The 72,089-nt window shown below is 29.0% G+C and overlaps 4 protein-coding genes across 4 annotated transcripts; all 4 read left to right on the forward strand.

The window, feature by feature from the left end:
• The first annotated feature begins 1,756 nt into the window (after positions 1-1,756).
• Positions 1,757-22,007, forward strand: LOC119601690 (decaprenyl-diphosphate synthase subunit 1-like). Its single transcript, XM_037952817.1, has 7 exons — positions 1,757-1,935; positions 4,791-4,930; positions 5,891-6,032; positions 9,803-9,892; positions 15,724-15,855; positions 16,054-16,248; positions 20,630-22,007. The coding sequence occupies exons 2-7, from the start codon at positions 4,875-4,877 to the stop codon at positions 20,849-20,851; spliced, it is 837 nt and encodes a 278-aa protein (XP_037808745.1). The 5' UTR covers positions 1,757-1,935; positions 4,791-4,874; the 3' UTR covers positions 20,852-22,007.
• A 3,744-nt stretch (positions 22,008-25,751) lies between these two features.
• Positions 25,752-34,905, forward strand: LOC119601689. The gene is made up of 6 exons (XM_037952816.1): positions 25,752-25,925; positions 30,985-31,101; positions 31,200-31,787; positions 31,862-31,951; positions 32,054-32,487; positions 34,590-34,905. Exons 1-6 carry the CDS (start codon positions 25,752-25,754, stop codon positions 34,846-34,848), a joined length of 1,662 nt encoding a protein of 553 aa, XP_037808744.1. The 3' UTR covers positions 34,849-34,905.
• A 22,706-nt stretch (positions 34,906-57,611) lies between these two features.
• LOC119601683 (V-type proton ATPase subunit D-like) lies at positions 57,612-58,881 on the forward strand. Its single transcript, XM_037952808.1, has one exon. The coding sequence runs from the start codon at positions 57,678-57,680 to the stop codon at positions 58,668-58,670; it is 993 nt and encodes a 330-aa protein (XP_037808736.1). The 5' UTR covers positions 57,612-57,677; the 3' UTR covers positions 58,671-58,881.
• A 9,730-nt stretch (positions 58,882-68,611) lies between these two features.
• On the forward strand, positions 68,612-71,501 carry LOC119601691 (carbonic anhydrase 2-like). The gene is made up of 4 exons (XM_037952818.1): positions 68,612-68,781; positions 68,955-69,052; positions 70,318-70,704; positions 70,775-71,501. The coding sequence occupies exons 1-4, from the start codon at positions 68,727-68,729 to the stop codon at positions 71,240-71,242; spliced, it is 1,008 nt and encodes a 335-aa protein (XP_037808746.1). The 5' UTR covers positions 68,612-68,726; the 3' UTR covers positions 71,243-71,501.
• The last annotated feature ends 588 nt before the right edge of the window (positions 71,502-72,089 follow it).

Genomic DNA, 72,089 nt, shown 5'->3' on the forward strand with positions numbered 1-72,089 from the left:
TATTTAATATTGAGTTATTTATTTTTCTGCACAAATAAAATATCAATAAACTCATTTAAAAAGGCCATATTAAGTTACAACAAATTGTTGTCTATTGCATAATTTAAGTTTATTTAATTTCAATTATTTAAACGGAGGCTGCTTGGCCTAACTAATTTATTCATGATGATGTTATTGTTAGAAGAGACATTGAATTTATTAATAATTGGTTGTTGATATTACTGGGCAGTTGGTCCATTATAAAGTGTCAATAGACCCACAGAAAAACAGTATTTGACATTGAATAGATCATCTTAACATGTTTTCAATATTAATTTGTACTTGTATTATCTATCGTATGGTGCAAATTATTTATGCAGCCATCAATGTTGTAATCAGTTTTACACAAAAATGAAAAAAAACTCATAAAAAATGTAAATTCTATTAAATAAATAAATGTGTAATAACTTTATAAGCTCCTCTTAGTCAAGGTTAACAAATTACATAAATGTTGGTGTGTTTGAGATTAAATAATATTAGTATTTTAGAGAAAATTATTATGTTGGTTTTTTCCTGTTTCATAGCTGTTTTATGGTTTTGTCTATGTTTTTTTTTATAAGGAATTAATGAACTTGACTTTTATTTTTGTTTTAGTTTAGACACTGTAGTTTTCATGGTGACAACATTATTATTTTTTAATAGTTTTTCAATTTAAGCTGTTGAAAATCAAACAAGTACCAATTACTAGTTAATAATGGTTTAAATATAGTCGTTAGATAAATTAAGACGTTTAAAGTTAAGCGAATTCTATATGATTATGGTGAACTATTATGATAGTTGTGTTAGGACATAATCACTCTTGCTTCTATAAAACGCATACATATTATTTGTATGGGAAATCAAAATTTTTTGTAAAAGCTTTCTTACACAACAGAAACAACACTTTAGCTTTTTAAGCTTTATATTTGTTTATAAAAATTTAAAGTTTTTGAAAAAGTTGCCAAAAATTTGCATTTTTGACCAATATACAGTAATAAGCAACAAAGCTTTTCTATCTAGGAGCTTTAATAGATATTAATTAATTAGTCTTTTGGAAAAGCTTATTGCTAAAAAGCTATTTGTCATAATATAGCTTTTCCAAAGCAGACATTTATCCCAATTTTTACAAAGAATATTCATCCCCACTTTGTATTTTAAAACTATAAAAGATAACTTTCTATGTAGGAGCTTTTCTAGGAAATAACTTTGTTACAAAGCTTTTATGAAAATGTTTTTTGTTGCAAAATACAGCCTGATCTGGAAAGTCTATTTTAACTCTGCAGACTTAACTAAAAAGAATTTAAAGTTCGTTATAATAAGTATAGTATATTAATGTGGCCTGCAGTCGGTCGCTTTAGTTGTAGTTTTACTTTTTAATACATTTATAAGTGTACAGTTAATTGAATGTTGGTTTTCCACAGCAATGTTTTTCTAATAAACTACTTTAATAAATTTATCTTTATTTGATTTTATTTCAATTAAATAATGATTTTCTCAACTAATTGCTGTAATTTTAGAAAAATTAGCAATAAAATAAATTATTTGTAAAATCACATATAAATAATAGTTAAAATATTTAAATTACATAAAAATTTGAACAAACTTAATAAAACTACCTTAAGAACATTTCACGCTTAATTATTTTAACCAAAAAGCGTGTCATAATTTTCTGAAATTTATTGTTAAACATTTACAAAATCTTTAATAATTTATTTTTCCATTTCATTCTCTTTTTAGCATAACTCTCCTACAGCCACCACAAATTCTAAAACGAAATGCTCAAATCTGAAAACAAACTGCCGTCATTACAGTTCGGTTCATACACAACAGCCAGCTGGTCCTGTACGTGAGATCCAAATAGATCCCTATATAATATTGGATGATGAACTTAAATATTTTTATGATGATGTTAGAGATGTAAGTACATGTACGACCATTACAATTATTATAATTTATAAATATTTTATTCATGATATTATTGCCAAGATTAAGCCATTAACATTGACTTTTGCACATTAAATGGTCAATTATTTTGTGGCCGGCCATTAACCATGATTTTTTTTTCATTTATTCCACAAAACGCATCATATTTGGTAGTGAGTGAGTGCTGCATTTGGGTTTTTCTTGTAAGGAATTGTTTAGTTGTAACAAGTTTTATTCGATTTTTGTTATAATCTCATGTGTATTGTCTTGTCATGTCGTGTTTAGTTTGGTTTTGTTAAGTGGTTTTTTAAGAGTTGTTAAAAAGTTAGTAATGTCAATGTAAAGATGTATAAAAATAGTAAACGTATTTTCGGGATTACAAAAAAAATATGCAATTAATCCATAATTTTTTAATTGAGAATTTTAGACAAATTGTATGATCTTTTTTAAAATATTTTCTCTTTGTGAATTTTCAAAAAATTCTCTATTATAAAATTTTGAAAAAAGATTTTATTTGTCATGTAAAATTTTATCGAATTTTATCGATTTTTATTGGGATTTTTTTTTTACTTTTTTGAGAATTTTCGACAAATTTCTTTCTTTTTATGATGTTAGTAACGCACAATAATATTGGTCCTATACCCACCTTAAAGTATACCAATCGGCTTAGAATCATTTTCATTTATGTCCGTCCGTATGTCTGACCTTGTAATCAAACTACAGGTCACAATTTTGAAGATAATTCAATGAAATTTGGTACATGATCTTCTATTGGCCCAGGGACGAAGCCCATTGAAAATGGATAAGATCGGTCTATTATTTCACCTAGCCCTAATACAACTGAAACCCCTAATATGGCTTGTAAATATTGTCATCAAACTACAGGTTGCAATTTTCAAAATAATTCAATGAAATTTGGTACATTTTCTTCTATTGGAGCAGAGACGAGCCCTATTGAAAATGGTTAACATCGGTCCAATATTTCACCTAGCTCCCATACAACTGAACCCCCTGAATAGGACGTTTAAGTTCATAATTATGTTTAATATACTCGTATCTCGTATAATTATAGGGCCTCATTTGACCCTAGTTCCTATCCACAATTTTATTCAATAATAAATGGCTTAAGTATATCTGAGGCAAGGTACAATTCCAGTTAAATGCTTTATTATGAAATCTAAATGACATTTTATTTTTATAACTTGCCCGACTACAATTTCTTACAAATACACTGATTATTAGATGGAAAATTTTCAACAAATTTTCTTTTCGTCTTTCGACGAATTTTCTATTCATAGAGAATTATCGACAAGTTCTCTTTTTATTATCTTTTTAAATAGAATTTTTGACGAATTCTTCTTTTAAAAGGTAATTTTCAATAAATTATCGACGAATTTTATTTTTCTAGTAAAATTTTGATAAAAATCTATTTTTATAGAAAATTTTTGAAAATTTTTTCTGTGATTTCTTACATAAATTTTAAAATAGGGAATTTTCGACGAATTTTAAGAGAATTTTCAACAGAGTTTTTATTCATAGAGTAGAAGTGAATTTTCGACGAATTTTATTTTCTAGGAAAATTTTTCGATAAATTCTCTTCGAATGTTCGACGTATTTTGTTTCTTATAAATAACTTTCGAAGAATTTTGTATTCATAGGGAATTGTGGACGAATTCTCTGAATTGTTTATTTATTGAGACTATTCGACGACTTTTGTTTTTGAGAAAATTTTCGACGAATTTTCAATTCATAGAGAATTTTCGGTGAATTCTCGTTTTAAAGGGAATTTTTGATGAACTATCGATAAATTTTATTTTTCCAGGAAAATTTTGATAAAATTCTTTTTTTATAGAGAACATATTTGAACAGATTTTTGGCTAGAGAATTTTCAACAAATTTTGTTTTTTTTTAAGAATTTTCAACGAATTTTTTAACCATAGAGATAGAATCCCTTTTTATTCTCCTTTTATAGAAAATTTAGAAAAATTTTCTTTTTATAGGCACTAATTTTGTTTTTTTAGAGTATTTTCGATGAATTTCTTAAAAAAATCTTTTTCACAAACTGTCTATTCAATCCTTATGGAAGGTACCAATATCCCCTTGTGAAAATTCGCCCATATATATCCTAAATATGCACATGGATGTTAAAGGACTTTGTGCTAAATTTAAAACCTAAACCCAATGGTTTCCCAGATAATCGAATTTTAATATTTATGTTCTAAACATTCATATTGATACTAAAGTGCCTCCGAAAAAATGAAGACTCTAGTTGTTATACTTAATCAGATACAAGATTTTCTTTATATGGAAGGTGCCACGCCCACTTTATAAGGCTGATCATTTTATTCTCATGTATTCATGTAGATGGCACGTCGCCCACTTGAAGTTTTGAGGTAAAAAGTAGCCTATAGTTCCTTCCAGACATACAAGAAGACACTGTGAAAATTTTTGAAAAATAGGTCCAGTCGTTTAGCTGTTTATAAAGTTGAAACAAACATACAAACACACATTAATTTTTATATATTGTATATGTAATATGACAAATTCTTTATAATTTTGATTAGAATGACAATTTAGAAAAACTTCGATTCATAAAATTCTCAAATTATATAGAATTCGAAATTCTTGAAATATTCTCGAAAAAAATTAATTAATTAAAAACTAATTCGTTGTGTTTAAATTTTCCAAATAACTTCAAGGAATTTTTTCTGTTTTATTTTTAGTCAATTATTGATCACATGTTTCAATTCACATTTTATCTGAAAGCAAAAAAACTGTAAATTTCCTTCACTCCCAGTTTTAATTTTAAACTTATGCTAATTCTCTGTTCTCTTATCATCTCTTTACAGTTACTTGCACAAGGTACAAGTCAAGCTGAACTTGATAAAATCGCCACATACTACTTCGATGGCCAGGGTAAGGCCTTAAGGCCCATGGTCACTATGCTCATGTCCAAAGCTATTAATTATCACTTAAATAAAGAATCAAGGTAAGTTAACATATCTTTTATAGAGTAATTTATTAGCAATTTTCATTTAATTGCCTTCGATTAGTTTTAATTTAAATAAATTGCCTAAAATCTACTTTTTTGGGGAGAATAATCATTGTTAACCTTTAAAACTAATTTATTTAAGTTTTACATAAAAAAGGGAAAAACTAACAACAAATTGCATTCATTTATTTATTTATTAAGTCAATCACTTTGTACAATCAGTAAAATACAATGTTTTTCCATTGTTATTGTTGCGGTGCGTTTTTTTATATTGTTAATGATTTTTTATAAATAAATATTTAAATTAAATTTAATGTAATTTTTTCCACTTTTGTAAAAAAATGCAATTTTATTGTGTTGTATTGATATTAGTTATTGACCCTATAAAAAATTGGCCAAAAGGCTATAACAAATAAATATTTTGTAATTGTGTTCGAGCATAATCACACACACTTATACACGTGTATGAACACACATTTATTGCATGTACAAATACAGTGTGCATTAAAACTTTTTACACAACTTTGGAAAAACCAATTTAATGTGTAAAACCTGTAAGCGTATAAGCAGATTTATGCAATTCCTTAAATTAAACCAACTATTTTGTTAGCCACTGTATGAGTACATTTTTGCAATATTTCTTTTTTTTTTAATTTTTGCTGGTTGATAGGCTTTTGCAAGTAATTAGTTGTCGTATTAACCTTATTTTTATGATTTAGTGCAAATATCTGAACACAAATATTTCAATACATTTCATTCAAGTACTCGTATAGCAATTGTTATAAAATTTTCGTACTAACAATTTAAAATTTATTTATTCATGACTGTCTGCATGTATGGAACATATAGATTGTTTATCAGAGTGATTGTGTGATTTTATGTCATCATTTTTATATATTTTATCTTTTTTTTTTCCAAACATTTTATTTTATTTGTATGTATTTCTTTTTTCCGTAGACAATTGCTGCATAAACAACGACAAATCGCTTTGTTTTCTGAAATGGTGCATTCGGCCAGTTTGGTACATGATGATGTTATTGATCAGTCTGATTTTCGTCGTGGCAAACCAAGTGTGAATGTATTATGGAATCATAAAAAGGTATGTTTGACAACTGTTTTGTTTTGTTTGCATATTGCAAATTACAGTTAAATTGACCTAAATTTAAGCTATAAACTATATATACATATATATTAAAGGAATTGTGATATACAGTTTATGTTTAATGCAAAATGTTATTTTAATTAAATTGCATTGAATTCTAAATGACCATTGTCACATGACTAAAAACTTCCACTTTAACAAATTCAGTGATTGTTCGATTTTATGATTTATTTTATTACGTTTTTGGAAATGTTTAATTCAAAGGTTAATTTTTATTTATAGGTTTATAGAACAAATTTTGTATGAAAATTTAATTTATAAACCTTTGATAAAAGTTTATGAATAAGACCCTTATCCTTTATTATTTGAGAACTATATTTCTTAAATTAATTCACACCTTCACTACAATGATTTGACTTTGATTTCTTAAATTAATTTTGTTTTCGGCATTATATTAAGTATTTATTAAGATGTTTCCTGATATATTTTGTATATTCGACAAATTTTCTTTTTTGTAGTGAATTTTCTATAAATTTTTATAGAAAATAAGTTCTTTTTTTGAAGACACTATCGACAAATTGTCTTTTTATCGATTTTTTTCCGGAGAATTCTCATTTTAAGAGTTAAATTCTCTTTTCAGCAACTGTTCCATAAATTCTCTCATTTATGAAGAATTTTCAAAATAAATTCTTGGACTATTCGCGAAAAACTTATTACTAGTCCGATTTAGATAAAACTTTACATGCCAAAAGAAAAATTTGTATGTTTTTATTTTAATCTCCAAATTACGGAACTGCATATATGAAAAAATACCTATCTTTTCTGATCCGAATGAACAAATTTCGACGAATTCTCTTATTGTACAAATTTTTTGAGTTTAAGAGTTAATTTCTCTTTTTAGCAACTTATCCATAAATTCTCTCATTATGTACAAATACTGTTTCAAAAATGTTTATAATTATGAAGAATTTCCAAAAAAAAAAAAAATTCTTGAACCATTCGCGAAAAAATTATTACTAAACATAAAGTCCGATTTTGATAAAATTTTATATGCCAAGAGAAATTTTTATGTATTTATTTTGATCTCCGAAGTATATGAAAAAATTCCTATCTTTTCTGATCCGTATAAACAAATTTCGACGAATTTTGTTATTGTACAGATTTTTTGAGTTTAAGAGTTAAATTCTCTTTTAAGAAACTGTTCCATAAATTCTTTCGTTCTGTACGAACTATGTTCTAAAAATTTATCTATTTATGAAGAATTTTCAAAATAAATTCTTGAACTATTCGCAAAAAAATTATTACTTAACATAATGTCTGATTTTATTTAAATTTTATGGAGAATTTTCGAAAAATTTGCTTTTTTGTAGTGGATTTCTATAAATTCTTCTTCTATAGATAACGAATTCTCTTTTTGTAGAGAACTTTCGACAAATAATCTTTTTAGAAACTGTTCATTCTTTTTGTACAAATAATGTTATAAAATCGAAACAAATTCCTCAACTATTCGCGAAAAAATTTATTACTAAATAATAAGTATGATTTGAATAAATTTTGTCTTACCAAGAGAAAAAGTGTTTTCGAATTTAAGTTTTGAATATCGATCTCACAACACCACCAAATTCTGGTCCTAAGGTCTACAAAGTACGACACCTCGGATCCCTATTTGTTTCAGATCCGAATGAACTAAATATAATAATTTTTTATAATTTAGATAAAACTCAATTTAGATTTATAAAATCTTTTCAATAAATCTCTTTATAGAGAATTTTGGGTGATTTTTTTATGGAGAATTTTCGACCATTTTTGCTTTTATAAGAAATTTTTGATAAATATTCGGCTTATAGAGAATTTTTGACAAATTCTTTTTTTATACAGAATTTCCAACGAATTCTCTTGTTTATATAGAATTCTCTACGATTTTTTTATTATAGAGAATCTTCGTCAAATAGTCTGTTTATAGAGAATTTTTAATGAATTTGCATTTTTAAGAAAATTTTAGATGAATATACTTTTTAAAGAAACCATCTTTTTACAGAAAATATTCGACGAATTAGTATTTTGAGGATAATTTTGATGAATGTAAAGCATTTTCGATGAATTCTATATTTTTCGGAATTTTAATATAACGAAGTGCTTTCCATTTCTTTTAAAATTCGACGAATTAGTATTTTGAGGATAATTTTGATGAATGTAAAGCATTTTCGATGAATTCTATATTTTTCGGAATTTTAATATAACGAAGTGCTTTCCATTTCTTTTAATATCTGTCATTTAATATCTATAGAGTAAACATCAACGTTGGTTGTTTCTTCGAAAATGTCCAATGTTGTGGCAAGATTTTCTTTATTTATCTAATTTGAAAAAAGAGCAGCTGATGAAGCTTAGGGTGAATGTGTTCCAAAAGAATGTCCTTTCACTTATGAACTGCTGAAATATGGTCAGACCATCACAGGGAAACTTTACCGAATGCACCTGATTCGTTCTGAAGCGATTATTGGCCGAGTTGGCTTGATTCTCTCTTGGCCTAAAAAGACGAGCAGTTCTTTTAGTACGGAATCCATATGTTACCAAAAAGATGGAAAAAGGACATAGCCAGTAAATGGCTATGTTATAGTTTTTTATATACAGATATTAACAATCCATCTGTGATATGAGTATAGTTTTTTTGCTGCTATAGTGTTGCAACATGCTCTCAAAATTTCAAAAAACTATTGCAACATTCAGTTTTCGAATTTAATTCTTAAAAACAACAAACTTCTTAAAATTGCATGCAATAATAACTGTCTTGTATAGCTGGCAGCTAAAAAAAATAAATAATAAGACCAAAAAAATAATCTTGTAATTTATCTAGTGTTACACTACAAGTGTAGTGCCAAAAAATTAAAGAAAAAAAAAAAAAACAGAAGTAAAATGTGTCTTATCTTTAGTTGTTAGTTTTGTTGTTTAACATGTTGTTAAAGAACCTTCAAGTAAAATTAACAACAATATTATAATAATTTAAACTTAAAAATTGTATGTTTTGTAAAAATCATACATACATACGTATGTGTGTAGTATGTCCGCAACTCTTTACACATGCTCAATTATAAAATTTACTAAAATAAATAACAAGTCATTTACAATGAAAATAAGCGAAAAATAAGAAATATTTGTTAAATCACATTAAATTGTAAAGAGTTTTTTGGTGTTGCTTTTACAAACAACTCAAAAGACAGAACAATGTAGTCAATAGTCTGTGAAAAATTAAGAAACAATTTAAAAAAACTACAAACTAATATGTAATAAGTTGCATACTACCGTTTAAACGAGGGTTGTGTGAGAAAGCTATATGGCAACAATTTTATCACTACAAAAAATTTGGCATACTATAACGATAGAAATGTATATAAAAATTGATTTTTTTTTTATAAATCAACTACTTATCTCACAATCCTCCTATAAGTAGTGTTTTATTAATAATAATAACAAAACACACAAAAATTGAAACTTTATAATAAATAAATCTATGACTCAATTCTTATACACTTTCAAATACTACACACTACTTTTTGGCCATTCAATTTAGCCGCTCATTCATTGATTTTTTTTAACCCAAATACTACGAACATATTTCGTTATAATTAATTAATGTTTATTAAAATGTGATGATGATCACGATGACTATGATGATGACGACAAAAATGTTGATGATTTCTAATGTTACTCATGTTGCTAAGGTGTTGCTTTAATTTCTATTGTTCAATTTTTTTCTTTGTATTTTGCAGGTTACAATGGCTGGTGATTATATTTTATCGGTGGCTTCCATAATGATTGCCCGTCTGAAAAGTGACGATGTAACAATCGTTTTAAGTCAAGTGAGTATTTAATAATATTGACAAATTCATTAATAATAACGTTTTTTTGTTTGAGTAATAAATTGTTTTCTGGTACTTATTGTTAAAATACGTTAAGTTATATTTAATTGAAATGAGGAAGATGTTTTTACGTTTGTTTTTAAATAGAGGTTTCTTTGTGCAATTTTGAAGACTTGTAAACAGCTTTATTTCTAATTATTTATTCAAACACAAAACATTATTGGAATATTCTCCAAAAATTGTAATAAGGAATATTAAAGAATTAGAATACAAGAACTTATTATAAAACCCTATAACCAGTGCACTCGATTTAACGATGTTGACACGTTACCGTCAAGAGAAAATAATTTCAGAAAATTCCATTTTCCTGGGACATTTTTTCTAAGCATTATCGTGGCAATTACAGTACAGATCGGCACATCGAAGTCGAACGTGAATACTGCCATTATGGCCTAATTTCACGGTGGTACTTTTACATGTATTCTTGCAGAGAACACATGGATTCGCCGGTCAAAGTGGAAGCACTTTGCTCAAGTACTCGGACTATCTTATCTCTGACCATTGCTGACCCGTTGCGTACTAGATGCAAAAACATTACTTCAGTTTATAACCATGTAGATGGAATGTTCTCTGTTCATTGCTTAGCAGCACCAGTGTTGCCAATTTGACGTTTTTCCCATAAAATCTGACGTTTTTGAAATGGCAATTGCGGGAAAAAATTAGTTTTAGCGGTTAGTTGGAATTTTGGCGATTTTTAATCAGCATAACCTTTAGTCTAGTCTAGTCTAGTCTATAGTCTAGTCTATAGTCTAGTCTATAGTCTAGTCTATAGTCTAGTCTATAGTCTAGTCTATAGTCTAGTCTATAGTCTAGTCTATAGTCTAGTCTATAGTCTAGTCTATAGTCTAGTCTATAGTCTAGTCTATAGTCTAGTCTATAGTCTAGTCTATAGTCTAGTCTATAGTCTAGTCTAGTTAGTCTAGTCTAGTCTATAGTCTAGTCTATAGTCTAGTCTATAGTCTAGTCTATAGTCTAGTCTATAGTCTAGTCTATAGTCTAGTCTATAGTCTAGTCTATAGTCTAGTCTATAGTCTAGTCTATAGTCTAGTCTATAGTCTAGTCTATAGTCTAGTCTATAGTCTAGTCTATAGTCTAGTCTATAGTCTAGTCTATAGTCTAGTCTATAGTCTAGTCTAGTAGTCTATAGTCAGTCTATAGTCTAGTCTATAGTCTAGTCTATAGTCTAGTCTATAGTCTAGTCTATAGTCTAGTCTATAGTCTAGTCTATAGTCTAGTCTATAGTCTAGTCTATAGTCTAGTCTATAGTCCTAGTCTATAGTCTAGTCTATAGTCTAGGTTATAGTCTAGTCTATAGTCTAGTCTATAGTCTAGTCTATAGTCTAGTCTATAGTCTAGTCTATAGTCTAGTCTATAGTCTAGTCTATAGTCTAGTCTATAGTCTAGTCTATAGTCTAGTCTATAGTCTATAGACTAGTCTATAGTCTAGTCTATAGTCTAGTCTATAGTCTATTCTATAGTATAGTCTATAGTCTAGCAATGTAGTAAATTATATCGGTTTCCTTTAAAACCACTGTACTCTCTGCTTTTTAAAAAGCTCTTTTAAAAAAGGAACACAAACTACAAGAGGCAAATCTATTCCCTTGAACTCACGAGTGCAACAGGAAGTACTTGCGTTGGTTACACTAAAGTTGTCAACCTTGAAAGCCAGACAACATTTTAAAAAAATTTTCAAGTTCTTAAACAAGAATCCAACTATGCAACACCAAACAAAGGCAACAGCAGTAGATTTGGTGTTTAAACTCATAATGGATGTTTATTTTTAAATTTTTTTATTTTTGAACATAAAAAATGTTTAAGATCATTTAATATTAAAAACAAGTACAATGAATAGTTTAAGCCATTAAAATAAATTAAATAAACTACGAAAAAAAAGAAGATATGGTCAACTACTACCATAACAAAGGGGAGTTTAAAATTATAATTTATTTAAAAAAAAGCCGCTAAAAGGTGTGTCAAATTTAATTTTTGAATACTTATGACAGAAGAGTCTGTTTTGGAGAAAAATACTTTTTAGTCATAGTCGTACTTATAAACGCACCTTTATCAAAGATGTTGTTTTTTGGTTTGAAATTTACATTAATACATGTTTTATTTCACATTTAAATATTACATAACATTTGCGTTAATATTTTTTGCTTTGGATTTTTTTCTTTTTTTGGTTTTGGATGATGCCAAATTCCAAAATATTTACACCATGTCAGACATACTATTGCCAAACCTCAGTTAATAGTTTAAATGAATTTAAAATTTGCATATGTATGTAAAAAGAGTTGCTTTACAGTGCGCGCGTGTGTGTGTAAACGTAACTAATCAATTTCCGCATGCTTGACTTGCATTGTAAAATATTTGATTTGTATTTCTTAACTTTATCATCTTTCTTGGCTTTATTGTAAAAAAATCTTCTAACTGACGGGATGACACATTGTGGGTTTTTTCTTAAACACATAATTTATATTCATTAATTCAGGGACTTTTTTCATCTTTAGCTGCTTTAATAAACATAAAAATTTTAAATGTTTTATTTTTTTCGTTGTTATTTGTCTTTATTTAACAAGTCTCGTAGTGGTGCAAACTTATTAAACAAATATTGACCAAAAAATATTTCTATTCACTCAAATATTTTTCAACAAAAAATTAGTCTTCTACTCTTGAAATATTATAATGTTGATGGGTGATGCTGCTGTTGGGAGTGACAATGTTTAATTTAATGATGAATGTTTAAAAGATTTTATTTTATTTTCAAGTGAGCCTGTTTAAATGCTTTATACTCTAGTGATGGGTGTATAACGAAAAAAGGCGGTATATAAGTTTTGTTATTAGGTTTGTAACAATTATTAGTATATACTTAAGATGTATCAGATCCGAAGAAATACATCTAGACAACTATCGGTCCTGTTATGCGCTATTTTAACTAAGGCTTTTGGGAAAGCGAACCTATGACCTCCAAACTGCTGGACTAGAACCTTACAAGCTAGACTAACTGTTCTCTTCACTGTTAATGATTTTTATCTAATTATCTATTGGCTTAAAGGATAATTTTCTAAATTAATTTAAATAATTAATTAAATTAAATAATATTTGAGCAAACATTTTAAGGGACAACAAATGTTTAAAAATTTATTTTTTCTGATTTCTTGTGTGGCCTATAGAATTCATCATCGCCGATTAATATTAAGTTTTCAAATTGCTGAAATTATTGACTGTAACTATTAGTTATGCATGCTAGAAGGAGATGAGCTCAGATATATCTAATTTTGACAGTTTATTTTCTAAATGTTTTAAAAAAGAGAATATAAAAAAAACTGTTTAGTGTCAATGCCAATTAACATTGTTTTCTTAGTATTTGTAATACATACATGCATACATATTTGAAATTTAAATAAATAAATCCGGTTTAATGTATTTGAAACTAAAGTATTGTAATGCCAAAAAATTGGCTTTTTCTCTCTGTCTCTATTTATTATTTATAGATTAAACTTTCAAATTGACGTGTGTTTAAATTATTTCTAAAAATAGTAAATAGGAAAGTAATATTTAGTCTCTTGAAGAAATTTTCTCGATTCGATTTTAAGATTACGATTAATTTGCACTTCATTTTCAAGAATTCAATTAAATTTTTTTTTTAAATTTAGTTTTTTTTAATGTTTGCTTTCAATTTTACAGCATATACAATTTTCCATCCCTGACTGCCGTTAAATACATGTTACATGTTGTTTCGGACTTTTGCTCATATCTAGGTTATTTATGGACTGATTTTGCTGATTTTAAATAGGAAACTTCTCGAAAACGTGTCTTTTAGAATTATCCGATCTCTGGATCCCCGAGATATCTGGGGTCTATAGAACAACAGATACAGAGATAGACGGAAATAGCTTAGTTGACCCCGCTATCTAAAGGATCCGAATTATTGCTCATACCTATGTTATTTATAGGCAGAAAGCTCTCCTAGACCGGTCAAAAAGTTTGAACACCAATAATTTAAGCATTACTCCATTAAGATCAATAATAATTTGTAAACAAATTGGGCGCTACTTTAGCAGTAATTTGAAAACGTTTGCGAGTTGCAAGATTCAACCAAAAACTGTACAATTAGGAACTATAGGAATTGAAATCGGGAGACAATTAAAGACGATTTTGCATGACCGAAATTGAACGTTTGAATGTTATATTTTCGCAAGACTTGCGATAAAAATGGGATCCATTATAATAAACCGAAGCGAAGAGATCATATGTTTAGCACGGCCAACCAGCCGAAGTGTCACCAAAGTCAAATATCTATGGCACTAAGATAATAATAAGTATTTGGTGGGATCAAAAGGATCCTATATATAATGAGCTGTAGAAAACTGTTCAGACCCCATCACAAGGAACATATAACGAATGCAACAGATTAGTTTGAAGAGAGCATTGTCCGAACATTTAGCCAGACATGAAAGCGTAATTTTCCTGAATGGCAACGCTCGGTCCTATGCTGCAATATCTGTTTAAAACTATTAAAAAAGAAGTAGTTGGGAAGTTTTACCGTACCCGCCTTTTAGTCAAGACCTTGCCCCGTCCTACTACTATTTGTTCAATAGATGCTGAACGCTCTTAACTTCAGGGTATCTGAAGTTGACTTGATTCGATCATGACCTCAAAAGATGAGCAGATTTTTTGCAGTGAAATCCATATGTTTCTAGAAAAAGATCATAGCTAAAAATTTAAAACAAATTTTGCTCATAGCACGTTCTTTCCCCCTTAAAATTGAGACAATTCCAAAGTAAAAAATATCCACAATTGATAAATTCTGTTCGGGTAAAAATGCAATCAGATATGCCTATCTTTTGAGGCTTTCGATTCTCTTAAAGACAAATAATGATAAAACTGACTTTAGGACTTCAGTTCTTCAAAATAAGGTTTTGTTTCAGAATTTTTCAAAATTTTAAAAATATGTAACTATAATATCAATAGACAACACTTTTTTGATCCGCCTAATGTTCATAATTCTTGTTTAATTTTATATATTAATTTAAAACCCCATGTACTTAAAAACAATTCAGAAAATAATTAAATTCTTAAACGCCATCCAAAAAATATTAGAATAAACATTTTATAACTTTAATTAATCATACGCACCAATGTACCATGGAAATTCATTAAACAAACACAATTACATAAATTTTTTAAAAATAATAAAAAATATTAAATTTTTTCTTAAAAATTTTTTGGCAACAAAATAATATTTTTATAAATTATGGATTTTTATCAAGTTCAAAACGATTAAAATTGCAATAAAACTCATTCATGTGCAAATGCGTAAAAATACATTTTATTGCTTTAAAGCCAACCCAACTCAAGGCTGTTTCTATATTTAAGTTTTTTTTACGTTATTTAGAAAGAAATCGATGTTAAATAAACACTGTTTTGAAAAAACAAAAAAATTACGCGAATTTAGAAGTTTATTTTGTTTTTGTTGTTCAACAATGAAATACCTTAAACTTGTTAATTAAACAAATTAATTACATGCCATAAATATGCAAAGAGTACAAACAAACTAAACACATTAACATACACAAATACAATTAAATCTAGACACAGACATTAGGAATATTTAACATTTCAAAGTGTTGGTAAGAAAACTATGACTTCCGTTTGAATTAAAAAAAAATTCTTTGCTTTAATTTAAATTAGTTAATTAAAATAAGTATTTGTTTAATTGAATTATTTTCTTGTTTTATTATTAAAATTTCTGTATTTTTTTTATATTTCAGATTTTAACTGATTTGGTACAAGGTGAATTTATGCAGTTGGGTTCAAGGGAAACTGAAAATGAACGTTTTGCCCACTATTTAACAAAAACATACAGGAAGACGGCTTCTCTGATAGCCAATACATTAAAAGCGGTAAGTAAAAAATTTGCAACAATCAAAATATATAACAATAGATGCAATCATGCATAAACTACAACTAATAATACAAACTGTTTACATGTTAGCACTATGTAATCTATTAAATAACTACATTGTTGTAAAGAACCTTAACCTGGTAATAGTTTAAATAAAATTTATTTTTATTTCGTTTTCTTTTGTCTACAATTATAGACAGCTGTTATTGCTGAAGCTGATGAAAATATGACCGAGCTTGCTTTCCAATATGGCCGTAATATTGGTTTAGCTTTCCAATTAGTGGATGATATGCTGGACTTTGTTTCTTCCACAGAGACGATGGGTAAACCAACAGCAGCCGATTTAAAATTGGGTCTTGCAACGGCGCCTGTTTTATTTGCCTGCGAAAAGGTAAGTGTTAGATTTTATTTAATTATTTTTTTTAAGTGCATCTTAGCTATAAGTGTTTTTATAATTTATAAATATTTATTCTGCACTTATCTTTAAAATACATTGTATTTAATTGTTATTTTTATACTATTAATTATTTTTTGCCTGCTGACCTTGTCTGCTTATTTCCTTATGGGTTTTTATTGCAACGTTTGTGTGGGATACAGACAATTTACGCATTTTTCGTTTTGCGGTAAATTTAAAAAAAGAACATACATTTTGTAAATTATAGTTGGGTTTTAACATTAAAATCCCCTAAAACCATAACTGAAACTAAACGGATTAATATAATTTATATTCATGGAAATTACAATGCACCGTGGTATCGATGATAAAATAAGTGATATAATGCTCCGCTAACTTGTATATTTATACCCTACACCATTTTAATGGGGAGAGTATTAAGCGTTTGTGCTGATGTTTGTTACACTCAAAGTTTACCAATCGATTAAGTTATTTTTTTCTGTGTAACGTAATAAATATGAAAGCATTTACATCCTAAACACCCGTTATATTAGGTCGGAAAAGGATGTATGTATATTACTTCAGATCTGATAAATACACCTAGACATTATATAGCGAAACTTAATTTCCTTGACTTAGTTCCTTTGAAATCATCATTATGTAATATTTGGAATAATATTGCTCCCAAGATATTTAGATCAAATTTTGACGATTTCCTGACAATAACAAAGAAAGTTTTTCCAGAGTTCCACCATCCTCTCGGTGTGTCCAATCAGAATACTAACCTCTGACTGCTTCGTTCTCTGACTTGTTCATATTAGGTGACCATATCCATGCAAAAATGTAGACTACTCCACATGTGAACAGTACTCCTCAAAGGACTACGTACACGTAATCTTAAAACTACTACTTTCTTAATATTATAGGATTACATGATCCGAAACATTGTCCTATGTAATGCATACTATGGACCATGTTGTTTTCCAACAAATTAACACGAACCATGTCTGTATAACATAGAACAACAAAATGAATCATGTATTCCAATAATGTTTACCTAGGAGTAGTTTTGGGATTACCTTAATGGATCATGTACTCCAATAACTTTTGCAGGGTTAAGATTCTCTCGCCCACGTTGCATTGAACGGTTTTGCATTCGTTATCTTCACATACTCGAGTCACTTATTGCCAATAATTCTGTGGTGTACGATGCAAAGCTTACTTCTGGAAGGGTACTCGGTTAAGGCTCTCTTATAGTCCAATAAGGTTTAAGATTTAACCTTATCACCTGATATCATTCTAATTGCCTTCTGTCCCTATGTTGTTGCAATATTTATTCCAAACCAGTTTGTACATTCCATTGGAACATTCCAGCCTGGAAGCTACTATTGTGGTAGTATGTTTCTTTTTCTGGGTTCCTCAATTGAATCGTGGTTCGGTGTAACAGAATGAGTTCATCAACTTTCCAAAGATTATATATATTTTGTGGAACTGAGACTAATCTATTAAATATTTATTTGAGGATATGTGTGCCTAAGGTAGGTTAGTAGTTAGTGTTCTAGTCTGTCACGTCTATCACGGTTTCGATTCCCACCAGAGACACTGATAACATCGAACAACAGGCCTGAGAAAAGATAGCATTAATTCTTCAGATTTCTTCAAATCAAACCCTATCAAACATTTCAATTATTTTAAAAATCTTTATGAAATTCATATGTCATATAAGGCGAAAGTAGTATCACTCCTTTTTTCACTGTCGAACCAAAAAAAGTGCCTCCAAATTGAGTTCATTCATCTACAAACATACACACATAACTTATAAAGTTGGCAACACTTTTAAATGTTGCCATTTATGCATTCAAAACTATTAGCATTTTTTACTAAATACAAGTAGTCGTGCATAAAATACTAAAATAAATCATTAAACATTATTTAATGATTAAGTCATACACATACCGATGATTTGCAATGCACTAAAACAAATAACAGCAAAAAATATTCGTTCGAAATTCAAAATAAATACAATTTTATTTTCACCCTCTCTCTTTCCCTTACATACAATGTATTGATATAAGTTTTCGATAAATTATCAATCAATATTGCAAAAAACAAAGTAGAAACTAAAAACAACAAAAATTGGCATTAATACAAAATAGAGTTTTGTATTTAATTAAAAATATTACGATAGACATAAATTGTATGGATTTCCCTTTAGTTGGAAATTAAAATGAAAGCCGTTTTTTATGTCTAAATTAAAATAAAAACTTAAGGAGGGATATTACAGCTAAACTCAGCAATGTGCCCGCAATTAATCTTCTTCTTAATATAGGAAGCCATATTTTTGTTATAAAAAAAACTGTGGATATATGGAGTGCATAAATTCAAAAATCCATTAAGCAATTAACAATATTTGTGTGGTGGAATTTATGTCTGGCATTCTGTCATTTCACAGTCAGTCGTAGTAGTCAGACAGTAGTGCTACTAAATGCATTTAAAACAACAATAAAAACAACAGAAATATTAAATGCGCCAATCAAACAAAAGTGAGTGAAGTGTGCACGTGTCATGCATAATTGTTGTTGAACAATAATACAAAATATTCAATATTCGATTTAATGCAACGCCACGCATCCCAATTCCATACTCAGACTAAATGTAAAATACGTAAAACCAACATACATTCATGCATACATACTTACTACAATTTTTACTTTTATTGAAATGCGTCAATTGATTGTCATCGCACTACATCCTCGTTCAGGTAGTTGTAGTTTCTTACTGTAACTGATTGTCTTGTTGTCTATCTAACTGTCCTCTGTGTATCTTTCCGTCTGCTTAAATTTGCCACAAGATTGATCGAATTAATGACCAGTAAGTAACCATTAACAATCGAAATCATTAACATCGTCAAGTTTATCTATATTTACACTTGAGTTATAAATATAAACTGTTACGTAAGATTTATTTTAAATTGCTATTTGGTTAATTTCCATTCTTTTGTTTAGAATTTTGCATTTCGGTATTTGTTTGTTTTTTTTTTTTTTGATTTGCCAGTCACTTATTTTAATTGTAATCAATGTCAAAATTATTCAGTTATGATTAGATCTTGGTAATATTATTATTGCTTTATTACTTCTTTTTGATGTCTAGCAGAAGAAAAAATTTGTTTATAAGCCGTAAAAGAGGATATACTTATTAACTTCTAAAGTTGTTTTGTTTTTGAGTGTGTTAAGCATTAAGAGTGTTCACAATCCTACACAGAAATGAAAGATTCTAAGACTTCAACAATTTCTGAAACTATATTCTTATTTTTTGGGATATATTGCGTCAGAAACAGACAGACATATATTATAAGTCTGGTTATTTCCTGATGTTTAAATATAAACTCTTTCTACAAGTATTTGGTATCATTGAAAACATAAGGAATTGAGGATTAAACCTTGATATATAAATATTAGCTTAGATGTATTGTATTTAGTTAGTTGTGGCCTTAGATTAGTGTTCTTGTCTGGTAAACCGGAGGTCGTGGGTTCAATTCCCACCTGAGGTACTGGTTAGTTAGTTAGTTACTTAGTTAGTTCAGTTCTATTTCAGTTTTAGTTCAGTTCTAGTTCAGTTCTAGTTCAGTTCTAGTTCAGTTCTAGTTCAGTTCTAGTTCAGTTCTAGTTCAGTTCTAGTTCAGTTCTAGTTCAGTTCTAGTTCAGTTCTAGTTCAGTTCTAGTTCAGTTCTAGTTCAGTTCTAGTTCAGTTCTAGTTCAGTTCTAGTTCAGTTCAGTTCTAGTTCAATTCTAGTTCAGTTCTAGTTCAGTTCTAGTTCAGTTCTAGTTCAGTTCTAGTTCAGTTCTAGTTCAGTTCTAGTTCAGTTCTAGTCTCAAAGAAATATTTTTAAAAAATTTGTTTGTCCAATTCTTCACATTATCTGAACCCTAATTCTGTACATATTAGGTATCGAAATTTAACAATATGTTTTTGTACTTGGACTTAACTGTAAGTGAATACCCCTAATGACTTGCGATCACAAATAAATTGGAATTCATTACAGTGTGCCAATGGTAAAATGATTTGTATGCAAAACTTCATGCTAAAGAGCATTTATTTATTTAGCAAAAAAACATACAATTGTTTATTATTTTAATTTTTTATAGACAATTTCATTACTATTGTTGTTACTGTAGATATTTTTAACATTTTATATAGACGATAATAATATTAAAATGTTAAATTTCTAAAAATATGTGGGATTTTTGTAAAGCGTATAGTGGGTGCGTTTTACTTAAAATAAAACTAAACTGTAATAAAAAAATTATAACAATAATAAAAAATAAAATAAATTCCTAAGCAAAATTTAATTTCTTACAACTAATTCATATCTTTTTAGTATCCCGAATTAAATCCCATGATTATGCGCCGATTTGGTGAACCCGGTGATGTAGAACGTGCCTTTGAATTAGTACACAAATCTCATGGTTTGGAACAAACTCGCTTTTTAGCCAAGAAACATTGTATTGAAGCGATACGATTGGCCCAGGAAATGACAGAGTCACCCTATCAGAAGGGTCTGCAGGTGGTAGCTGATTTAGTCATTAATCGCATGAAATAATATTTTTTTCAAAGCGTTTAAATTTATTAAATAATAATAATAATTATTTCTTTTTAATTATAATATAAAATTTGAACAATTATTTTTGGCCAAAACAAAAATATTTACAAAATTACAAATTTATTAATAATAATTTATAAAACCCTTTTTTTATATACAAAACCACACACACATAAACATGCATACACAAATGATTGTAAAGCATAAACAGCAAAAAAGCTTAAACAGCAAAAATTTAAAATAAAATAAAAAAAGTTTAACAAAAAATCATAATGAAAAAGAATCTAGTTAATAAGTCTTGTTGACATTGTAAATAATTTCAAAATAAAAAAAGAAAAACATATAAAATGATGTAAAAAATTTAAAGAAAACAAAACTTTAATAGAAAATGAAAAAATAACAAATTATATACAATTTAAAATTGTACATACAGTGAAACACAAAACAAATTTTATATGTACATAATATACAAAATTAAAATTTATAATAATATTATACACAAAATGAACAAACATTTACAATAAAACTTTAAACTTTTTGTAAAAATCTACAAAAATTAAATAAAAATAGTCAATTTTTAAACAGTTTTAAAGTCCTGTGTCAAGATCCACACATCTCACAAATAACAATTTAACACTCTCTCCCCGATTCACCACCCCTTAAACTTAAATAAAACAAAAAAAAAAACAAACTTGTTCATTTTTCTTTTTGTGTTCTTTTTTTTTGATAAGAAAATATTAAAATTATTAAAAAAATATTATTGATTGTTGTTAATAAAGTAAATTATATCTAAAATAAATAATATTAAAAATTAAAGAAAAAATAAAAGATTTAAAAAACATTTTGTTAAAGTTGTATGGATGTACGTACGTAATTTTATAGTCAATATTTCTAATTATTTTTCTTAAACTCTTTAAACAATATTTGTACAATTGTTTACAATTTATATTGTTTCTTATTTTTCTTTTGGAGATATTTTAAATAAATTATTCTTTTTATTATTTTTTTTATTTGAAAATCTATTTTTCTTTTAAATTAAGCAAATTAAGACAAATCTATTGAAATTCTTATTATTTTCTATAAAAATTTTTTGTAAATCAAGAAAAACTGAAAATGTTGTATAATTTAATAATTGATTTGATATTTTAAATAAAGCAAAAACAAAATTATATAAAAAAGTACAAAAAATAATTGCAAGATTTTTATTTGTTAAAGGGGGCGATAAAGGAATACTTACATTTTGAAGACAAGGTTTTCAGATTTCCTGACGAATAAATATAAAGTACTTAGCATCAATGAAGACATGAGATCTTGCGAATTAAGTATTGACAAGTAAATAATATATCAGATGTATTGTGAAAACATCATTCAGAAAAAGGCTCAAAAATTGTGATGCAGTGTTCTTTGAAAAAAACAACTATAAAATATGAACGGATAAGGATAATGCAACAAAACTGTGTTTCCAAAACTGATATTTTTGATAAAAGTGCCCTCTGTGACGTTATTTATTGTACCATATTATACGTTTGTTATATTTAAGTAGCATATCGGTCTATAAAACTGTGGAATTCTTTTGACGATCAGTCCACAAATGTTACCTAAAGGTAATTTTTGTTTGGCATTGCAATATCGGTCCACGTTTTCGCATAGGTGGTGGCTCCGGAAATATAGTTGAAATAGTCTTAAAAATTTTAATTAGACAGCAAATTTGGCACAAAACTTATTCTGAAGAGTATGGAGGACATTGGTGATTGTTCTCAGGAAATAACTTAAAAATACAACTATAGCAGGTCGACAAAGTTTGAAAAAAGTTGAAACTCTGAGACCAAGTTTTACTTTTCTAAATGATTCTGAATACGAATCTGGCCTCAGATTTTCTGCATCACATCTGAGATTTGAGATATCGTGTCTTGAAATTTTAAAAAACACAATTTTGGCCCTTTTTGAGACATTATAACAGCGCCAAGACAACTTTATGTATAAAATATTGTATGAAATCTGAAAGTCCATTCTTCATTATCCTTCGAGGTATCTTCACCTATCGGTCCGTTAACTTCAACGGATGATATCTCATCAACTACAGCTACAGTTTTAAACAATTTAAAAAGTATTTTCAAGTTTTTTTTATAAAATAAAAACGAAGTGTAAGAGAGTATTTGTCAATTTATTGTTTTGATGAAGATATCTCGAAGAAGAAAAATGATATCAAACTTCAGGACACGAATATCTCGAATCCCAGGTGTAATGGAGAATTTCTGAGCCCAGATCCGGATTTAGAACAGCTTCATCCCTAAAAAAAACTACACTATGGTCTCTGGGTTAACAAGTTTTATAAAATCTTCCAACTTAATTTGATAAGGATCGATCCATAATTGACCCTACTTCCCAAATAATGTTCCTTTCTGAAAATTACTTAAAACTCATAACTGGCTGTAAGAAAAAGGAAAGGTATGAAATTCGCTATAAACATGTTATATATTTAAGGACTTAATCTCCCTATTTAATTTTATAAGGATCGGACCATAATTGAGTCTAACCATAATAGAAGGAAGTTTTATAGAGCCGTGGTTATCAAATGTGGTGGGGATCACTTTGTCCTCCATTCCACCTACAGAACAACTGCAAATCAACTCGAAAACCGTTTCGGTTATGTGAATTACGATATCTCCAATAGTTCACGAGATACGGAATTATTTCTAAAATAAAATCTTTATAAAACACATTGTGTCTCAAGTAAGCACAGATTATCTTAACAAAATGGAATTTGGTGTCTAAAGCCATTCGGAGCTTACAATGTCTGTTGACGACAAAATATATATAATATACGTTCAGCCAATAAAAAGAGAAACCATCGAAATGAACTATAGTGGAACTATTGCAACAAAGTGGTCTCTATCCTCAAAATGGCCTTAGTCTCCAAATAAACGATCATTCAGTGTTATTAAAAAGTTGTTCCATTGATAAGCAATTGATTAAACTTAATTTAAGTTAATCGGGTCACAATTGTTTTTAACAAAATTTAATTACTAATCGAAACATTAAAGTAACATAATAGTTTCAACATAAATATTTATTAAACTTTTATAAATATACATATAAACAATATTTTTCGCTTTATAAACATGCGTTGTTTTGTTTGTTTTTGTTTTATTAAAATAAACCAAAGTCACCCAATATCTGCGAGTTGAAAAAAGTTATGCATAAATATTTGTTTGTTTGTATTTAAAAGTGGGCCAAATAAATATTCAAACATTCAAAAGAAAAGTTGTGCAAGGACTCGCCCACCATTTTTATGCTACAACAACATTTTATAAATTGTCGTAGTCATGTTTTGTATGTACACATGGTTGTTTTTTATGTTTTTGATTGGCAGAACTAAAACTGAAGCAAATTTATTTTGACTTTAACTGTGTTTGTCATGTTTATAAAACATCAAAATCAAATTAATGTTTAGTTTGTTTTTGTAGTAGTTTAGTTTTGTACCTCGTATCATGTTCAAATCAAACTTCTTTATTCGATTAAAAAGATTTAAAAAGAATTGATAAATGTTTGTATGTATGTATGTATATAATTTATGCTACAAATTGTTTGATAAATTTTCAATGAAAATGTTCAAATAAAAATATAATTTTTTAGAATAAACTAAAAAGATAAAGTAAAAGAAGCCACCTTAGTGCCTCTAAGTAATCAAAATTGTAGACACTTTAAATGCTTTATTAGTATTGCATTGTGTAAATAAGTTCTGACCCACTGTGCAATGTATCAAAGTAACTTTTTAAATTCAACCCATTACCTGTTTCCTATAATAACTATGTCAAATATTTGCTTAAAATTTATGCTGCCAATCAAAGTTTCAACTTGATATTGATGTTTTTTGTTGTTGTTCGTTTCGCATTTAGTATGTTTTATTTAGTTTTCCTAATAGGGTCAGTATTATGGATAAAAAGTTCTGTGCATAAATAAATGGGCAAAAAAACATAAAACTTTCCCCAGTTTTGTTTTTAGTGTTCCCAAATAAAGTGCAGATTTCGGGCTAAAAAAATACTCTTCCATACCTACACCTGATATATGAATACAGTTTGTTTAATTTTGTTTTATACGAAAATTGTGTTTATGAATAATAATTTTATCTACAAGGACATTGCATGCATGCATGTCTTACTAAGGAATTTGTTGTCGAAAAAAGTCTAAAAAAACGAAAATGTTATAATCTGTTGTCTATTGTTTTATAATTTTGCCACTGCCAATAGTTTGTCTGTAGATGAAAATTTTTTATAAAAAAAACATAAAAACTACACGTACTATATATAAAAGGATTCATAACAAGGAACTTATTTACTGGTATTTTGTTTCCTTATTCTCTCCTTACCTTTAGTCACTTCCTTCGCCAAAACATAAAGCGCGCGCATTATAAAAATTTTGTTATTTACCAGTTACCAACTGGTACCTACAAGGTGCCTTTAAACGATTTTATGTCTGCTTTGGGAAAATACAATAAAAAAAAACAACAACAAACAAAAATCCTTTAGTATTATTTTGCTGGAATTTAGTTTTTTGTTGGTAGGAGCTAGAACACGAGACTTTAGTTTGAAACTATTACTTGAACGCACCACTTCCATTTCCGGTTAAATTATCCTTGACAAAGACTATTGCGAATTTAACACAATAGACAAAAGTTATAAGAAAAAAAATTCATTGCTACAATATTATTATTATTGTTGTAATAGTTGTTGTTAGCCACAGAAAATTTTACTGAACATAAAGTTCATTTAAATGTTGTTACGCTTCTTCGATTTTGATTATTGCTGCCCAAAGACCATAGAAAGGGAATCACTAAAAGTAGCAAAAGTCGATAAAGAAAAACGTGTGATGTGAGTGAGAGATTTTTGTCGCAGACACAATGACGACAAGCGATGAAGCGGCTGCCTTTTGCCACGACCACATCCAACATCCTTTGATGTGGTGTGATGAGAAAAGACGTCTAGTGGAACGTAGAAATGCCGAAGAAAGTTTGAGGATGTGGAGGCGTAGAAAGGCCGAAGAAATGGCACGTAAAGAAAAAGAAAAACAGGAAGTAAGTATGAAATCTTGAAAACGATATAAATTGTTTTTAAATTTTTAAATAAATAGTGAAAGAGTCGAAGACTTAAATGTTTCGGATTAATTTTTGTAGTCATCATAAAATAATAAATTAAAAAAAAGAAAAAAAAAATAGTGGGTGGTCCACCAAATATTTAAAAAAATTGTCAAAAATGTATTTATAATTCAAATGAAATAGAATTTTAAGTTTAAATAGGCCTAAGAAAAGTTTATGAATCTAACACGATATTTAATTTAAAAATGTAATTTGACATTTGAAGGAGAAGATGCCTAGGCCTCCTTTCATCAATGTTAGTTAGTTAGTTAGTTAGTTAGTTAGTTAGCTAGTTAGTTAGTTAGTTAGTTAGTTAGTTAGTTAGTTAGATAGTTAGTTAGTAGTTAGTTAGTTAGTAGTTAGTTAGTTAGTTAGTTAGTTAGTTAGTTAGTTAGTTAGTTAGTTAGTTAGTTAGTTAGTTAGTTAGTAGTTAGTTAGTTAGTTAGTTAGTTAGTTAGTTAGTTAGTTAGTAGTTAGTTAGTTAGTTAGTTAGTTAGTAGTTAGTTAGTTAGTTAGTTAGTTAGTTAGTTAGTTAGTAGTTAGTTAGTTAGTTAGTTAGTTAGTTAGTTAGTTAGTTAGTAGTTAGTTAGTTAGTAGTTAGTTAGTTAGTTAGTTAGTTAGTTAGTTAGTTAGTTAGTTAGTTAGTTAGTTAGTTAGTTAGTTAGTTAGTTAGTTAGTTAGTTAGTTAGTTAGTTAGTTAGTTAGTTAGTAGTTAGTTAGTTAGTTAGTTAGTAGTTAGTTAGTTAGTTAGTTAGTTAGTTAGTTAGTTAGTTAGTTAGTTAGTTAGTTAGTTAGTTAGTTAGTTAGTTAGTTAGTTAGTTAGTTAGTTAGTTAGTTAGTTAGTTAGTTAGTTAGTTAGTTAGTTAGTTAGTTAGTTAGTTAGTTAGTTAGTTAGTTAGTTAGTTAGTTAGTTAGTTAGTTAGTAGTTAGTTAGTTAGTTAGTTAGTTAGTTAGTTAGTTAGTTAGTTAGTTAGTTAGTTAGTTAGTTAGTTAGTAGTTAGTTAGTTAGTTAGTAGTTAGTTAGTTAGTTAGTTAGTTAGTTAGTTAGTTAGTTAGTTAGTTAGTTAGTTAGTTAGTTAGTTAGTTAGTTAGTTAGTTAGTAGTTAGTTAGTTAGTTAGTTAGTTAGTTAGTTAGTTAGTTAGTTAGTTAGTTAGTTAGTTAGTTAGTTAGTTAGTTAGTTAGTTAGTTAGTTAGTTAGTTAGTTAGTTAGTTAGTTAGTTAGTTAGTTAGTTAGTTAGTTAGTTAGTTAGTTAGTTAGTAGTTAGTTAGTTAGTTAGTTAGTTAGTTAGTTAGTAGTTAGTCCCGTGGGCTACCGGTTCCCTTGTTACTAGATTATGTGGTTCTCTGTATCGATACCATGCCAAATCATTCCAGTTTATAGTCCCGGTAGACTAGACGAAACTTGTCGCCACCTCTTTTCCCCGGGATTGCAATAACACCAAGATTAGGCTAAATTTTAGTTAGTTAGTTAGTAGTTATTAGTTAGTTAGTTAGTTAGTTAGTTAGTTAGTTAGTTAGTTAGTTAGTTAGTTAGTTAGTTAGTTAGTTAGTTAGTTAGTTAGTTAGTTAGTTAGTTAGTTAGTTAGTTAGTTAGTTAGTTAGTTAGTTAGTTATTAGTTAGTTAGTTAGTTAGTTAGTTAGTTAGTTAGTTAGTTAGTTAGTAGTTAGTTAGTTAGTTAGTTAGTTAGTTAGTAGTTAGTTAGTTAGTTAGTTAGTAGTAGTTAGTTAGTTAGTTAGTTAGTTAGTTAGTTAGTTAGTAGTGTAGTTAGTTAGTTAGTTAGTTAGTTAGTTAGTTAGTTAGTTAGTTAGTTAGTTAGTTAGTTAGTTAGTTAGTTAGTTAGTTAGTTAGTTAGTTAGTTAGTTAGTTAGTTAGTTAGTTAGTTAGTTAGTTAGTTAGTTAGTAGTTAGTTAGTTAGTTAGTTAGTTAGTAGTTAGTTAGTTAGTTAGTTAGTTAGTTAGTTAGTTAGTAGTTAGTTAGTTAGTTAGTTAGTTAGTTAGTTTAGTTAGTTAGTTAGTTAGTTAGTTAGTTAGTTAGTTAGTTAGTTAGTTAGTTAGTTAGTTAGTTAGTTAGTTAGTTAGTTAGTTAGTAGTTAGTTAGTTAGTTAGTTAGTTAGTTAGTTAGTTAGTTAGTTAGTTAGTTAGTTAGTTAGTTAGTTAGTTAGTTAGTTAGTTAGTTAGTTAGTTAGTTAGTTAGTTAGTTAGTTAGTTAGTTAGTTAGTTAGTTAGTTAGTTAGTTAGTTAGTTAGTAGTTAGTTAGTTAGTTAGTTAGTTAGTTAGTTAGTTAGTTAGTTAGTTAGTTAGTTAGTTAGTTAGTTAGTTAGTTAGTTAGTTAGTTAGTTAGTTAGTTAGTTAGTTAGTTAGTTAGTTAGTTAGTTAGTTAGTTAGTTAGTTAGTTAGTTAGTTAGTTAGTTAGTTAGTTAGTTAGTTAGTTAGTTAGTTAGTTAGTTAGTTAGTTAGTTAGTTAGTTAGTTAGTTAGTTAGTTAGTTAGTTAGTTAGTTAGTTAGTTAGTTAGTTAGTTAGTTAGTTAGTTAGTTAGTTAGTTAGTTAGTTAGTTAGTTAGTTAGTTAGTTAGTTAGTTAGTTAGTTAGTTAGTTAGTTAGTTAGTTAGTTAGTAGTTAGTTAGTTAGTTAGTTAGTTAGTTAGTAGTTAGTTAGTAGTTAGTTAGTTAGTTAGTAGTTAGTTAGTTAGTTAGTTAGTTAGTTAGTTAGTTAGTTAGTTAGTTAGTTAGTTAGTTAGTTAGTTAGTTAGTAGTTAGTTAGTTAGTTAGTTAGTTAGTTAGTTAGTTAGTTAGTTAGTTAGTTAGTAGTTAGTTAGTTAGTTAGTTAGTTAGTTAGTTAGTTAGTTAGTTAGTTAGTTAGTTAGTTAGTTAGTTAGTAGTTAGTTAGTTAGTTAGTTAGTTAGTTAGTTAGTTAGTTAGTTAGTTAGTTAGTTAGTTAGTTAGTTAGTTAGTTAGTTAGTTAGTAGTTAGTTAGTTAGTTAGTTAGTTAGTTAGTTAGTTAGTTAGTTAGTTAGTTAGTTAGTTAGTTAGTTAGTTAGTTAGTTAGTTAGTTAGTTAGTAGTTAGTTAGTTAGTTAGTTAGTTAGTTAGTTAGTAGTTAGTTAGTTAGTAGTTAGTTAGTTAGTTAGTTAGTTAGTTAGTTAGTTAGTTAGTTAGTTAGTTAGTTAGTTAGTTAGTTAGTTAGTTAGTTAGTTAGTTAGTTAGTTAGTTAGTTAGTTAGTTAGTTAGTTAGTTAGTTAGTTAGTTAGTTAGTTAGTTAGTTAGTTAGTTAGTTAGTTAGTTAGTTAGTAGTTAGTTAGTTAGTTAGTTAGTTAGTTAGTTAGTTAGTTAGTTAGTTCGTTAGTTAGTTAGTTAGTTAGTTAGTTAGTTAGTTAGTTAGTTAGTAGTTAGTTAGTTAGTTAGTTAGTTAGTTAGTTAGTTAGTTAGTTAGTTAGTTAGTTAGTTAGTTAGTTAGTTAGTTAGTTAGTTAGTAGTTAGTTAGTTAGTTAGTAGTTAGTTAGTTAGTTAGTTAGTTAGTTAGTTAGTTAGTTAGTTAGTTAGTTAGTTAGTAGTTAGTTAGTTAGTTTGTTTGTTTGTTTGTTAGTTAGTTGGTCATTTATGCCTACATAAAATTTAGTTTTGGAAAGATAGTAGTATATTTGACGTAGTTATGAGTTAAAAACCCCAAATCCGAAGGTCAGGTTGTATGGGGTCTAGGTGAAATAATTGACCGATTTCTACCATTTTCAATAAACTTCGTCCTTGTGTCAAAAAACACTTATGGTCCAAATTTTATCAAAATATCTTGGCCTGTAGCTTGCGCACAAGGTTTACATGGACAGCCAGCCGGACAGACGGATGGACGAACATGTCTTATTCGACTCAGATATTGATTCTGAGTCAATCTGTATACTTTAAGGTGGGTGCGTGACCATTATTTTTGTGCGTTACAAACATCATCACAAACAGTTTAAAAGCATTGTCAGTCATTGTGTCACTTTTATTTTCTTTCTGTAAATCAAAATAAATTGTAAGGCAAAATGATGTGTTTGCATACTTCCCCTTGCTTTGTAAAAGTTTAATGACCTTTTTAGCAAATGTGAATGAATTTGTCGCAAAAAAAAAATAATTTAAAATATATGTTTTTATAAAAGACTATATCGATAATTTATCAAAGTAGATAGAAATGACATTATTTTCTTAACTAAATTTAAATAAATAAATGACATAGAGACACAATGTATACAAATAAATAGATGTATACAGTACAGGGTATGTACAAAGGTAATGTTATTAAATTTTATTTAATCTATGAACAATTTATAAACTTTTTTTAACTCACTTTCACTTTCGGCATTTCATTTCGACTTACAAAATTATCTCTTTTTAGTGCATAAGGGAAGAAAGTTTTCTTTAAAAAGCTGGGATGTTGAATAAAATTTGCACTATAATTATGAAAAAAACACCTCATTTCAGAACTCCCATTTCCCTTTAAGTAGCAAAAAATTACCATGTTATCAAGCTTTTTTATATTTTTGGCAAATTGCGTGACTACGATTATTATGAATTCTACTTTGGCAAAGTCAGACAAAATTTTGTATTTGCAACAATGTTAGTATGTTTATTGTTGGTATGTACATGTGTGCATTTGATTATGTATTTGCAACTATAACAACAACCTATAAATTCAAATCAATATCTGGCTAAATTTAGAAAACTTTTGCAACAAATGCGAACAGACACAGAGGTGGAACAATTCGACACAAACTCCGAAAGAAAGAAAAGCAGACGTAGACGAATTCTGATGTCTGAAAATCAATGTTTATATTAATAATTGGTGTCTGCACGTGTTTGCCAAACAGTAGCCAAGTAGCAACAATAAACTACTGTTGCAACAAAAACTTTGTTATAAATTATGAAAATATTAATGAAAAATTATTGTAGACTTGAATAAATAAATTTGAATTTTCTCACTTAATATTTAAATGTTATTTTTGCACTTCTTCTCTTTTGCCTTCTAGTATTATGAATTATTTGTTAAACACTGCCCTTGGGGTAGACCAGGAGGTGGTGCCCCCAACATAGATGTGAGACGAAAGGATATAACAGCAGTGGGTCTACATTCCACCGCACCAATTGTTAGTATAAACTGCAATAATGTTGTTAATTAAAAATTTTAATTTGTTATTTATTGTTGGTTTGTGTACATTTGATTTTTGTTTGTGTTTTGCTTTAGACCACTACTCATCGTTTGACTTCATTGCAACCATGTCGTTTTAGTGATTATTTTGCTAAACACAAACGTTGCTTAGATCCAGTAGCCGCATATCATCCTCATTATCATCATCATCACCACCAGCAGCAACACCATTCGGTGCCTCGTGTCACCGCTCACACACATCATGCAGTGCAACATATAAGTGGTGATAATGCACGTCCCATACAAGCCAGTAGCACTTTAACACTGTGTGAACGTGATGTGGGTACAGCAGCTACTAGTAGTGGTGGCAATGGTGGTGGAGCTACTAATATAGGGGCTGGAGGAGGTATTGGTATTAAGAGCGATGGCAATAAACATGCTGAAAGTTTGCAAATTACCTTAAAAGATCATCCATCCATGTCATTTCGCAACAAGGGGCATGTTGACATAGAAGTGCGTTATAAACCCAATGCTGCCACAAAGGGTAAACCGATGTTGGAAAAAATTGTGGTTACCGAAAGTGACAAGTGTCCTTTGTTGTTGGAGCACAAGAATGCCAAGTCGGTGGAGGCAAAAGTGATGTCAACAAGACCAAAGAAAACATTAGAAAAAATTGAAAAGCCGGTGAGATGTCTATTATAAGGATGAAGAATTAAAACTTTATTGGTTTTTGTTTGTTTTTTTCCTAAAATATTTAGCCGAGCAAGGATCCTTGGGGTAAGGCAGGTCCTGGTGGTAAGCCCTGGCGTAGTCCTAAGGCAGTGGGAAGTTCGTTTATGAAATCCTTGGTAAGCTGAGAAAAATACTAAAATTTTCCAATAAACTATTAATAAACTATTCTACTATTTATAATATTCTAATTATTTCTAATATTGTCTGTTTTTTGTTAGGGTTGGACCAACAAACAAATGCTTAAAGATTTAGATCAAGATAATCCTGCCACACCAGCGGAGAAACCAACATTTCGCAAATCACGTGCTTCCCGTAAACCCACAAGATGTTGTGACGTGTGCACCTGTACATGTCCGGCCATGATCTTAAATACCAGCCCACTTAAACCGATACAAAAACAAACAAATCCCAATGCAATGAAAGAACAGAAACCAAAAATATGTCCACGTTTGTTGCGGCACAACAAAACGATTGATACGACCACAGACAATAGTGCCAATATGAGAGGTGGCGGTGGTGGTATTAAAACTGCGACAATGGCTGATAATAATGGCGTTGAATTGGTGCCGTTGTTGGCACGTAGACGTGCCTTTGAACGTCCCATTAGTTTATCGACAACGGATGTAACCAAACGTACAGCATCAAATGATAGGTACGCTACCAAATTGAACATGAACATGCATAGTAACAACAACAATATCAACAGCAACAATAAATACAATAAAAACTTTAATAACAACAACAACAGCAATAACAACATTAATAACAACAATACAAATGGCACTACATGTTGCTTGAAAAAATTCACATTGCATATTCGTTAGATACAAATGTATCTATACCCAACATTTCAATTCCCTCAAATATTATACACCAACTACATACACACAAACCTACTCATACGCAAACAAACATTAAACTAGAATTGGAATTTGTAGAAAAAAAAAACAAAGTTATGCCAATATTTTTGGCTACAAAATTAGCACATCATAACATCATGCCCTGCCATAGATTGGTATGAAATCGCATAGAATTTTTGTTGTATAATTAGTTCATCTATAGAATTGGCTGCCGCATTAAAAAGTTTAATAAGTTCTTTAGACAAATTCATTGCTAAATATTTAAAACATCTGCGAGTTTTTAACGCATTTGCAAAGTTTGGCAAATAATTTCAAAAATTTGTATGTTGATATGCTGCATATTATGTCGCACAGTGGATAGGAAATTAATTAATTTTTAAAATTTTATAGATTTTTTTTTCTTGTAAATTCAGACTAAAGATTTCTAAATGTATGAATGTTAATGTACATAACATCTGTGTCTTTGAGTTTGGTTTCCTAAAATTTTCTTGAAAATAATTGGGAATTCAAATAAAATGCTTTACCAGATATGCATACATATATTAAAGGTCAAAGGTCAGTTTGGTATTTTTTCATAAATAACATATTTATTGTACTAATTTAAGGAATCGTAAATTCTATGTTACAATGGGGCGGAAATAATTCTTTTTTCCCAGGTCAAAGGTAAAATGTTCGTTATAACAATTTTTTAACAATCCGCTATTTACAAGTCGATTTCTAAGAAATTAAAAGTATTTCATGAATTGTATTTTTTCTTACTTAACCCTTGTTTTAACATCTATCTAATTTGAATATGTAAAAATTTGACCTTTGACCATAGAAATTGAATAAATGAACTTAAGGGAAATTCGTCAAATATTTCTTATTAAGATTTAAAAAACGTAAAGATATCAAAAAACCACCTACTACAGATTCTCATTCAATGGAAACTCTTTATAGATAATTCAAAAAGTTCTATTTAAAGATCAAAAAGTACCTCTTTGCAGGGTTATATTCAATCATGACTGTAAAGGTTTTATTTCATGTATCATTGTTCAATATGTATTATAGAAAATTGAAACAGTTACATTTGATGAGTAAAGAAAGTACCAAAAAGACGACTGGTATAGATTTTCATTCATTATTTAACGCATTTTAAAAGTACCCAGTGGGTTTTATAATACCCACTGTGCAACATTTCTATAAACCAACAAGATAATTCTGTAAATATTTGAAAGTTACATATAAAAAAATTCAACCAATTAGATATTTTTTTAATTTAAAAAACGCTAACCATGATAATTACCCAAAAATATCGAACAAAATTCCAATCATTTCATGTACAAATCATGTATATTTCTCATTATCTTAATCACCACAATAATTAATGTTCTGCATGCACTTGTTTTTTATCTGTTCATTCAAAAATGTACAAAAATCAATTTAAAAAAATTTATTTATGTATTTGTATTTGTAACTTCTTTTTCCTCTACTTTTTTTCGTAAATCTTTTAAAAACTTTACATTGTATGTGTGTGCGTTTAAATCTATATGTTATGTGTGTGCGTGTTATATGTTTTTCCTTCTAACTAATAAAACCAGCAGAACAGTAACAATTGTTATTAAATTACAATTGCCAAAGAAGTAGTTGTAATTACAACAAGTTTCAACAACAAACTACTTGAAACAACAACAAACTACTGCCCCCACAAGTGCATATTTTAGAATTTCTTGCATTAAGTTTAATTTTACTAATCTATAACTTGAAACCAGAAAACAAACTAACCAACATTTATATTTTAAAAACAACTCGTACTAACAACACCCTTAAACCCTACAACAACACCCTTAAAACTACTACAACAACAACTACTACTTACAACCATTATTGTATTGAATTGCATCTGTATAAATAGACTCCACACAGCGGCAGCAGCAGCTGATGTTGCAACCACTGATATGCGTTACTTGCATGACCTCAATTGTCAAGTTGCACAAAAAAGACGTTCGATTAGCGTGGCTCAACAGCTCGACAGGGATGAGTGTAATCAACATTTCATGGTCTTTGATACATTTTGGGGTCGTCCCGGCCATGGGGCGCCACCAGTGCTAACAAATAGAAAATTAAAATTGGACAATTTGCTTTATGGCACTCCCGGTTGTAACTCCGAATAAAGCAAAATTTAGTGCAATGCTAGAGAAGAAAAAAAAAGAACAAAGAGTGAAGTAATGAAAAATCCACGTCGTCATGAAATCTACATTTAATTTCTTTATTTTGTTCCCAATTGCATCTTTTAGTTGCAATAAACTTCGTTTATTATGTTTCACCCTCCGTTTTATTGAAAGTGTTGCAGTAAGGAACAGAGGAACATGAAGACAAGAAACCATAAAAAGAAAACAAAAAAACTATTTTAATTGAGTTTATTTGTTGTTATCATTTACCAGACTAAAGAAAATATATATCTAAACTAAACTTTCACCAACTTTCCAGGTAGTAAGATGGTAAAAAGTTAGTTCTTAGCCACGTTAAGGATTTGAACAGAAATACTTGGCAAAACTATTTCTCTGTGTTTGTATTGTTTATACAACAACAACAACTGTTTAATGCAAAACTTGTTCATTTACTTTTAATAAATTCAATCCTTGTTTGTTCGTTCGTTTGTTACGAAAGTATAAAATTAGTCGAAATTAATTAAAAATCCTGTATGTATATAATTTTAAAGAAAATTTATTTAAAAATAAAGATTTTTTTATATAACAAAAATGTTGACTTCTTAATTATAAGGGATTAAGGGATGTAATTGAATATTTATTGTGCAACAGAACATGTAAATGTTTTTGTTTTCACAATGACATTTGTTTGGAATGAGGCGTATGAGTAATATAATTTGTAGTTTAAAGCAAGTAAGTATATTCAGTATACGTCATTCTAACGTAAAAAGAAACACTCTTTTCATCTTAATTTTTATACCCTTCACCTTCGTAGAAGGGTATTAATGTCGAGTGCTTTACGTGAACAGCTGCCATGTTGGCCTATTTCACGGTGGTCTTTTGCAACTACTGGGTGAGCTTTTGTAACGACTCACCTCCGCCCCATTGTGCTTCTTACATATATGTAAGATCCGGTCCAGTGTACGTGCTCAAGTACTTGAGCTATCTAATCTCTTAACTTCCGAGATGCAAAAACATCACTTCCGTTTACAACGGAAGCTGATGGGATGGCCTCTGTTGAGTCGGCAACAGCACCTACATAGAGACATAACCGGTAGACCGAAGTACGAATCCATCAAATAAGCCGAGACTTTGTCATACACACAGTGACACACTGTGGTAACTGACAAGACAGGACGAGTCCTGCGGGCAACTGGCCCACCGTAGTACCAGATTATGTGGTTCTCTGTTTAGACCCCATGTCAAATCATTCCAAAGACTAGCCGAGGAGAGAAATGACATCACCAGATTATAGTTCCGGTAGACTAGAGGTACTGATAGCACCTCTTTACCCTGGGACTGCAATACACCAAGATGATGGTCTTTCATCAAGGAAATAAGAGGAACGTGAGAAAGGTATATATAAGTTTGTCATTCCGTTTGTAATTTCCACAATATAATTTTCCGACCCTATAAAGTATATATATTCTGAATCCTTATAGATATGAGTCGATTAAGCCATGTGTGTCTGTCTGTCTGTCCGTCTGTGTGTCTGATTAAATCAGTTTTCTGAAGACCCCAGATATCTTCGGGATCCAAATCTTCAATTATTCTGTCGGACATGCTTTCGAGAAATTTCCTATTTAAAATCAGCAAAATCCGTCCATAAATAATTTTAATACATAATCAATTAATACATATCAATAATAAAATCAGTATGTTGTTTAAATTGTTGATGTTAAAATTATGTATCTGACTTTAACATTAAGCAAAGTGGTCTGTTCAGTACAGTTTTAAAAGCATTGCATGCAAAAAAAGCTTTCTGTTAAACATATAACAGTAAATGGAACTTAAACATTTCCAAAAGTAACAGTGTTAAACTAACAATAAATGTTAAAATTCTACTTCCATACAGCAGTGACGACAAAAATTGGGTTAACAACATACAAAAACAACAATAACAAACATACATTTGTAAAGAAAAGAACAGCAATAACAATTGTTGTGGATGATGTGACGATTTACGAGTGTGAATATTTATGTTTGTTCGTATGTATGTACATTCGTAACATTTGTTAATTTGTATGTTTATGTGTTCGTTTGTTTTGTTTTAGTTGTTGTTTCTTTTGGTAGCAATTGAACCACTGTTACCACTACCACCGCAAACATGTAAAGCACATTCGTAAATTCATTTGGACGACTGTTAAAAAGCAAAAGAAGCAGAATTAGCAGCAGCATATTGTTGTTGCTGTTGCTACTGTTGGCTGTGTAAGTAACACGGTGGTCGCTGCTGACAAGGTTCAGGCATTGCAGATGGATGTATGGATGGATGTTGGTTGGTTATTCGGTCCGTCGGTTGCTACGTTAGATAAATGGACCCAAAAACTACTAGATGGATGAATGGTGTTTGCCCTGAACACAAAAAATTTTAAAATAAAACAACAAAACTAGAAGAAAATATCGAACTGAAATTTTAAACACAAAAATGTGTAATGACGTTGCAGATGGCACATAAAAATTTACAAAAACTCACAAAAAATATACTACAAAAATGTTAAACGAAATTTCAAATAATAAAAAAAAATACAAATAATATAACAAAAACATCATAAAGTTTTGTTAGCAAACTACCAGAGAATTGAGTTGAGTTCAGTTTATTTGAAATTCATTTCAGAATGTTTGTAACTAAATACAACTAAAGATGTAAAGGTGTGTAAGTTTGTGCAAAAGTTTTATTGAATGTTTATAAAATAGTAAATTTATTTGTTTATATTTGTGTGTGTTTTTTAATAAAACTTTAAGAAACCAGGGAATTCCTTTAGTCCTCAATTCTAAACAAATGTACATCTGCATAAAAAGTGAGTGTGTTTTTATGTAAATATAAAAAGTTTAGTTAATAAAACAAGAAACCAAGGATTTTTGTGTCCTGGTCCATTCGATTGTTTCGCACTTGTTTTATTATAAAAAAGGTGATGGAAATTAGTTTTATTTTGTTCACATCTTTGTATTTTTATTTGGTTTATTTATTTTTTATTTTTCGTTCATTTATGTGTCTGTTTGTTTATTACATCTGAGAGTAATAAATATTTGAATGTCGTATTGTTTGGGGAATTTTCCCAATGTTATCGTGTGTACAATTGCATATTTATTTGTTTTTCTAGTTTTATGTAATATTCGTTTCATAAATTTAATTTCTAAGATGTGTCTCTAAACAATTATTTTGTTAGTTTTTATTAAATGAATTCAATTTGAAGAAATTGTAAAAATAGGTAAAATAAATTTTAAAAGTTTGTTACATACCAAATAATGCTTCTTACCAAATAATGCTTCTAACTAACTAACTAACTAACTAACTAACTAACTAACTACTAACTAACTAACTAACTAACTAACTAACTAACTAACTAACTAACTAACTAACTACTAACTAACTAACTACTAACTAACTAACTAACTAACTAACTAACTAACTAACTAACTAACTAACTAACTAACTAACTAACTAACTAACTAACTAACTAACTAACTAACTAACTAACTAACTAACTAACTAACTAACTAACTAACTAACTAACTAACTAACTAACTAACTAACTAACTAACTAACTAACTAACTAACTAACTAACTAACTAACTAACTAACTAACTAACTAACTAACTAACTAACTAACTAACTAACTAACTAACTAACTAACTAACTACTACTAACTAACTAACTAACTAACTAACTAACTAACTAACTAACTAACTAACTAACTAACTAACTAACTAACTAACTAACTAACTACTAACTAACTAACTAACTAACTAACTAACTAACTAACTAACTAACTAACTACTAACTAACTAACTAACTAACTAACTAACTAACTAACTAACTAACTAACTAACTAACTAACTAACTAACTAACTAACTAACTAACTAACTAACTAACTAACTACTAACTAACTAACTAACTAACTAACTAACTAACTAACTAACTAACTAACTAACTAACTAACTACTAACTAACTAACTAACTAACTAACTAACTAACTAACTAACTACTAACTAACTAACTAACTAACTAACTAACTACTAACTAACTAACTAACTAACTAACTAACTAACTAACTAACTAACTAACTAACTAACTAACTAACTAACTAACTACTAACTAACTAACTAACTAACTAACTAACTAACTAACTAACTAACTAACTAACTAACTAACTAACTAACTAACTAACTAACTAACTAACTAACTAACTAACTAACTAACTAACTAACTAACTAACTAACTAACTAACTAACTACTAACTAACTAACTAACTAACTAACTAACTAACTAACTAACTAACTAACTAACTAACTAACTAACTAACTAACTAACTACTAACTAACTAACTAACTACTAACTAACTAACTAACTAACTAACTAACTAACTAACTAACTAACTAACTAACTAACTAACTAACTAACTAACTAACTAACTACTAACTAACTAACTAACTAACTAACTACTAACTAACTAACTAACTAACTAACTAACTAACTAACTAACTAACTAACTAACTAACTAACTAACTAACTAACTAACTAACTAACTAACTACTAACTAACTAACTAACTAACTAACTAACTAACTAACTAACTAACTAACTAACTAACTAACTAACTAACTAACTAACTAACTAACTACTAACTAACTAACTAACTAACTAACTAACTAACTAACTAACTAACTAACTAACTAACTAACTAACTAACTAACTAACTAACTAACTAACTAACTAACTAACTAACTAACTAACTAACTAACTAACTACTAACTAACTAACTAACTAACTAACTAACTAACTAACTAAACTAACTAACTAACTAACTAACTAACTACTAACTAACTAACTAACTAACTAACTACTAACTAACTAACTAACTAACTAACTAACTAACTAACTAACTAACTACTAACTAACTAACTAACTAACTAACTAACTAACTAACTAACTAACTAACTAACTAACTAACTAACTAACTAACTAACTACTAACTAACTAACTAACTAACTAACTAACTAACTAACTAACTAACTAACTAACTAACTAACTAACTAACTAACTAACTAACTAACTAACTAACTAACTAACTAACTAACTAACTAACTATTTTGTTTTGTATGGAACTTGTTTATGGCGAATTTCATCACTATTCTCGTATTATTAAATAACGAACACTCGTTTTTTTATATAAGTAAACCCTTCTCTGAAGGAAACCGTATACAGGGGTTATGGTCAGGGATCAATCCTCATCAAATTCGGAAAGAAGAATTATGTTTCCATAAAACTTTTTTATGCCTATTTTCATGGCTGTACATACATGTATAACGTTCTGAGTGGTAGGTTCAAATAGAGCAATTTTTGTTCATATAAAACTTGATTATGCCGATATTCATCGCTGTACTGTTTAATAAGGACTCAGAATATATATACTTTTGTAAGTTTCCTTGTTAAAAAAGTTTGTACTATGTATTACAAAATTTAAAATTTTTTTCTATTTATGATTGTTCAAAGAAAACACTTTTTCCCATACTCAATTAATATTCGAACATTGTACTTATACATATAACTGAAGCATACTTTAGGGCCTTTTATAAAACAAAACTACATCTATTAATACTTAGAAAACGTACATATAAATACATATGAGCCTCTTGCAATAAGTATTTTCCATTCTTTAAATAGAATTAAATAACTTTTATATAAATCTGTCCCTCATTTCCTTATTTCCACAATCATTAACAAAGACTTAAACAAAAAAAGAGAAACCGATAAAAGGCAAACGATTACGAGAACAATAATTGAAACCAGGAAGTAAAGGAAATGAAGTGTTCAGTTTTGTTTTTAACATAAATGAAATGAAAATGGGAGGGTATGCGTGAGAATGTATAAATATATTTCCGGTTCCCTGTGTTAACACATGTATACACACTACCTCCACTTATTGTTAACATTTACAATTTGCACATGATTCACATAATGATAATTTTACCACAATTTTATAAAATTGTGGAAAAAAGGAAGAACCAGAGGAAGAAACCATTTAGTTTTTTAAGCTAAAAAGATGAAAACTAAATTTTTATTAGATTTAAATTTCATATGTGTACAATGTTGTACAAATATTTGAAAAAAAGGCGTAGTTTTTTATTACAACATTTTCATAATTTTGGTAATATAATGTTATGAGAAAGGTGTTACATGTTGTTTACTTAATTTATTTAATTTGTTTGTGAGACTTGTTTTAATTTTTTTGAGAATAAAAAAAAGTTTTTTGTTTTAGATTTGTTTTACGCATTTTAAATGTCTACAACTGACAGTTACAACAAATATTATGACAGAGATTTGTTTTGGATTTAAACAGTGTTAATGAAAATTATAGTTGTTATATGTAAACTTATTAAAATAAGAGGACTTAGCTATTTATAGGCTCAAAACTTTAAAGAGTTGTATGTGTGTGTTCGTTTTTTTAAGATAGTGAGTGACATGTAGCGAGATTAGTATTAAACTACTACAATCATACGACAATCATCATATTTTTAAGTAAAATAATCACGTATCATCTATTCCAAAACCTCAGACTGATGTGACACCACAATTTTGTGAAAATAAAAAAAAAAACGAAAACTAGAAAAACATAAAACAAAAATGAAATTTGAATTAAGTTAAAACAACGTTGCCAATTTTATTCTGGTATTTATGTACATATAAGCCATATAAATTGTGTGAAATTAGCTAGGCGGCAGAGTTGGATTTCTACATCCTATAGACTAGACTCCAAACTAGACTTTAGACTAGACTATATACTAGACTATAGACTAGACTATAGACTAGACTATAGACTAGACTATAGACTAGACTCTAGACTAGACTCTACACTAGACTCTACACTAGACTCTAGACTAGACTCTAGACTAGACTCCGGACTAGACTCCGGACTAGACTCTAGACTAGACTCTAGACTAGACTCTACACTAGACTCTAGACTAGACTCTAGGCTAGACTCTAGACTAGACTCTACACTAGACTCTAGACTAGACTCTAGACTAGACTCTAGTCTAGACTCTTGACTAGACTCTAGACTAGACTCTAGACTAGACTCTAGACTAGACTATATACTAGACTATAGACTAGACTATAGACTAGACTATAGACTAGACTATAGACTAGACTATAGACTAGACTATAGACTAGACTATAGACTAGACTAGACTAGACTATAGACTAGACTATAGACTAGACTATAGACTAGACTATGGACTAGACTATAGACTAGACTAAGACTAGAACTATAGACTAGACTATAGACTAGACTATAGACTAGACTATAGACTAGACTATAGACTAGACTATAGACTAGACTATAGACTAGACTATAGACTAGAACTATAGACCTAGACTATAGACTAGACTATAGACTAGACTATAGACTAGACTATAGACTAGACTATAGACTAGACTATAGACTAGACTATACTAGACTAGACTATAGACTAGACTATAGACTAGACTATAGACTAGACTATAGACTAGACTATAGACTAGACTATAGACTAGACTATAGACTAGACTATAGACTAGACTATAGACTAGACTAGAGACCTAGACTATAGACTAGACTATAGACTAGACTATAGACTAGACTATAGACTAGACTATAGACTAGACTATAGACTAGACTATAGACTAGACTATAGACTAGACTATAGACTAGACTATAGCTAGACTATGACTAGACTAAGGACTAGACTATAGACTAGACTATAGACTAGACTATAGACTAGACTATAGACTAGACTAGACTAGACTATAGACTAGACTATAGACTAGACTATAGACTAGACTATAGACTAGACTATAGACTAGACTATAGACTAGACTATAGACTAGACTATAGACTAGACTATAGACTAGACTATAGACTATACTATAGACTAGACTATAGACTAGACTATAGACTAGACTATAGACTAGACTATAGACTAGACTATAGACTAGACTATAGACTAGACTATAGACTAGACTATAGACTAGACTATAGACTAGACTATAGACTAGACTATAGACTAGACTATAGACTAGACTATAGACTAGACTATAGACTAGACTATAGACTAGACTATAGACTAGACTATAGACTAGACTATAGACTAGACTATAGACTAGACTATAGACTAGACTATAGACTAGACTATAGACTAGACTATAGACTAGACTATAGACTAGACTATAGACTAGACTATAGACTAGACTATAGACTAGACTATAGACTAGACTATAGACTAGACTATAGACTAGACTATAGACTAGACTATAGACTAGACTATAGACTAGACTATAGACTAGACTATAGACTAGACTATAGACTAGACTATAGACTAGACTATAGACTAGACTATAGACTAGACTATAGACTAGACTATAGACTAGACTATAGACTAGACTATAGACTAGACTATAGACTAGACTATAGACTAGACTATAGACTAGACTATAGACTAGACTATAGACTAGACTATAGACTAGACTATAGACTAGACTATAGACTAGACTATAGACTAGACTATAGACTAGACTATAGACTAGATTATAGACTAGACTATAGACTAGACTATAGACTAGACTATAGACTAGACTATAGACTAGACTATAGACTAGACTATAGACTAGACTATAGACTAGACTATAGACTAGACTATAGACTAGACTATAGACTAGACTATAGACTAGACTATAGACTAGACTATATAGAGACTATAGACTAGACTATAGACTAGACTATAGACTAGGCTATAGACTAGACTATAGACTAGACTATAGACTAGACTATAGACTAGACTATAGACTAGACTATAGACTAGACTATAGACTAGACTATAGACTAGACTATAGACTAGACTATAGACTAGACTATAGACTAGACTATAGACTAGACTATAGACTAGACTATAGACTAGACTATAGACTAGACTATAGACTAGACTATAGACTAGACTATAGACTAGACTATAGACTAGACTATAGACTAGACTATAGACTAGACTATAGACTAGACTATAGACTAGACTATAGACTAGACTATAGACTAGACTATAGACTAGACTATAGACTAGACTATAGACTAGACTATAGACTAGACTATAGACTAGACTATAGACTAGACTATAGACTAGACTATAGACTAGACTATAGACTAGACTATAGACTATACTAGACTATAGACTAGGCTATAGACTAGGCTATAGACTAGACTCTAGACTATACTAAAGACTAAACTCTAGACTAGACTCTAGACTAGACTATAGACTAGACTATAGACTAGACTATAGACTAGACTATAGACTAAACTATAGACTAGACTATATACTAGACTATAGACTAGACTATAGACTAGACTATATACTATACTATAGACTAGACTATAGACTAGACTATAGACTAGACTATAGACTAGACTATATACTAGACTCTAGACTAGACTCTAGACTAGACTCTAGACTAGACTCTAGACTAGACTCTAGACTAGACTCTAGACTAGACTCTAGACTAGACTCTAGACTAGACTCTAGACTAGACTCTAGACTAGACTCTAGACTAGACTCTAGACTAGACTCTAGACTAGACTCTAGACTAGACTCTAGACTAGACTCTAGACTAGACTCTAGACTAGACTCTAGACTAGACTCTAGACTAGACTCTAGACTAGACTATAGACTAGACTATAGACTAGACTATAGACTAGACTATAGACTAGACTATAGACTAGACTATATACTAGACTATAGACTAGACTATAGACTAGACTATATACTAGAATATAGACTAGACTATAGTCTAGACTACAGACTAGGTTTCTATGAAATCTCGATACGATAGTTCCAGTATCCAATCATTTCCATATTAAGCGTTTCTAAACCACTGTGAATTCTAGAAATTCGATCGATCATGCAGTATAACATGAACCCAGTAGTTCATTGCAGTGTTACAAACCCAATATACTTCATAAGCAATTGAATGTAGGCGAAGAATAGAAAAAGTTGTTCCAAATGCTCTTAAAGCACAAACACATTACTCATACCCCATTTGCTCGAAATATATACATATATTTGTATATTATTTATGCTTATTTTTACCTTCATACACTAATACATAAATTTTCTACATTTACACATGAATTTAAAGGTCCTTAAAACATAATGTAGGTAGTTTACATGAACATTTATAAGACTTCAACTTCGTGTATGTATGTAGTTTACATGTACATCTATAAGACTTCAACTTCGTATGTCTCCTCACTTTGCATTTAAATACAAATTGAAAGTCACGTTCTTGTCATTTGTTTCTATAGATCACCTGATAAATTTTGTATTTTTATGGCAATTTCGAAACGAAAACGAACGAAAAAATATTTATGAATACAAATAAAACTGTTTTACAACAATTGCAATAACAAAACTTTATCTCATTTGTTACATGGATAAAAAGTAGGTAGTTGTCTCGAACACAGTCTTATAAATTTCAATAAAATTTTATATAGAAATGAAAATGATGTAAAATCATTAATTTCATCACTTTTTTATTTTCACTTGAATACACTTTGAAAAATGATAAAAAAAAGTAGTTTTATTTTTTTTTTGCTAGAAAAATAAACTTTTTAAGGTGTGAGTGTCAAGTCATTCTTGATTAATACATTTAAGGTGAAAATAATCAAAATTTCCTGTTACAACAGTAGCATTTTCTTGAGAAAACATTTCTTCCTTATTGACAAGACTTTAATTTGTTTAGTTGAAAATTTCAAGTCATTGTTAAGTCACGTTTAATATGTATTTTGAATAAAAAGCAAGCAAAAAAGTATTATTTAAATCTTAAACGAAATTAGAGTTGAATAACTTTTTAGTGGGTAAAAAACTTATTTTAATTACTTTTAAACATTTCTCATTCCCTATTAAAAATTTCTTACTATAATATTTTCAAAGTGTACTTAATTTTCATAATTTGCTCTTGAATAGTAATTAAAATTAACATTTAAAACACTTTTTGGTTTAAAGCAAAATCTAGTCATTATTCACTGTTGTTTTTCGAAAGATTTTAATTTAATTAATTAAAATGTCAAACATTTTCACAAAAAAAACAAAACACATCCTTTAACGTCTAGATTTTTTAAAACAAAAAGTTGCAACCAGTGGCAGCAGGGAAAAACTGGAGAAAAAACCTTAAAAACAACAATTAAATATAATCAAGGTTTTTTTTTTTTGATAATTTAGCAACAAAAACCCTAAACTTCCATTGACATTGATATATATGTACATACATATAAATGTTTGTTTGTTAGTATGTATTAAGTATAATTTATATAATAAATTAAATTATTCATCCTGTTTAACTTTAACCTTTTGTGGACAATTATTATAAATGTATGAGTAAAGAGAGTGTTTTTGTGTTTAGTTACTAACTAATTGTATGTAATTATGTACATACATATATTACAACCATTAAGGTTTTTCATTAAAACTCATACACAAACATTAATGTTCATTAGAGTGTCCCGTGCACAACTTTTTTGTAGAAATACATCGATGCCTATTAATATACTAAATACGAGAAAGGTTTTTTTTTATAATATATAAGATCAAAATTAGTAGTTCATCGGGACACTCTAATGTTCATACATATACATATATACATACAAATAAATGTAAGGATTTATGTTCATTTGCTTAACAAAGTATTAACATCTTAGAGGACTGAAAAATAAAACATATGCAGTAGAGAGCAAATAAATAGCAAAAATTAATTATTAGACTGATATTATAGAGGAGTAGTTTGAGCACAATTTGGCATACAAATCTTAGACTATGTGGGATGGAAAAAAGTCCTAGCGGAAACGAAAGCAGTAAGAAGTTGGTTTAATAGAACACTTCCAATATCACAGCATTCTCATGAATAAAATGCCAAAATTGCGAGAATGTTCATACATATACACTTTATAGAGTCAGAAAATTATGTTGTGGAAATTACAAACAGAGTTAAAAACTTCTCAAGATTGTTAAGATAATGGAAATATTTTTATATGATATTTATAAGTAATTAAGGAATATAGAATTGATATTTGAAACATACGATGTGTAGATCAGAAATCTTCAATTATTATCTACTTGCTATCATTACCACCATTTCTGTCCTTCTATATGTACCTATGGATATACCTAGCGAAAACTTGGTAATGACTTGTACTTACTCAATTTATTTACTTTTCAATCACTACTATATACAATCTGTATTACTTGGCAGGAGTCTAGTAATGATTTACAAATAATGTATTATGTAAATACATTTTATCCTTGACATGTTATTTTCAAACATTGTTTTAACAGAAATTTTTGGTGGAATACTAATAATAGACGTAGTGGAGGTATCCTCATAGGAAGTATTTTTCTTAGAAACTAAATTACTTACTTAACTCCCTGTATGCAGTCGATCATAGTAAGTACTTACGTAACTCCCTATTTATAAGCAAGTGTGCTAGTACTTGCCTCAAATGTCATCTCCGTGTTAAAATAGTGACTTAAAATGCTACAATGTAAGTTTTCGCTGGGTATATTTTCTTTTCCATGAAAAACAAGAAAACCAAATAAAAGAACCGAGTCGTACAAATGAAAAGGCTAATTACCATATAAAAAATAGAAAAATTAAACAACCCACCGACAAAAACTAGAAAAATTTATAAAGAAGTAAAATTAAATAAAATAAAATAAAAACACTTAAATTAATATATCTGCAACATATGTATTTACATATGTATGTATGTACTTGAATAATTAACATTTAAGGAAAAGACGAGCCGTCTAACAATACATACATACACAAATATAACAAGTAAGAAAGTATAGTCGGGCGCGGGCGACCATATAATACCCTACAACAGTTATGAATATTAAATGTGATTTATTTTTCATAATAAAGCATTTATGTATATTGAATATTACCGTGATTCTGATTTATTTAAGCAATTTATTGACGAAAAACTGATGTTTTGAAAGAGGCTTTATATGGCGGATAGGATCAAATATGGACCGATCCCGATAGATTTATATTTGTATAATATTTGTCTGTGATAAATTTCATAGCAATAACAGTGAATTGCGGATATCCAATTCACTTTCTGAAGGGGGCTTTGTATGGGGATTAGGGTCAAATGAGATCCGATCATTTCGAAATTCGAAATGCCAGATTTCATCAAATTATCTTGAAAATTGCGACCTGTACTTTGATAACAACGTTTACGGTCGGACGATCGGACATCATTAAATCGACTTAAAAGTGATTCTGAGTCAATAGGTGTACTTTAAGGTGGTTATAGTACTAATATTTTAGTGCGTTACTAACATCAGCACAAACGCATAATACCCTTCCCACTATAGTGGTGTAGGGTATAAAAATATTACCACAATAACAACATATGTATGTTAAGACTCAGCCACATACCTCTACAGTGTGACAGATAATTAGAGAAACTAATATTTTTAACATTTTCATTTAATTTAAATAATAAAATGGTTTATTTAACTACATATTACACTGCAATTGAATAAAAGATTTTTACAAGTTTGTTAATAACACATTCCACATATCTTGTCCAGCTTCTACAAAGTTATATAAATTTTCAAAACCTTCTAAATAAAAATATATGTATGTATGTTTATAAGATGAAGTACATAACATCCACAATATCCTTTCCTATTCGCATGTGAATTTTTAACTAAGTTGTTCTATTTGCTGCTGGTTTCATTATTTCCTTCTCATCAAATGTCTGCTGGTTGGCTTCTATGTATTATTCACATTTGTGTTTGGTAATGATAATGATAATAATCATGTTGTTTTTATGGCTGGTGCTGATGATGTTGTTAATGTTAATGATTTTACTTGTAAAATGTTGATGAAGTTTGCTCGTTTATTGTTTTTCCTTTTGAGATTTTTTTTAATTTTATTTTATTCTGCAAATAATTACTGCAAATAAAACAACATCATTAAATAAGTAAGACACTGAAACATCCTTTGAAGAGGGTTTTCGATTACTTTGTGTGGTTCTATTCTACTCTTTTCCTTATTTTAATGTGAAATTAGTTAAATTTGCAGTAAAATTAAGTTGTTAGAGTAAAATTATTTTCAAAATATTTACATTGAATTTTTGCCAAAAGATAAAATGAAAAAGGATTTGTTTTAAAGGAATGTTTAGAAAATGTTGTAAACATTTTATATAGAATTTGTGAAGAGTAGAAAAGGGGATTGAATTTTCTTTGGAGAGTAACACAAAAACAAACTCTTTAGTTAGTAATGCAATTTCTAATTTATATTAAAAAAAAAATAACATTTAATTAAATCTAGTTATACTGATTAAATCTCTCTATTTCTTTTACACAAACCTTATTTGGCAAATATAATAAGATTTTTTCAACTTTATGTTAAATTACTTGAGACTACTCAAGGCTTAAACAATTCCTGCAGCCATGTCATCTGTGTCATTTGAGTTCCTTTACCCAGTTTTCTTCTTATTTTTATTTTAACACTTTTGCCTGTACTTATTCTCTATTATTATGAATTAATGCATGAAAACTTAACCGCATTTCCTGCTACAATTGTAACAATTTTGACAACAACAAAAGTACACACAAATACACCCAAATATTTAGTCTCTTCTGCAACTAAACAAAGGAAAGTGTAATACATAGTTGTACATTAGTGAGGTACTTTTTAATTTTGGAATGCCGAGGTGGTTGGCTTGTTTTTAAAGTAAAGCCATGCCCCAGATACTTAGTTACTTAGGTTAGGTTCATTGAAGGACCTATACTACAGTTATTTAGTTATTGATTTACCAAAGTGGTGTGGCGTTCCTTATTTTCTTCCGGAATAAGAAACGCCCTATTATAATGTAATGTAAAGTATGTACTTCAGTTTTTTGTTATGTAAAAAATGTTGTATGTGTGTTCAAGTTTTTATTTCAAAACAGACGTTTTCCATTCATTTGGTTCCTTCATTTTTCATAAATTCAGTTTTTTCCATCCGTCCGCCAGTCACTCAGCCACAACTAACACACCAAAAGAACACATATTCTCCATTACAGTTCCACACATAAACATATACAACGGTAAAAAGGACATTTATAAAAACACATTCTTCTTTTTTAAAGAGAGTACAAACAATTTACAACAGCATACTTTTAGGTTATAAACTAAAAGTTTCGTATTTTTTTGTGAGAGAAAAAAAAAATGAAAATAAACTTATTTTTAATTGCAGCATTTTACTAGAAATGGTAACTTTTTCTTCTGTTACAACTTGTTCAACAAAAATGTTTTTTGGGTATTTGGTGGATTTAAGTACGAATATGTTGTAGTTGGTAAGAAGAAGGAAAAGTATAACTTGTAACTTATAACTATAAAAAGATTTTTCATTTCATAAGATGTTGTTTTGCGAACATGAAATGTGGCGAAAAAAAGAATTAAAAATTTTTTTTAGTGTTGAGTTTCATTTCATACCAACAAACATGTCAGAAGCCTGTCTGCGTTGGCTCATGTATTCTTAAGATACTAAAGTGAAGAAAGCAAAATGTGAAACCTCAAATTTAAAATTACGAAAATGAAGACATGGTGAACCAATATCCATCATACTTGTGAATGTAGAGCATATTGTATGTGACAGATTGTTACTTTCCTTTTGGAATATTTAATACATATTAAGTTTATATACAATTTAATGAAGTTTATATAACATCTTTAAGAAAAGTTCTCTGCTTAATGTAAAAATATGTATTAAAATTAATTTAGTCTATTAACAATTGACTTATTGGATAAAGGTACAGAATAAATATTTAATCACCTAGATATTTGTTGTAAAATTTCTTTGTCAGTTCTCTAAAAAGATGTCAATTTTCTTTTGGTTATATTAAGACAAATTCCTTTTAAATTTGGATTATTGAATATTAAATTTTTATTTTAATTTGCTATTTGTATGGCTGTCTGTAGTATGTAGTTAAGTATCACTTTTTCAATGATCTTTTTTTTGAGAAACTATTTTTTTGAATAATGCATCAGAGGATAATTAAGGATATTAATGAATTGTTTTATTTAAATTTGAATAAAATTTACTTTATAATAAAATAAACTTTAAAAACCTTTGTAATTGTAGTCAATCTTTTGTTAAAGGATATGCATAAAAATCCTTAAAAAACAAACAAATATTAAAGTCTATTGAACATGATGCCATTGTACAATGAGTGCTATATATGTTTTTTAAATTTCTGTGAACAAAATACTCAAATAGTCACATGAATAAATGTATACAAGTATCAAATAAATACATACAAACATTAATCCACAGATACTAACATACTTGTAAGCATACATTTTTGGACTGATAGTTGGAATTAAAAGGATACGACGTTACACATTAAATCCCAACATGTAAAAGTAACAATTTTACTTGGTAACATGTGTGGTTGTATTTGTAAGGAATACTAGAATCAGTAAAACATAACAACAACTACATATGTGATACTTAATGTCAGCTTCAAAAGCCAACAACATGGTATGGTTTTTTCATGATTGTAAGCGTGAGTAAGCACACAAAGAGAAACACACTCATTATGCCCTACATCTGGCGTGAGATTTTGGGATTAAAAGTAAATAAATTATTTAAACTCGCAAATATGTTATAAAATAATTGTATAGAATTTTGCAATAATTTTAAGGGCTATTTCAATTGACTTTTAAAATACTTGAAAGTTGAACTAGTTTATAGATTAATCTACGAATTAATAAATCTGCCATATTATCTGCAAGGTCTATATAGATTTTCCGAAAATAGGATGTAGGATGTTACATATACCAGCATTTCCGACTATAGTTTCTTTGTTAACCAACTAACACCACTAACAACAGTGATTCAAGTATTTTGTAGTACAATACAAAGGTGGTGCTTTAAGCCAAAGAGACATTTTCTTGTTCGGAGTAGAAGTATTGAAAGTGCAATAGTTGTCGTAGCCGACATTAGAAAGAAGTTAGAATTCTATTTGCTATCATCAAATGCCGACCTAAAGACATACATATATTCACACACATGTATACATACATTCATACACTTGAGTACTACAGAGAACGAGGTAAAAATTTAAATTGAAACAGATGGTAAACTGTTTACTATTGTATTAGAACACATGTATGAATGAATGTATGTTTAAGTACGTACATCTACTACACAGAAGTTGTTTGGTTGAATGGTTGGATGGTTAGTTGCATGCTTGTTGGATTGGTAAGAGTCTGATCTAACACAGATTTGTTGCAGTTAAGTGTGGCAAATGGTAAATGTCATTAAAGCTTGAAGCACATTCTAAAATATAAAAGATGCCAGAAGGCTTTATATACTCTCATACTTATATACATTTTACCTTTATACTTGTATACAGAGCATGGAAAAGAAATATTTGGAAAGAACAAGCTAACAAATAAACTCATACATATATTTATTATAAAATGCATTTTTGTAGTAAAACGTTTATTGCATTATTCTAACAAACTTCTGATTGTGTCTCTTAGTGAAAAACATGAGTGAAATACACATGAAAATCAGAAAAAAACTGAAATTAAATTAAATTTGTGTGTATCTCGACATATACAAATGTAGCAAAAGTGTACATTTAGACACTCGCATTTATATTTACCTGCTCAGGGGACACATGTATGCAACTATGGAATATGTATTTTTTCAGGTGCATATTCTTTGTCAATGTATTATTTTTTTGGAAATAATACTAAAGATGATATTTACTTCCTTTTGTAACAATGACACCAAAACAAAAAACTTTTATACAAGTAAGTTTGTGTGTACTATTTGATTTTTATTTCGAAAATTTGAAATAAAATATTGACACTTACCTTGTGTAGTCTGTGTAAGGATATTACTTGGAAAACTGTAACAACAAGCTATGAAAAATATCTTGTATATTTGACTTAAATATTAAAAATTCATGTGCTTTGTATTGTTGTGAAAACACTAAATATAAACTACTATAGAGGAGAAAAATCCGTCAAGTACCAATACATCATGCCATTGGTAAAAACATGGGGATGAAAGATAAGGATGTAATAGGTAGGTGAGATTCCGAATCTGAATCCTCAGATAATATTAACTAATCTCAAAAAGGATGAAATAGAGCAAATGGTGTTCTGTGCAAAAGATAGCATTGCACAGAGCAGGAATAGAAAGAAGATGCCTCAAGAACTCATAGTGAGACAATCTCACGCCACTCCAAAGGGAAAATCGAATTCTCTCTCAATATCTGAGGCAAATAGGATCAAATCTCCCGAGGAGTTGACAATTGAGAATAAACTTAAGAAGAAAACGAGTTCCCTGTCTCCTAATATATAGTCGAAGCCAAACCATATCACATTTAAATGAACCTCAAGAATAAGGGTAAGATAGTGGACCATGCAATCGCTTCAAAGGATAAACAACCAATAGAGCGCGTGAGCTGCGAGTGCAGCATTGGTGTGATGTTGATGAGGTTCGTATCTGACCAATGTCACCCTGAAGAACTGACTGTCACCCTGAAGAACTTGCTGGAAAGTATCTCCCTTCCCCAGGACGGCACTAAGTTGGGACTGGTGAAGAAGGAAGGGATCTTCCGGTGCTCTTAAAGTCCACTGTCTACATAAAAGGATGGGGTAGTAGATTGGCTAATGAGTGTATATTGGAAATTCCTGGAAGCTAAAATGCTGAACTGGCAGTGAAAAAAGCTGTCATGTTCAAAATTGCGAAGGTGCCGAATGGAAGGGCTGTTAAAAAAAGGCCCCACAATGATACTAGAATAACTAAGACGGTTCCCACAGAATCACTACAGGTATTGTTGAGGAATCAAATCCTAAAAGCGAAGAGATTACCACTAACTAGAACCAGAAAAAAGTGCAGCTGTCCTTTCCATAAACCTTGTTTATGTCATGGCTATATTTCTAATTGTTACATTTATGAACGTTAAAGTTATTTTTTGAACCTCAATTTAACCAAATAAATATTATGCAGTGTTGTCTGCAATTATTAAGGAAAATTATGAATTTAAATATTTTTTTAAATTAGTATTACAAAGGCCTATTGCTATTCTATTGCTTTACTTGTTTCAAAGATAATTTCTATTATCTGAAAATTATTTTTAAATAAAAATGTTTTAAATTAAATTTCAGTTAAAAAATTTAATTAATACACTTTTATAGGTCGCCGACCAAAATATCGATATGTTATAGAAGATATCAATATTTTCATAAGTAATATTTTCTATAACCAACGTGACGTATTACTATTTAATTCAAATAAATATTAATTATACGCACTGTTGTCTGTCATAACTACGGAAAATTACAAATATGTTTTTTTGAATTAGTATTACAAAAATCTATTGCTATTCCATTGTTTAACTTGTTTCAAAGATAATTTAGTAATGAATGGATTTCTAGATTAAATGTCTATTATCTGAAAATGATTTTTAAATAAAATATTTTTTACTTAAATTTCAGCTAAAAGTTGTTTATTATTTTCCACTAATTATAATTTAAAATCACGTTATACAAGTTTGTGAAATATTTTTTTTTTTTTTTGTAGGATTATTTAAAAATCTACTAATGAATAAATTTTCCATTTAAATTCAATTAGAGAAAACCACCCGCACATTCGCATAATACTGTGGTTAATTAATATGGTTTTTTGGTGGAAAAATATTTCGTACATTTGGTTGGAATTAAACATGAAATTTTATTGAGTGAAAAAATATATAATTTGGTTATTTTAATGTAAATTTAATTTTAAATATTTTATTATATTTGTGTATGAGCGTAAGTGTGCATGAATATAGTTGCACAACTAACATTAAAGAAATTTTCAAGCCAACAAATTTTGTTAGTTAAAGCTTTATGACTAACACTGCTGCTATTATAGCAACCACATGTAAACACATATAGATCTATACTTATATGTATACAAATGTATGTATATAAATACATAAAAATACCACAATTATTTACATAGAATTCTTTTTTGCAACAACAACTAACTAACAAGTTATGCTTCAACTATTAACAATGGACTAGTAGTGATACTTCTGTTCTCTGACATACAAACCAACCAACATACATTGAAACAATGAAATATATTGTTTACTCTACTGCAGACATATTGCTATAAACATGCACACATACATATGTCTGTTATTTCTTATATGTTCTCTCAGAATTCCTTCCCTCATCACATCACATGCCTCTTCCCTTCTATTTTGCATTGTTTTCATATGCATTGTGTTGGTAAAATAATTGTATATTATTTCTTTGTTGTTTTTTTTTCGTAGCAACATTAAATTTCTTATTGTTGCTGTTTTAGTCGTTAACATACTTACAACGAAAATGCCGAATACGAAAGTTGCATACTATTGTTTCAGTTGGTTTTAGTTATAAGAGTGAGAAATGTTAGTTGGTTGGTAATAGCAAAAATATGTTTTGTACATGTTTATTCCTTGTTCCTTCCCAGCTTTTGCCATGTCTTCATAAACCTCCTGCTCATCTGATTTAAAAAACTTTTATAAATTTTTATTATTTGTTCTTCAGTTATTTTCACCGTGTTAATAATGAAGGAATGAATACAAAAAATGAACGAACGACTGAACGAATAAACACATGACATTAGTTTTTCAAGTTTTTTTTTTATTTCAATTTTCAGTTTTTTTTTTTTTTGTAATGGTAATGGTAGTAGTAAAAATTCGAGGACATAGACTCACACACACAGACGCTATTCTGGTAGACAAATAATACAATCGGCAAACAGTGCAAAAACTGAGGAAAGGAGGTGCAACAAAAGAAGATTAAACCAAAACAAGGTAAAGATGTCAAAATGTCAAGGTCATAACAAAACCTAACTACCGCCATCACTGTTAACAGACTATAATTTTTAATTTTTCATTTAAGGTTAAATCCATAAAAGCACAACAACAACAAAATAGTAGCAACAACTAAAATGTCATTATTGATTTCATTCTTTTGTAAGTTTCACGGCAATAAGGGAAAATAAATATTGGTTTGTTTAAAAGTAATACTAAAATACATTAATTAAATATTGGTTTGATAAAAAATAATACTAAAATACATTCAGGGCATATTCATTGAATTTCACAGTAATTTATTCTACGATTAATTCTACATACTCACACTCTTTTAAGTGATAAGTGAGAATATGTTTGATAAAAATGTAGTAATTACAATAATAAATCAATAATATAATTTTAATTGTTTATTAATTACTTTGATTTAACACGCATTAATTATACGTCTAATAGAATCAAATAAATATTAATTATACGCTGCGCTGTCAGCCATTGAAAATGATAAATATCTATCGAACGAAAGGAATTGTTATGAAGGACAATAACGTTCTAGTTCAGATCTAATTCAGTTCTAGTTCAGATCTAGTTCAGTTCTAATTCAGTTCTAGTTCAGTTCTAGTTCAGATCTAATTCAGTTCTAGTTCAGATCTAGTTCAGTTCTAATTCAGTTCTAGTTCAGTTCTAGTTCAGTTCTAGTTCAGTTCTAGTTCAGTTCTAGTTCAGTTCTAGTTCAGTTCTAGTTCAGTTCTAGTTCAGTTCTAGTTCAGTTCTAGTTCAGTTCTAGTTCAGTTCTAGTTCAGTTCTAGTTCAGTTCTAGTTCAGTTCTAGTTCAGTTCTAGTTCAGTTCTAGTTCAGTTCTAGTTCAGTTCTAGTTCAGTTCTAGTTCAGTTCTAGTTCAGTTCTAGTTCAGTTCTAGTTCAGTTCTAGTTCAGTTCTAGTTCAGTTCTAGTTCAGTTCTAGTTCAGTTCTAGTTCAGTTCTAGTTCAGTTCTAGTTCAGTTCTAGTTCAGTTCTAGTTCAGTTCTAGTTCAGTTCTAGTTCAGTTCTAGTTCAGTTCTAGTTCAGTTCTAGTTCAGTTCTAGTTCAGTTCTAGTTCAGTTCTAGTTCAGTTCTAGTTCAGTTCTAGTTCAGTTCTAGTTCAGTTCTAGTTCAGTTCTAGTTCAGTTCTAGTTCAGTTCTAGTTCAGTTCTAGTTCAGTTCTAGTTCAGTTCTAGTTCAGTTCTAGTTCAGTTCTAGTTCAGTTCTAGTTCAGTTCTAGTTCAGTTCTAGTTCAGTTCTAGTTCAGTTCTAGTTCAGTTCTAGTTCAGTTCTAGTTCAGTTCTAGTTCAGTTCTAGTTCAGTTCTAGTTCAGTTCTAGTTCAGTTCTAGTTCAGTTCTAGTTCAGTTCTAGTTCAGTTCTAGTTCAGTTCTAGTTCAGTTCTAGTTCAGTTCTAGTTCAGTTCTAGTTCAGTTCTAGTTCAGTTCTAGTTCAGTTCTAGTTCAGTTCTAGTTCAGTTCTAGTTCAGTTCTAGTTCAGTTCTAGTTCAGTTCTAGTTCAGTTCTAGTTCAGTTCTAGTTCAGTTCTAGTTCAGTTCTAGTTCAGTTCTAGTTCAGTTCTAGTTCAGTTCTAGTTCAGTTCTAGTTCTAGTTCAGTTCTAGTTCAGTTCTAGTTCAGTTCTAGTTCAGTTCTAGTTCAGTTCTAGTTCAGCTCTAGTTCAGTTCTAGTTCAGTTCTAGTTCAGTTCTAGTTCAGTTCTAGTTCAGTTCTAGTTCAGTTCTAGTTCAGTTCTAGTTCAGTTCTAGTTCAGTTCTAGTTCAGTTCTATTCTTTGTTTTGTTCCATGTAGGCTTCGAATGATTCGTCACACCCTTTTATTGTATTATTTTATATTTTATTTTGTGCATAAATTATTCATAAACGACAGCAAAATGTCCGGTCGCGATCGTATTACTATTTTTCCCTCTAGAGCAAATTTTGTTCTAATGAAACAGCGCATTGTGGGCGCCCAAAAAGGCTTAAGTCTCCTGAAGCGGAAACGTGATGCTCTCGAAATTCATTTAAGACAACTTGCGGCTGAATTAAAAGTAAGTCGTCAAAAATTGGAAGGTGTAATGCAAGATGCCATATTTTCAATCGCAAAAGCCAAATTTTTGTGCACAGATTTCAAGCCGGCCTCTATTATAAATCCCGATAGGGCGGATACCTATTTACGCCTTAAAAATACAAAAATTGTGGGAATGCAAGTACCTACATTGGAATTGATGTTAAGACAAACAAATGCCTTACATTTTACTGGACTTTCAGGAGGAGGTCAGCAAGTACAAATAGTACGTGAAAAATTTCAAGAAGCTCTTAAAATATTGGTGACAGTGGCTTCTTTGGAATATTCCGTTAATGCCATACAAGAAGCTGTAAAACAAAATAATATGCGTGTTAATGGTTTAGAATATGTGGTTCTGCCTAGATATCAGAATACTGTAACCTATATACGTGATGAATTGGATGAATTTGAAAGAGAAGACTTTTATCGCTTAAAACGTTCCCAAGCCAAACAGTTAAAGAAAAAGTCTGACTTTATAAAACTAATGAGACTGCGAGAGAGGGAGAAAGAAAGTGTCAAAGATCCGGGTTATGATTTCACCGATACTCATTTGAAAACACCCGCGTATGAGGTAATAGCCACCAAACCTGAATCTAGTGTACATGAACGCCGAAAAACTGTTGCTAAAATTATAGATAAAACTACTATTGTAGAAATAGAGGATCCCAAACCTCTCAATTTGGATGTGCAGTTCTCTAGGGCTGTTTTAATTAAAGACAAATATGATGATGATATGGATATAAAACCTAAACTAGTAGTTTCCTCATCATCATCTTCTGCTTCATCTTCATCATCAGCCGAACGTGATCATTCAAATTAAGTTGGGTGTTTAAACTTTAAAATTGAATGTATCAAATTTATAAAATGTTTTACGTAATTAAATTGTTTTCTGGAAATGCTCTGTGTGTCCGTTTACAAGAAAAGTTTTGCTGATATATATATATTTTTTTGTTATAAATTTTATACTTTTTGTTATAAATGCAAGCGGACTTCCGTGTGTTGTCATAATTGTGCGAAAACATATACATACTGATAAAAATATTAACATACATACATAGATAAATAATAAAAAGTAAAAGGAAACTAGAACTAACGAAGTGATTGTTATTTATATACAAACAGTTTTTTAAACTGATTCAGTAGAATATTTCGCTATTAAGAGCCTAGGAAATATTGTGAATTTTGTTATTCGCTTTGCCGATGGAATTTATGAGTAGATTAATCTAGTGTAGTTATAGATCCATTAAAAACTCCTGACTTTACTTCCTAATGTAAGTGGTCTGCAGTAGTTTAACAGCAGAAATATGAATCCAATATTTTATATAACTTAGTTTTTTACTTTTATTTTTTACTCATTATTACATAAGTTAAAACCGTAAATATTGCAAAACTTTACTGAATTATAAAAAGTTAAAATTTAAACGAAAATTATTTAAAATTATTGCGCGAAAAAACTATACATTTGCGATGACAGTTATTAATTTTTGGTGAGTTGTTGTACTATTTCCTTTTTAATATACCCATTTTGCAAATGTTTTAGCATTTGTACCAAAACTCGCTTACTTTTTATTCAAAAGATATGGTTAAGTTTAACAACAATTGTTTAGCTAAATGCTATGTTTGCACTGGTGATAAATCACTGTATATACCCTTTAGTTCTGAAGACTTGAATGTACATATTTGCTTATTCTTATTCATGTATTAAAGAAGTAATAAGTGAGAACTGTAGCTGACTTTTCACCTGATGGGTATACTCATCAACATACAGTTTGTCAGCTGAGCAGCAATATATCTTTACAAAGATACAAATTACAAAGTTTGTACTGCAACCTATAAAGAAGAAGAGTTATGCTTATGAAAAAACTGTCATGATAAAATATAAAAGTTTTTTTTTTTTGTATTCACTACTTACCGAAGAAAGCTTTGAGTACTTACTTATATTTGTAAATAAACACAGATGCTTTGAACCTCAAATAGAATAAATTGAGACAGACTAATTGTAGACTATAGAAACACAGAGACTTGACTAGACAATGACCAAACTCACTAGACTTACAACTAAGACTAACATAGACTAGACATAACAACTATGACTGACTATAGCTAGACTATAGATGACATAGCACTAGACTAGAGCCACATAACGAGATATTACTTATAGACTAACTATAGTAGACTATAGACTAGACTATAGACTAGACTATAGACTAGACTATAGACTAGACTATAGACAGACTATAGACTGAGACTATAGACTAGACTATAGACTAGACTTAGACTAACTATATAGACTAAGACTAAGACTAGACTATAGACTAGAACTGTATGCGACTAGACATAGACTAGACTATAGCTAGACTATAGACTAGACTACTATATAGACTAGACTATAGACTAGACTATAGACTAGACTATAGACTAGACTATAGACTAGACTATAGACTAGAACTAATAGACTAGACTATAGACTAGACTATAGACTAGACTATAGACTAGACTATAGACTAGACTATAGACTAGACTAGAGACTAGACTATAGACTAGACTATAACTAGACTATAGACTAGAACTATAGGACTAGACTATAGACTAGACTATAGACTAGACTATAGACTAGACTATAGACTAACTATAGACTAGACTATAGACTAGACTATAGACTAGACTATAGACTAGACTATAGATTAGACTATAACTAGACTATAGACTAGACTATAGACTAGACTATAGACTAGACTAAGACTAGACTATAGACTAGACTATAGACTAGACTATAGACTAGACTATAGACTAGACTATAGACTAGACTATAGACTAGACTATAGACTAGACTATAGACTAGACTATAGACTAGACTATAGACTAGACTATAGACTAGACTATAGACTAGACTATAGACTAGACTATAGACTAGACTATAGACTAGACTATAGACTAGACTATAGACTAGACTATAGACTAGCTAGACTAGACTATAGACTAGACTATAGACTAGACTATAGACTAGACTATAGACTATAGACTAGACTATAGACTAGACTATAGACTAGACTATGCTAGACTATAGACTAGACTATAGACTAGACTATAGACTAGACTATAGACTAGACTATAGACTAGACTATAGACTAGACTATAGACTAGACTATAGACTAGACTATAGACTAGACTATAGACTAGACTATAGACTAGACTATAGACTAGACTATAGACTAGACTATAGACTAGTATAGACTAGACTATAGACTAGACTATAGACTAGACTATAGACTAGACTATAGACTAGACTATAGACTAGACTATAGACTAGACTATAGACTAGACTATAGACTAGACTATAGACTAGACTATAGACTAGACTATAGACTAGAATATAGACTAGACTATAGACTAGACTATAGACTAGACTATAGACTAGACTATAGACTAGACTATAGACTAGACTATAGCTAGACTATAGACTAGACTATAGACTAGACTATAGACTAGACTATAGACTAGACTATGACTAGACTATAGACTAGACTATAGACTAGACTATAGACTAGACTATAGACTAGACTATAGACTAGACTATAGACTAGACTATAGACTAGACTATAGACTAGACTATAGAACTAGACTATAGACTAGACTATAGACTAGACTATAGACTAGACTATAGACTAGACTATAGATAGACTATAGACTAGACTATAGACTAGACTATAGACTAGACTATAGACTGAGACTATAGACTAGACTATAGGACTAGACTATAGACTAGAATATAGACTAGACTATAGACTAGACTATAGACTAGACTATAGACTAGACTATAGACTAGACCTATAGACTAGACTATAGACTAGACTATAGACTAGACTATAGACTAGACTATAGACTAGACTATAGACTAGACTATAGACTAGACTATAGACTAGACTATAGACTAGACTATAGACTAGACTATAGACTAGGACTATAGACTAGACTATAGACTAGACTATAGACTAGACTATAGACTAGACTAGTAGACATGGACTATAGACTAGACTATTAAGACTAGACTATAGACTAGACTATAGACTAGACTATAGAATAGACGATAGACTATAGACTAGGACTATAGACTAGACTATAGACTGGACTATAGACTAGACTATAGACTAGACTATAAACTAGACTATAGACTAGACTATAAACTAGACTATAGACTAGACTATAGACTATACTATAGACTAGACTATAGACTATACTATAGACTAGACTATAGACTAGACTATAGACTAGACTATAGACTAGACTATAGACTAGACTATAGACTAGACTATAGACTAGACTATAGACTAGACTATAGACTGACTATAGATAGACTATAGACTAGACTAGACTATAGACTAGAACTATAGACTAGACTATAGACTAGACTATAGACTAGACTATAGACTAGACTATAGACTAGACTATAGACTAGACTATAGACTAGACTATAGACTAGACTATAGACTAGACTATAGACAGACTAAGACTAGATATAGACTAGACTATAGACTAGACTATAGACTAGACTATAGACTAGACTATAGACTAGACTATAGACTAGACTATAGACTAAACTATAGACTAGACTAGACTATAGACTAGACTATAGACTAGACTATAGACTAGACTATAGACTAGACTAGACTATAGACTAGACTAGACTATAGACTAGACTAGACTATAGACTAGACTATAGACTAGACTAGGCTATAGACTATACTATAGACTGGACTATAGATTGGCCTATAGACTATATATTTTTAATTCAGAAAATTATATTAGAAGAAAATATAGGATTCGGAGAAGCTTAATATATAAATATTACTTATTTAATATTTTTTTCTTTAATTTTAAAAAATTCCGAATTTCATTCTTAAGTTGTTTGTCACTAATTTTATATGTTAACTGAAATAAATCTTATACTATATATTCCTAGCAAAAACTCGGTGACTTGTACTTACAATGAATATATGTTTTTGAGAAAATCTACAACAAAATGGTTTCTTACTTTTTTTCCAAAAATTTATTAAACATTTAAATAATATTGATTAAAAACTTTTGCTGGTATTTTTAAACTAAAACCAAACTTGTTTTTTCAGCAGTTTTTCAAACTAAAAGCAACACAACCGAAACTCATTGCTTGGGTCGGGTTAACAATTAGTAAGAATTTCATTTAAGTCGTTTCTTTTTCTCAAAACTTAATTTTTTCAACAAAATATTATTAAATTTCAACTAGAAGAGTAAAATATTCTATAAAAGCTATAAAATACTAAAAAAATATCTATTTACAGCATGTTAAATGTGTTTAAGTGCATAAGTTTATATGTAAGTATATCTTTACATCTATGTATATAAGTATACATTACATTAGTTAGTTACATATTCATGTATGGAAATTTATAACAGAAGAAAAAAATGATACAAAGATACAAGATATACAACTGTGCAAGTAACTAGAAATGCCAAACAGACATTTGCATACATAAATATGTACGTGTAAATATACAATTTAGTTGGAAATGAAAATTTCCTTAAAATAATTTCTGTTATTTTATTTCAAATGTTTTATAGTTAAATGTAGATAAATGTAATATTAGACAAGCAATAGCAAACGAACTACAGCTGATATTTATTTTCATTAAAAGTGAACTCAACTAAATGTTATGTACATATAAATATGTATGTATGTATCTATGAACGAATGATTACATCTGTATATATTTATACATGCAGTAGGTTATGGCACATTTATATATTTTTGTGTATATTTATACATTTTACATTTTTTCCTATAATTGAAAAGGTCTTATGAAAGACCAGTATTACAATTTACAGTGAAGATCAAATGTTAATAAATGGTAAACTATTTCTTCCAGCTTGAGCAGTCTGGATAATCAGCTTGGCTGTTATTATTTGTGTTTTTGCACAGTTGTTTGAAAACTTTTTCTCTTTACTGTCGAAAGTTCATATATTCCATTACTCATACGCCTTAGTAAACCAAGGAAAACCAGAAAAAAAATTATATTTATGTATTAAAAAATTGTATACAATTTATTAACATTTCGTTTAAAAAAACATGTCGGTTTTCAATTAAGAGTATTTTAAATTTGTTTTCCTGCAAAAAACACAGAAATATGCATAAATATTTTTTCATAAAAAACTATTAACGTAATACTAAAAGCTGTAAAAAGCTTTAATTACTATTCTACATGAAAAATTTGAAATTGTTGTTGGCAACAAAATAAAAATTAATAATCATAAAAACTAAAATAAAAATATAATTTAAATTTGTAAAAACTTTTTACCAGCAACAATGTACAATGTACATGTTGGCAACTAATACATGCCAGCATGTTAAACACTTAAAAGGTGCTAATTTTATTTGAGCATTTTGTTGGGGAGAGAGAGAGAGTAAGTAAAATGTATTTATATGCCATGTGGATAATCTACTTGCAACTTTTAGCTGAACTGTAAAAAAAATGTAAAATGCTAATTTTATTAATGTCTGCTTAATGAACACGATTTTCTAGCCAGTTTTCCACTTTTTGTCCTTTTAACTCGACATTTTTGTTAATTTGCATAAATATGTATGTGTATGTGATGCAGGTTGTGTTGGGAGGAGGTCCTTGCCTTGTTTCAGTGTTAGTGTTACAGTTTTGTGTAAAAAAGGAAATATTGACCTGAATTTTGTTGCTATAGGTATATACACACAAATAAAACTTTTTTCTCCATGTTTCGATGTATCCCAATAAGCAAAAACCTTTGAAATGATGTAAATGTGTATTTAAAAACCTATTCAAATTTCATACATAGCCTTTGAGAACAAATTTGAAAATTTTTGTTTTCAAATGGAAAATTATGGCCTTCTCAAACAAAAAGGCAGTTAGAAATCAAACGTATTTTTCAAATGTATTTCAAATTTAAAAAAAGGCTAGATGTAACCTTGAAACTAAAAAAATTTTTAAACGTATTTCAAGTATTCTTTATTATTATTTTCATACATATTTCAAACCCTAATTATAATGCTAACTATTGCAAAATTCATATATTTTTTTACATCACCTGAAAATAAAACATTCATACATTTATTTTAGCATATTTTTGTATAATATCTCCGATTATTTCTCCTTTTTACGCTCCCTTGCTGTAAAAAAAATGTTCTGTTTTTATTTTTCTAAAATAATTTATTTTTTGAAAGAAACTTTTCTAAGTTCAATTAAAACAAAACTTTGAAAATTTTATAAATATCACACATTATATTTTTTAAGCGTTTTTTGAAATTATCATGTTTTTTTCAAAGGCTAAACTTTAAAATTTGAAAACAATTTGGAAAATACATTATTTAGTTAAGAAAATTTTCAAAAATATTCACAGGTTTGAATCGATGTTTATTGGGATGTATGTTGATTTTTTTTTTTTTTTTCATTTGTTTACTTTCTAAAATGGTGTCAACATACACAAACAATATTCAGTAAATAAAATGAATAGAAATTGATAAAAATGTTTGATAAATGTAAAATTTAAAATTTTATTTTGTTTGTGAAATTCTTTTATCAAAAATGGAAATGAATTTTTATTCGAGCAGCTTTTACTTATGGGCAAATATTTTTAGGATATTGTTTTATATCATCCCTTACAGTGTCAATATAAAAAGTATAATTTTTTTTAATTTATTATTAAAGCACTTAAATTTTATTGATTTTTAGAAATTTATAAAATATTAACTTCTGTTGATATTTTAATATTTATAAAACAATTCCAGAAATTTTAATTAAAGTACTTTTTTTTGAACTTACGCAAATCCACTTGAAACTAGAGTACCGATTCCTATCACTTTCTAATCAACTATAATTAGCCATATAAAATCTAAGGTTATATTCATTGAACATCGCAAGTACTAATTTTGGTAAAATCTAAAAGACCCACATTAGGTTTATAACGACTGTAATTTTTAAATATGAATATTGACCAATGTTTTGGTAACAAACGTACTTTTACTTAGACAACAAAATACTTTTCATTGGCTACTACATACCGTCTGCATAAAAACATAAAGTTCAATATCTTTTGTGATTAGTTAGTTAGTTAGTTAATTAGTTAGTTAGTTAGTTAGTTAGTTAGTTAGTTAGTTAGTTAGTTAGTTAGTTAGTTAGTGTTAGTTAGTTAGTTAGTTAGTAGTTAGTTAGTTAGTTAGTTAGTTAGTAGTTAGTTAGTTAGTTAGTTAGTTAGTTAGTTAGTTAGTTAGTTAGTTAGTTAGTTAGTTAGTTAGTTAGTTAGTTAGTTAGTTAGTTAGTTAGTTAGTTAGTTAGTTAGTTAGTTAGTTAGTTAGTTAGTTAGTTAGTTAGTTAGTTCGTTAGTTAGTTAGTTAGTTAGTTAGTTAGTTAGTTAGTTAGTTAGTTAGTTAGTTAGTAGTTAGTTAGTTAGTTAGTTAGTTAGTTAGTTAGTTAGTTAGTTAGTGTTAGTTAGTTAGTTAGTTAGTTAGTTAGTTAGTAGTTAGTTAGTTAGTTAGTAGTTAGTTAGTTAGTTAGTTAGTTAGTTAGTTAGTTAGTTAGTTAGTTATGTGTAGTTAGTTAGTTAGTTAGTTAGTTAGTAGTAGTAGTTAGTTAGTTAGTAGTTAGTAGTAGTTAGTTAGTTAGTTAGTTAGTAGTTAGTTAGTTAGTTAGTTAGTTAGTTAGTTAGTTAGTTAGTTAGTTAGTTAGTTAGTTAGTTAGTTAGTTAGTAGTTAGTTAGTTAGTTAGTTAGTTAGTTAGTTAGTTAGTTAGTTAGTTAGTTAGTTAGTTAGTAGTAGTTAGTTAGTAGTAGTAGTAGTTAGTTAGTTAGTTAGTTCGTTAGTTAGTTAGTTAGTAGTAGTTAGTTAGTAGTTCGTTAGTTAGTTAGTAGTTAGTTAGTTAGTAGTTAGTTAGTTAGTTAGTTAGTTAGTTAGTAGTAGTTAGTTAGTTAGTTAGTTAGTTAGTTAGTTAGTTAGTTAGTTAGTTAGTTAGTTAGTTAGTTAGTAGTAGTTAGTTAGTTCAGCTAGTTAGTTAGTTAGTTAGTAGTTAGTTCGTTAGTTAGTTGTAGTTTTAGTTGTTAGTTAGTAGTTAGTTAGTTAGTTAGTTAGTTAGTTAGTTAGTTAGTTAGTTAGTTTAGTTCTTAGTTAGGTTAGTTAGTTAGTTGTTAGTTTAGTAGTTAGTTCGTTAGTTAGTTAGTTAGTTAGTTAGTAGTTAGTTAGTTAGTTAGTTAGATTAGTTAGTTAGTTAGTTAGTTTAGTTAGTTATGTTAGAGTTAGTTAGTTAGAGTTAGTTAGTTTAGTTAGTTAGGTTAGTTAGTTAGTTAGTTAGTTATGGTAGTAGTTTAGTTAGTTAGGTAGTTAGATTTAGTAGTAGTTAGTTAGTTAGTTAGTTAGTTAGTAGTTAGTTAGTGTAGTTAGTTAGTTAGTTAGTTATTTCGTGTAGTTAGTTAGTTAGGTTAGTTTTAGCTTAGTTAGTTAGTTAGTTAGTTAGTTATAGTTAGTTAGTTAGTTAGTTAGTTAGGAGGACTTATATACATCAAATATGAAGAAATACAGTTAGGCCTCTATCGGGTCAGTTGTGCGCTCCTTTACCAGTGCCTCAGGTGGGAATCGAACGCTCCACCTCTTGCATACCAGATCAGAACACTAACCACTAATCCACCGAAGGCCACTGATTATGTTACATATATAAAAAATTAAGGTACTCTTACTTGGTACTTCCTTTTTGATGTTGTTACTAAGTGTCTGAAAAAATGACAAACATGAGCATAAAGATAAAATATTTTGTTATAATAATTCTGCCCCTATAAATTATTGGAATGAATTTTTTCTCATATAAGTTCCCTTACCTCACACAATTTCTTTATAGTTTTATTATTTTATAATTTTGTTTTGAATTTGTTTTTTTTTTACTTCTTTTTTCTCACGGAATATAAAAAGTTCCCTTTTGCTTTTAGTCTTCCGTTGAACCGGCCCTATAAATTTTATGATTATTTCTTGATTAAGCAGAACAAATTTGGTGTTTTTCTGTATTTTCTTTAATATTAGCTATTTAAAAATGAAATGTACTCTATTGTAGGCATTGATAAAATTTTGAAATTTTGAAATAGTAATATTTATTCTATGGACTAATCTATGGGTTAGTCTATTGACTTGCCTATGAACTATTCTATTGACTGAATTGATTGATAACTTGCTTCATTACGCTATTAATTACTTCAAATCAAATTTAAATCGAATATCATTAATTCAAGAATAATTTTAGGTTTCCACTTAGTCGACTTTGATTAATTATAATTTTCTTAGTTTTTTTCTACGTCAGCATTTACGTCTAGCTTATCTTTTTAACCAAAATGACTTCTAGACGAAAACTTAATGGAATTTTGTGAAATTCTTTTAGAAAAAAAAGACGAGGAGGAGAGTGTGAGTTGCAAGGTGTTTATTTGCTACAAAACACATACAAATATTATGACCATTATTTTAAGATTATTATAAATTTTTATGTTTCCTTTTTATTGTTATTGAAATGGAAATTGAAATTGTTTTTATTGCCGATTGAGTGAATGTATACGCGCAATTATTAATATTGGAGTTGTTGTTAATATTTGGTAGGAAGAGATAATGTTTTTTGATTTTTTTTTTTTGCTTTCTTGCTATTAAGTTAATTTTTCGATTTAATGTGATTTCAATAATCAGTTAATTATGACATTGATTTTTATGACATTTTTAGTTTCTTTATAAAATCACAGCTGAAATGTGAAATGGCAGACAATTGCTAGTTGAACGGTAAAGAAAGCATTAGTGGTGTTCGTTAATTGTAGTTTTAAAAGCGTAGTGTTTGTGTTCTTGTAAGAATTTGCCAACATGAAATTCTCATTGAGTTTATTAATTGTAGTGGCAGTTTTATCTTTTACTAAAGGTATTAAATAGTTGTAATAAAAATTGTAATCATAAATTTTATAAATGGTGGCATGAAGTGTAATAAAAAGTATTAAGTGCTTAATATATGTACACCATAAAACTATGAAACATATTTTATAAACTATTTTGTAAAAAATAAACAAAAATGATATATTTTGTTATAACCCACAGCTGATGATTTCGATTATCGTTATCAATCCAAATGGTATGATGTAAATGATCAGTGCAGTTATAATCGTCAATCACCTATTGAGTTAAGTTCTGAAGAGGTAAGTAAAGGTATTAAATCATTTTGTTGTAACAATTATGAAAAAAATATGTTTGTCTAATTATGCTCCAAATTATTCATATAAGAATTTCTAAAATTTTCTGAAATTTTATCTATGTTAATAGCTGTTATCTTTTATTATTAAACATTTTAACGGAAGTGTGAAATGATTGAAACTGTGATTAATATTGCAGTTGAATATTCATTTGCTATAAATTTTAAAATTCAAATTATTATTTATGAGTTTTGACGGTTAAACTGACATCTTTTATTGCGGACATAGCAAAGGTTTGCTTAATAAAAATATATTAATATACGGATTTTTTAATATTATAAAAATAACTGGATTTGCTGTAGATAAAATTTTATGTAAAAAAAAACTGAAAAATATACATAATAAAATAAAAAAGAAGTTTATTAGTTGCTTTGAAAGGAGAATGTATGATGAAGATTTAAAAAAATACACTTAAGGGGCTGACGAACTAGAACGGATGGTACGGTTGTATGGGATGAAAGGTGAAAAAAATCTCAAGAGAAAAGTATGGCAGACAGACAGACAGACGGACGGACATAGCTTCATCGACTAAGAATTTTTATACTTAAGGTTGTTATACTTGAGGGAGGGTGTAGGATCAATATTTCAGAGCGCTCATTAGGCAATACAAATTAATTTAAATAAAATTTAGAAAACATTTTCGCCAGTTGTGTAGATAAAATATTTTGTAATTAAATCTAATAATCATTTTATGATCCAATAGTACATTTAGTACACATTATTAAATAATTAACCATATAATAAATGACAGGAACTTTATCCACCTTAAAACACCCATTAAACAAACAATTGCTAAAACATAAATGCTTATCAGTAGTGACGAAAAACAAAAACAACAAGTAATTAATCAAACAAATCAAAAACACAAAAAACTACAATCAAATCACTTGAAACTAATCACAAAGTGTCAAGTGGTTCTCATACAAAAATTTCTATCAATAAAAAAAAAACACAACAAAATCACTTATTGATTGACATGCAAATCTGATAACATTTCAAACATATACAGGAATGGAAAAAAATACAATAAAATAAATGTAAACAAAATACTATAACGCCCTTATAAAAACAAAAGTTGAATCTAATATTTATTTAACATAAGTAAATTTAATTTATTTTATACTAAACAAAAGTCTTGTTATTAATGTCACTGTTACCTTTTTATTTTCCTTTAATAATTAATAAGTACATAATTCTAATTTTTCCTTTAGGCTGTTATTACCGGTGATATACCCGCCCTTCGTTTCTACAACTATAATTTGACTTACACCAAACCGGTTGTAGCATCCAACAATGGCCACACTGCCAATTTACAATTGCCCAAGCCCGATGGTTACATAGACAGTCTGTGGCAAATATACGATAGATTTTTACCCACCATCTCGGGTGGCTTGCTGTTGGATGCACGTTTTGTCACAGAGTCTGTACATTTTCATTGGGGCTCCAAGGATACTCATGGCTCAGAGCATGTTATTAACAATCAACGTTACTCCATGGAAATGCACATTTTACATCGTAATACGAAATATCAAACTGTGGAGGAGGCCAAAAAACACACAGATGGTTTAGCTGTATTGGCTGTTTTCTATCATGTTAAGGTTTGTTAAAACACACACACACACGCACAACCGAATGACTTCGATAATTTTATTTGCATTTATTTTGCAGCCAAATCAACTGACTGCCTTTAAGGGTTTGGAACATATTATTGATGCCCTGGTCGCTATCAAAGAATTCAATCATTCAGCACAAATTGCAAACTTCACATTGTCCGAATTGTTGGGTGACATGTCTACTTCGGAGTTTTACACATATCAAGGCTCTTTGACCACACCACCCTGTTCACAGGCCGTACAATGGATTGTTTTTCCACAAGTGATTAATATTTCTCATAACCAAATTAAACGTTTCCGTTCACTGTCCGACAGTCATGGTGAAGTACTTGAAAACAATTATCGTCATCTACAGCCCAAAGGGGCAAGAAAAGTGTTCTATCGTCAAAAACACAGTTTAATTGATGACGTCATTAGTTCACCCAACTTTTGGTCGGTTATGGATAAATTGAAACCACAACCCTGGGAAAGTAGTATAATTATGAAGGCTTTAACCAACAGCAATAACAACAACAACAATTAATCAATCATTTACAAGTGTTATTAATTTATCTTTAGACTGATTTAGTAAAAAGTATCAAAACTGCAGGCAGTCAATTTTGCTGGTCGTTTAAGTGTTAAATGATAAGAAGTTAAAAGAATGAAAACACGTCACTGGATCACGGGTTCTGAAACGGTTATGTTTTAAATTAAGTATTATTTAAGTAAAACGATTATTTAATAAATTGTTGTATTCGATTATGAAACGAAAATCAAACATTTTTAAAAATTCGCTCCATAAACGCTCCATAACGATAATGAATAAGACCTCTAAACTTTTTGTAGTTGTGGGGGTTTTATATGGTTTTCTTTACGATATTTGCTCAATTCAAATAATTTCATAAAATATTATTAGCAGATAAGAAATGTTTGGCATCTGAAATTTCCAAGCAACAAATAAACCAATCCAAACATTTAATAAAGCCTTAATAAAGGGACTTACAACACCTAGATATTTCCTTATAATACATAAAATGTTTTTTATTTTAAACGGATAACTATCAGACATTTTGATTGATGCTAAATTATTTAATTTAGTTCCTTATTTTTTAAAATTTTGTTCATATAAATAATTAGCGTTAAATCGTTATTTTCCTCTATTTAAACATCATATTTTACAATGACATTCAGTGTTGAAAAATAAAACTCAACAAGCACTTGGCTTTAGAATACGATAAATCATAAGAGTATTAGTTGTTGTTATCTGCTTCGTTTTCCCACTGTATTCCAATTTGTTTATAAACAAATTTTGTTTAAAATGAAACATGGAAGGAAGTGCGAAAAAACGCCTTACAAATTGTCTAAATTGTTGGCACTTATATGAACATCGA

Source organism: Lucilia sericata, unplaced genomic scaffold, assembly GCF_015586225.1.
Source record: "Lucilia sericata isolate MDLA Ls3-8-SP2 unplaced genomic scaffold, ASM1558622v1 Contig000185F_arrow, whole genome shotgun sequence".
NCBI lineage: Eukaryota > Metazoa > Arthropoda > Insecta > Diptera > Calliphoridae > Lucilia > Lucilia sericata.

Bases quoted from the DNA above. Each gene is read 5' to 3' on its own strand.
- LOC119601691 (XM_037952818.1), top strand. From the start codon at position 68,727: ATGAAATTCTCATTGAGTTTATTAATTGTAGTGGCAGTTTTATCTTTT. The intron at 68,782-68,954 runs GTATTAAATAGT...TATAACCCACAG, and splicing joins AGTTTTATCTTTTACTAAAG to CTGATGATTTCGATTATCGT. The intron at 69,053-70,317 runs GTAAGTAAAGGT...TTTTTCCTTTAG, and splicing joins TTGAGTTAAGTTCTGAAGAG to GCTGTTATTACCGGTGATAT.
- LOC119601690 (XM_037952817.1), top strand. From the start codon at position 4,875: ATGGTCACTATGCTCATGTCCAAAGCTATTAATTATCACTTAAATAAA. The intron at 6,033-9,802 runs GTATGTTTGACA...TGTATTTTGCAG, and splicing joins TATTATGGAATCATAAAAAG to GTTACAATGGCTGGTGATTA. The intron at 9,893-15,723 runs GTGAGTATTTAA...TTTATATTTCAG, and splicing joins TAACAATCGTTTTAAGTCAA to ATTTTAACTGATTTGGTACA.
- LOC119601683 (XM_037952808.1), top strand. From the start codon at position 57,678: ATGTCCGGTCGCGATCGTATTACTATTTTTCCCTCTAGAGCAAATTTT.
- LOC119601689 (XM_037952816.1), top strand. From the start codon at position 25,752: ATGACGACAAGCGATGAAGCGGCTGCCTTTTGCCACGACCACATCCAA. The intron at 31,102-31,199 runs GTTAGTATAAAC...GTTTTGCTTTAG, and splicing joins TACATTCCACCGCACCAATT to ACCACTACTCATCGTTTGAC. The intron at 32,488-34,589 runs GTACGCTACCAA...CTGTATAAATAG, and splicing joins CGTACAGCATCAAATGATAG to ACTCCACACAGCGGCAGCAG.